This window comes from Macaca nemestrina, chromosome 14 (genome assembly GCF_043159975.1).
Source record: "Macaca nemestrina isolate mMacNem1 chromosome 14, mMacNem.hap1, whole genome shotgun sequence".
Lineage (NCBI taxonomy): Eukaryota > Metazoa > Chordata > Mammalia > Primates > Cercopithecidae > Macaca > Macaca nemestrina.
The window spans coordinates 7,803,769-7,868,437 of NC_092138.1; the positions used below are offsets into that span (position 1 = coordinate 7,803,769).

Genomic DNA, 64,669 nt, shown 5'->3' on the forward strand with positions numbered 1-64,669 from the left:
TTGTGTTGGAGGATCAGTGACGGCCTATGGACACCTTGCCCCACCAGCTAAACGGTGAGAAGCTGTGGCTTTCAGGGAGATAGACAGCTGGAAAAGAACACAAGAACAGAGCTTTGAGCTTAGGTCCTAGGAAGAGAACTGAGAGCTAGTTCAGAGAAGGGAGTAGGAGGAGGTCTCCGAGGTGGGACGTACCTGCTCCTAGGGAGGGCTGCATGAATTGTCTATAAAGTTATCCAAGCAGTGTGGACAGTTGGAACTCATCTGAGACATTGTATTGCCAACTCTTTCTACAACATCAACAAATAGTTTTGGCCAAGAGCAGTGGGTCACACCTGTAATCCCAGTGTGTTGGGAGGCTGAGGTGGAAGGATCACTTGAGCCCCAGAGTTCGAGGCTGCAGTGAGCCATGACTGTGCCACTGCATTCCAGCCTTGGAGGCAGAGCAACACCTGGTCTCTCTAAAAAAGTAAGTAAATAAATAATATAAAAATAAAAATAAGCAAATAGTTTGCAGCTCCCAGCACTAAGGACCTGGAAGTCATGCCATGTCTAGAAGACTCAGGGGGCCTGGCATGGCATGGTGGCCAGAAGGGTCTTTGAGAGAACTCAGAAAAGGAATGACTTACGGAAATGAATTCAAAGATCGAGATGGAGTCATATTTTTCAGAAAATGATGGAACCAAAATTAACTCAAGGGATAGAGAATTTTAATAGAAATTATAAAAGTAGTCCAGGAGCTCTGCAAATGCACCAGGTGCAGCTGAACAGGTGAGTGCTACGACTTTTTTAAGAAAGAATGGCATCCGATATCATGAAGCTGTTCTATAGTATGGAGAAAAAAAATAAATCGACTCAGCTGACTAAGTTTGCCCCAAAATGATAATAAATCCATATTATGTAAAAAAAAAAAAAAAAGTGATGTATCTTTTAATGACACAAAAAATACAAAGACAGGAAAATAAGGATCTTATTTCTGAAAGGTCCATTCAAAACTGTCAATTCTCAAACTGTTACATTTAATGTAATCCTAATCAAAATTCCAAGAATATTTTTACAGAACTTGACAAGTTCATTTTAAAGTTTCATGTTACGGAGAAAGTATAGAAGATTAGCTAAATAAATGATGGGAAGAGAAGAATGAGGGGTACCAACCCCAGAAAATATCACGACATATCATGAAACACATAAATAAATAGTACTAAAAATATATGGATGATAAGAGTAAATAAATAATTTGGAGAACTGAATAGAGAATTCAGATAGACACACACATACATGGTCATATTGCAAACATGAAGGTCGTGGTGTTCAGAGTGAGTGGCGATTATGGAAGAATGGTAAGGTGCACCTGTCACCTGATGTCAGCCATCCTTGGGGGGAGGGTATGAGATTGGGGGACAGTACTGAAACGTCCCTATGCATTTCTAAGTGTTTGAATCTTTCATACCAAGAAATATTATTTAATGAATTATATAATTTCAAATATTCTTTTAAAACTTTCCGAGATTTTGTGTATTTTCTGTTTCATTCACTTCTTTTGCCATTAAGTTCATTTTGTAAAATAGAGCAAAGAACTTTAAGAACAAAGACTTTCCCTATGTTGACACTGCCTAGGTTTAAATCCTGGCTGTAGGATTTTCTAGTTGTGAAATCCTGGGTAAGTTATTTAATCTCTTTCTGACTCAGGTTCCTCACCTGCAAAATGGGGCTCTAATGCTGTATGTGGCTGTTAGAGAGGTAAAGGAGATAAGATAAGCTATGTGCTTAAAATAGCTTGTTCATGAAGCCCCTTGGGATGTTAGCATGATGCAAAAAGAAGACAGGCACAGCTGGAAGGTATGGAGTTTGTAAGGGTAGTGCCAAGAGAAAGATTTCAGATTTTAGAATGATTCTTAAAGGCAATGGGAAGCATTGAGATATATCTATGCAATAAAATTATGCTATCAGCTTTGCTCTTTATAAAGATTCCCTTGGCAGATGAAGTTATTGCATTATAACATTTTATATCTTAATTCTGAACTATATAATTAAATTTACTGCATACTACACACCAAAAACCTTAGTTAATAGTCACTAGCAACACTGACATATGAAATAATATATGTTTTTGAAAATTCATTAAACACAACTGTGATCATGACATCTCCCAGGAATGCATTTTGGGGTTCACTCAGCTAATTTGAAGGTCTTGCGGCCCACCTGATTGCTTGTGATCAGGAACAGGATATTTATGCTACTGGTGAACTGTGGGAAGATCAGCTCCTCAGGCAGCTCAAGAAAAGTCTCCAGAACTCAAGTTTCTGACTTTGTGATGCTTTAGTCTTGAAAGAGAGTACACATTTTGTACTTTGTTATTCTAATGTTTAATTTTGTTCTTCTTATTTTTCTAATTAATTATTTCAAGCAGCATCTATTTAAAATATATCAAATACACATACGTGAATATTTACTTAGATATGTTAGGACAGACCTAGGTCTCTGAATAGATACTATAATAAGTTGTTATGAAATAGTTTTGTATTATCGGAAAGTTTATAGAGAATTTTAACGTGCATTCAAGGTTTTGATGGTATATAATTGAATGCCGTACCTTTAAAAGGACAGCATTACTAATACGTTTCTTTTTCACTTATCCTAAATACACATATGTAACTCTTACATCATGGAGAGTATTGAATGAGACTGTGTTTGTTTCCAGTGATTCTTGTTCCCTCTGCCTTTGACATTTTAATCTTTCCAAAACATTTGTGGGATTGGCAGAGAAAAATAATTCCCTCTTACAGTCCTAGGAAGAGGGGAAAAAAATCTCCTGAATAAAAATCTTGATGTAATGGGTGTTTGTCTACAGAATGTAAACAGAGAAATATTAATGTAACTATTGAACTAAGGGAACAGATAGCGTGAGGTAGGCTGAGTACTTTGTTCATAGTTTTGATGTTGAGATAAAGATAGATACATATAACAGAGCATTCAATTAAACGTTCAAAAATACATTTTCCAGTTGTTTTTAAGAAGAGCAAGGGGATTATAAGGCATATCATTTCTATATTTATGTTAGATGACACAAATATTTTGTCTTACATTAGAATTAAAATGTTCATTAAGATTCAGGGCTCTGTTTTTCTGAGATAAATTATGGTCTTAAGTGTGAAATCTCTCCAGTCAGAGTCCTGGAAGAAGAAATTGCTTCTGCCTAGGCAAAGATGCAAATGCAACCTTCGTTTAAGTTTTGTGAAATTGAATGAAATAGAATGACGTGCAAAATAGCTCACTAAATTCAATCATTGAGGCTTTTCATTTCTGTAAAGTACTGGTCTTTAACTGACTGCCAACATTACTAGTCATTGGAAGATCAAGTCATTTTTAAAATATTTAATATAATTTTGAGTATTTTTAGCCTTATTAATGCACCTTAACTACAGACATTTAAAATTTTTTAATGGTATATTCGCTAGTTTACATTTAATGTATAAAATTTCAAAGGAAAAATCAGAGCCTAACCAAATCCCAGTAGCACCCACGGTTCCACTTGCCCGCCTCTGTTCACTAACCCTCCGGAGAAGAACCACTGGGAACATCATGGAGCAGTTTACCTGTTTTTAGTCTTCACATCTTCTTTCGTCAATGAGAGGTATATAGGATGAGACGGAAGAAGAGGACCGGGCTATTGATTTACACCTCAGGTCCAGTGTCAGACAGGAATGATAGCATCCGTGTCATCTCCTCCTCAAGTGCCTGGAGGATCCTCATGACGGCCGAGTGTCCAGGCATTTGGTGAGAAGGTGTCCAGTAGACCTTTCCTATCAGTGGTCATGTTAGCCGAGGACGTTCATGTGCTCCCTGCTTGGTCCCGACAGTATCCAAGAGTGGAGGCGCAGGAGGAGAAGGTGGACATTTGTCCAGTTGCCCCTCAGTCCACTCTCCACCACACTTCTCCATCCCGCTCCCTGTCACAGGAGCTGATTTTATGAGGGGACCTCATCAGCAGGCTCCCGCTCTGGCTCCCATGTATGTTTGCCTAGTGGGAAGGGCCGATGGGAGACTAGGAGGCAGAAGGAGAGAGAAGTCAGGTATTGATTCCCTGAGAACTGTCTCTGCAGAGATGCTGTAAAAGAAAAAACTCTTTGAGCTCTTGTTAAGATGGTAAGAACGATTTTGTTCAGTACTATATCAATAGGTATCCAGGCTACGCCAGTAGCAGAGAGAAATTGGGCTCAATGCCAAAGGCAGCAAAGACTGCTAGAGATTTATAGCTAAGGAATGGAATAAAGTTTGCAGATTCTTGTTAAATTGACCTACCAGGATTTTCAAATATCACCTGCAGGATGGTGGGGGATGAGGAATTCAATGGATTTGGACGGGAAGGAGGTGATCAGATACCAAGGGTGGTGAGAGGATTCTCTAAATTGACTTAGCAGGATTCTTGTTAACACTGGACTCTGCAAGGATAGGCATGCAAGCCCAAGGTCAACGCCTAGTTGGGAAGAGGGCCTGGGGAGCCCAACCAAACCTTGGTTAAGGAGGGTCTCTGTTCATGACACCAAGGGCCTTATCTTCAAGCTACTGCCTAAGCCCCCAGGCCTGGGATTCAAGATGGCTTCCTGCTATTGTTCAATCCCGCTACATGGCTTTTCTTGTTGGTTCACAACTTTGTAAATAGTGTCTAAAAAGTCACCAGTTACTCCATTGAGTGTGCTGTTGGGTTCCTGTTGAGGCAATAATATGGTTGTTTGATACCATTGCTCCTCCGTCTCTCTCTCTCTCCCTCTCTTTGTGTTTCTCTTTCTTTTCCCCTCCCAGACTCCCTTCTCTCATCTCCCCTTCTCTTTCTCTCCCCTACTTTGCCCCCAGTCTCTCTTTTTCCTCTCTCAACTTACCTCCCTTCCTCAAGCTCCAACCAGTAACCTTTCCTTGCTAGAATATGCACCCCATTAGTGGCTTGCATTTCCTCTGACCTGAAGCTACATCCCCTTCTTCCCTGCACTGCTTTCTTCTTTTCATTCAGGTCTTAACTCTAATATTACCTTCTTCTTCTTGATATTATCACCTAATATCAAGATATTGGGGATTTTGCCCCCAAACAACTACACTTTGTCCCCATATTATACTTTCTTTTCTTTTCTTTTTTTTTTTTTTTTGAGATGGAGTCTCACCTTGTCGCCCAGGCCAGAGTGCAGTGGCGATCTTGGCTCACTGCCAGCTCCACCTCCCGAGTTCCCGCCATTTTCCTGCCTCAGCCACCCAAGTAGCTGGGACTGCAGGCACCCACCACCACGCCTGGCTAATTTTTTTTTGTATTTTTAGTAGAGACAGGGTTTCACCTTGTTAGCCAGGATGGTCTCGATCTCCTGACCTCATGATCCGCCCACCTCAGCCTCCCAAAGTGCTGGGATTACAGGTGTGAGCCACTGCGCCCAGCCTCATACTTTATTTTCTTTTTTGCACTGATAACAATCTGAAATTGTATTCTTTAGATATTTGCTGCACTGGTGAGGGTTCAGTTGTAGATAACACAGTACAGTTTGTCATTTTCAAGCAGCAAAAGAGTTTTGTCTTTGTTTTTTTACATTGTGTGATTTGGCTTACATAATATCAGAGTTCTAGGAAACCAAGTTTGGTTGTTACACAACCAGAGGAAATCTACATAGAAGGCTGCTCAGCGTGAACCTGTCGGAGTGAAAATCCTCCTGTTGGTGCCAGACAGAAAAACCAGAGGCTGGAGTCGTGGTTTTCCACTAGAGCCACAGCAATGAAAAACAAAAACCTCCAGGCTTGTTTTTCTTGAAAAACACAAGGCCCTGGCTTCCAATGTGCATTGCACATCTCACATCTTGCACAGTGCAGAGCCTAGCTGCAAGGGAATCTGGGGAGTGAGCTATGTAAGAGACTGCCTCAGCAAAAGTTATAACAGTGAGAGAAACCTCACATAGCTGAATCCATCTACTTTCTAACCTCATGAGCTGTCTTTGCTTTTTCCTGGGCATAGGCCAAGCTAACTATGGGAGGAATTAAGTTTCTACTTTTACCTTAAAGCAAGGATGGTAATAGCCCCTTCCCCAAACTGCCCCCCTCCAGCCTGTGTAAAACTTTTGAAAGGCCACAAGGTGAACATTATGTGAGGGGCCTGAATTCTGCTAAGACCTATGTGTCAATGATAATTAGTCATTGTTTACTGCTCAGGAGTCATGTAGGGGAGGTCACAAGATTTGTAATTTCCCTAATTGTCCCTCTAGAAAACATTACTGTTGCAAAACCTAACACCACTGTTTGAGGTGTCTTTCAGGCCTTGCATTCTAGTGAAACAATTGACGCCACCGGGACTGGTGACCCTCACCCAGGAACTGACTCAGTGCAAGAAGGAAGCTTGAACACCCTGTGATTTCATCCACAACCCAACCAATCAGCACTCCCCATTCCCTAGCCCCCGTCCACCAAACTATATTTGAAAAATCCTAGCCTTTGAATACCTGGAGAGGTGGATTTGAGCAATAACTCCTGTCTAGTCATTTGGCTGACCCTGTGATTATTAAACTCTTTCTTTGGTGCAATACCTGCTGTCCCCAGTGCATTAGTTTTTCTGGGCAGTGGGCAAGAAAAACCCATTGGGTAATTACATCTGGATCCCTAGCCCCTGGCCCTAGGGAGGCCCATGCAAGGGGTCCGGATGGCATTGAGAACTGGCTGTAAGTTTCTGCCCCACTTCTGCCTGTGAAATCTAAGATCCCCAGAAGACCAGCCATGTAGGTGGTTTATACCACTGAGTGTGCAGAGCCTAGAATGATACCTGTTATACTGTAAGTGTGCAGTGAGTATTGTGTAATAAATTTAAAAAATATATTTAATATTTTATATACACAAATGACTCTACCATATATCTGTACTTTATTTTTCTTTAATATTATATCTTAAAAGTTTTCTTATATCAGCATAGATTTATGATATAATTTTTAATGCAGCATGGAGTATTATAATACTGTAATTAATATAATACTGTAATATAACAGCATGGAATATTATAATAATGCAGCATTATACAATTGTACCCTATTTTTTCAAACCAGTTTCATTTTGCTAATTTGTCTCCAATTTCTTTTTAATGCTGAAGTAATAATTTTTGTGTGTGTGCGACAGGATCTTATTCTGTCACTTAGGCTGGGGTGCAGTGGCATGATTACAGCTCACTGCAGCCTTGACCTCCTAGGCTCCAGTGATCCTCCCACCACAGCCTCCTGTGTAGCTGGGATCACAGGCATGTACCATCACACTAGGCTTTTTGTTGTTGTTATTGTTGTTTTGTTTTTTGGTTTTTTTTTGAGATGGGGTTTTGCTCTTGTCTCCCAGGCTGGAGTGCAGTGGCACCGTCTCGGCTCACTGCAAGCTCTGCCTCCCAGGTTCAATCAATTCTCCTGCCTCAGCCTCCTCAGTAGCTGGGATTACAGGCGTGCGCCACCATGCTCGCTAATTATGCTAGGCTAAGCTTTTAAATTTTTTTGTAGATACAAGGTCTCCCTTTGTTACCCAGGTTGGTCTTGAACTCCTGAGCTCACGTGATCTTCCTATTTTAGCTTCCCAAAATGCTGGGATTACAGGAATGAGCCAATATGCTCAGCCTGAATTAAAGATTTATTTTTTTAAAAAAAATGAACATATACTTTTGAAACATATCCTTAAAGTTCTACTAAATTTATGTCTGTGAAATTGATGTCTGAAAGTATGTGTATAAATAAAAATATAATAGTATCATCTACTCTCTTTTAAAGAAACTGAGCTCTCACTGAAAGTAACTGAGAGGGCCTAGTTTCCCCACATTCTTTTTTCTTATTATTGGAACATGTGCAGAGTATAAAGTCTACCATTGTAAACATTTTATGGTTGAACAGTCTGTGGCATTAAGTGTATTCACGATGTTGTGCAACCAACTATGACCTAGTTGTAGAATATTTTCATCACCCACAATGGAAACCTGACAACCATTAAGCAGTTACCCCTCATTCCTTCTTCCCTCCAGCCTTTGGCAACCACAAATCAGCTCAACAAATTTTCATGAAAAGAATACATCTATGCAAACAGTTCCAGATAGATTTGTAGAATTTTATCATCACATCAGGCATCCTCTTCTCTTCTCTTCTCTCACAGTCGTTTGTCAGATGTATGCATTGTAAATATCTTCTACTCCATGGCCTTTCTTTTCACTGTTGTTGTAGCATTTTTTTTTTTGACATGATCTTCGAGCTTAGTCCAATTTACCAATTCTTTCCTTTATGGTTAATATTTTTTGTATCTTTATTAAGAAAAAAGTGATTTTTTTTGGCCTGTCATATGGATTATCATATGAATTGAGATCAGCAATCCATCTGGAATTGGTTTTTCTTTATGGTGTGAGGATGGGGTCAAGATGTAAAGTTTTCATATGGCTATCTAAATGGCCCAGCACCATTTATTAAAAAGGTCATTCTTCTCCACACCATATGTGCCATAAATGCAAGTCTGTTCCTGGATTCCATTCTGTCCTTTTCATCAGCTTGTGAATCCTTGCACTAATACCACACTCTTATTACTTACTTAAACTTCATAATATTTAATTTGCTTTATAAAGGATCTTGAGTAACTATAGCACAACAATAGCATGTATTGTTTTTCTTTAAGTAGAAATGCAGCAGAATCTCTAGGCAAATTTATAATTAATCAGTGACTTCAGCAAGGTTAAATATAAAATTGTTTTGTTTTACATCAGCAATCAACAAATGAAAAACAAAATTAAAAATATATTTCAGTATGCCAGTTTCAGTATGGTGATTAAAAAATTCATCAAATACATAGGAATAAATCTAACAAAGGGCCTGTAATTTCAATACAATGAAAACTTTAAAATATTGTTGAAAGAAATTAAAGAAAACATACATATGGAAGAAAGTACCATGTTGATGGATATAAAGGCTTAAACTGTAAACATGTCTATTCTCCCAAATTAATAAATTAAGTTCAATTCTAATAAAATTCCGAAGTGGGTGAGTGTATGTGAGTGTACATACCTGCATACATGGAAATTTACAAGCTAATTCTAAAATTTACATGGCAATGCAAAGACCAAGAATAATTAAAACGATGTAATCATTATACTTTTTAGATTATTTCTTTTAAAGTTTATACTTATTTTATATTTTTTCTATTTTCTTTGCTTTTGTGCATTTTCTTATTTTAGTATTGTAAAAATATTTTATACAATGACACTAGTACAAGTATCTATATCTTGAAAATTTGAAAGACTTCGGTAAAAATTATCTGGGTCTGGTACCTCCTTTTATTTTTTATCATGAAGTATCTCTGATGATTATCTTCAAGCCTTAAATTATTGTTTTGTCTTTTGAGATTTTATGTCTTCTGGGGACGATTGTGTTAACATTTTTTCCCTAGAAAATTATCAATTTATCCAGATTTTTAAAAAGTGTTTACATCAAGATTTATTAATTAAATTATGCTGATTCTTTAATTTTACCTGTCCCTAAGGTTGTTCTTTAATTTTATAAATTCTAATTTGGGGGATTTTCGTCTCCTCTTTAATTAGGTAAACTGTGATTATTTTTTTAAAATGATTACTCTCAAGACATAAGTTTTGGTGTAAGTGACCAATTTCACCGTAAGGGGAAATCCTCCATGCATTTCCCTGATTCACAGGCCACGTTGGCAAGGCTTTTACTGCAACTGTTGCAAGTCTGGTTGGAACATTTTGTGATCCTAGAGAACATAAGAGCATGAGAGGCTTGTAAGTTGCCCCTACAAGACGATTTCTCACTTGTTTTCCTACCTAACAAGGAGGCTGACATAAAACAGTTCCTTATTGTCAGCTGATGTGGTTCTGATAAGACATCAGGCTTTCTGCCTTGCCCACCTTAGGGTACAGACGCAGGCTATCAAACTGCGTAGCAAAGCGTGGGGTTGGTAGTGTCATGTAACAGGGTGCGACAGAGTAACTGGTGACTGGTAAACTGTCCTATCATTCATGTAGCCTTGTTTCCATGTTATCCTGTGTAAGGCACAGGGAGCTGGCACTGTGGCTTTTACTGTCTCATAAGTAATGAACTACCTGCATCTGAAAAGGGCTCGCATTTCTTTATGGTGAGAATCTATTGAGCTTGGCCTTGCCTTGTGCTTGACGTATTTTGCTCTTTTAAAATGTATTTTTGCTTTTGTTCTTATTACTGACTTCTAAAATTTTGAATTCTACTGAAGGTTTAATTGTATTCATCTCTCTCATTTCTTGAGGAAGCAGTTAGTCATGGAAGTGGTTTTAAAAATTTTCTTCTTGTCACAGTTTTAGCACATCTTATACAACAATTTAACATGTCCTTTTCATAAATGTTTTCTAGATTTTGATTTCTTCCTTGACCTGTTATTTACATATTTTTAAAAATTCTAAATATTTTTTAATCGTTCTTTTGTGATTACGTTTTTTGGGGGGGTTTTTGTTTGTTTTTGTTTTTGTTTTTGTTTTTGAGACAGAGTTTTGCTCTTGTTGCCCAGGCTGGAGTGCAATGGCATGATCTCGGCTCACCACAACCTCCACCTCCCGGGTTCAAGCCATTCTCCTGCCTCAACCTCCCAAGTAACTGGGATTACAGGTGCCTGCCACCACGCCCGGCTGATTTTTCTATTTTTAGTAGAGATGGGGTTTTGTCATGTTGGAAAGGCTGGTCTCAAACTCCTTACCTCAAGTGATCTGCCAGCCTCGACCTCCCAAAGTGCTGGGATTACAGGCATGAGCCACCCCACTCAGCCCCTTGTGATTACTTTTTAATTGTCTCATACTATGATTAGAGAATGTCATTTGTATAGTTTAAAATTTTTGTTGTTGTTGTTATACTTTATTGAGAGTTTTTTGACTATTTCGTAGATGATTGAAACACACACAGTATTGTGTTCCAATGTCCGGCTTCTTGTCTGTGTCTATCTGATGTGGGCTGACAAAGGTGAGTTCCGGTCTCTATCTACTATTGTGTTTCTGTCCATTACCCCATGAATCTCTTGTGTCTGATTTTTATTTTCAAGTGCAACCTTTATCATGATCCTTTTCTCTTCTTTGTCTTGTTTAACAACCTTTGCCTTTAGTTCAAGCTTATCAGGTGTTTTTTTATTGTGAACCCTATTTCTTTTTGGTTGGAATTTATCTTGTATTTCTTTGTAGATCCGTTTAGTTATAAATATTATTAAAACTGTCTATTAGAAAGAACTCACTGTTGAGTATTCATTTTTTTTTTCATCTGCAGTTTTAACTGGGCTCACTTTTACTTACATAGACACACACATATGTGATTTTACATGCTGGCATAAATTTTATAAACCACTGTTGCTTATTAGTCTCTTCCCAACTTCTTATTTTTAGTATGGTTCTCTCTTTTCCCTACTTTTTTTCTTCTGTCTAAATCAGGTCCTTTTCTTCTTTCTTTCCTTTTTTTCTTTTTCTTTTTTTTTTGAGACAGAGTCTCACTCTGTTGCCCAGGCTAGAGTGCAGTGGTGTGATCTCAGCTCACTGCAACCTCTGCCTCGCGGGTTCAAGCAATTCTCCTGCCTCAGCCTCCAGAGTAGCTGGGATTACAGATGTGTGCCACCACGCCCTGCTAATTTTTGTAGTTTTAGTAGAGATGGGTTTCACCATGTTGGCCAGGATGGTCTCAATCTCCTGACCTCGTGATTCGCCTGCCTCGGCTTCCCAAAGTGCTGGAATTACAGGTGTGAGCCACTGTATCTGACCTTAATTAATTAATTAATTATTATTATTTTAATGGATGAGAGGTTTTTATGTTGCCCAGGTTGGCCTCGAACACCTAGCCTCGCCTCCTCATGCACCAGGACAACCGGCCTGAGCCACCACAGCTCCCCAAATTAGGTCCCTTTTCTTATGCAGAGAACCCATGATGCAACCCGATATTTATGTTCCAGACTTTTCCCATGCTATACACACACAAATATCATATGTGCATTTATCAGTATCCATGTCTGTGTCTACATCTGTGTCCTCGACTCTCTCCATAACCATCTCAACATGTGTATCTGCCTTAGAACCCATACAACTTGTGCAGACCAGTACCTCAGGTATCTGTGCGTTCACACTTCTGAACTCCATGTCCCTTCAGCTGTTCCTCTTCAATTTCTTAAGTTCAGGGAATGTCAATGCTTTTAAGACAATTCAAAGAAAATCATATCCACTTTTAAAAATTGGCTTTAGTTGAAGGGTGTTCTAAATAATTTAGTCTACCATTACTGGAAACCAGGTGCTCGATTTTGGAATTTAAATCATTTTATGTTAATTTTGTAAAACTAGCATAAAATGAAAATTTTATGAAAACAAATTTTGTTTGTTTTCAAAAAGTCTTTTTGTCTTCCACTTGCTCATTTCTTATTTTGTGCCCTTCCATAATATGATATAGTTTCAAAAAGATATATAGGCCTTGCAGCATTCTTCTTAAATGTAATCTTACACATTTTAAAAAGATTTTCTTTTTCTTGGGAATGTACTGTATATTCACATCTTCTTTTCTAGTTGCTTATTAGAAAAAAGCACTGTGATCTTGTGCTATAATAAGAAATATATATTTGGTCTTTGTTCTGTGTTCCTGACACAGAGCTCCTGAAAGCCTTGGGATTTCCTGAGTAATGGGGTAAGAGCAGTGTCTTTTGTTTTTCATAAGCCCCTTTCAACCATGCCTGGGTTTATGCTAACAAGGTGGCTCTTGCAGGCCCCTGGATAGCTTTAGAATGGGGCTGGTTCCCAGAAGAACCAGCCAGGGATTAGAGGGTTGGACCTTTCAGCCCCAACGTGGACCTCTGGGAATGGGAGAGGGGCTGGAGATTGAGACAATCTCCAATGGCCATTTATCAATCACGCCTAAGTAACAGAGCCTCCATAAAATCCCTAAACAATGGGGTTCAGGGAGCTTCCAGGCTGGTGCACACATCCATATGCTGGCAGGGTGGCACACCCCATCTCCACAAGGACAGAAGCTCCTGCGCTTGGGATCCCTCTGAACCTCACCCTGTGTTCCACCTTATCTAGCTTCATCTGTATCCTTCATAATATCCTTTATAATAAACCATAAATGTAAGTATAGTGTTTCCCTGAGTTCTGTAGGTTAATTTAACAAGTTATAGAACATGACGAGTGGGTTGTGAGAACCCCCAATGTGTAGTCAAGTTGGACAGAAGTTGGGGGTAACCTGAGGACCTACTAATTTTGACTGGTGTCTGAAGTGGGGGCAGTGTAAGACTCAGCCCTTAACCCATGGGGTCTGCTGACTCTGGGTAGTGTCAGAATGGAATTGACAGTCCTGAGATTACAGGTGTGAATAACAGTTGGTATCTACAGAGGACTGGAGAATTGTGCAGCAAGTGGAAAACCCACACATTTGATATCAGAAGTGTTCTGTGGATAGAGATGGATCGTAGTGGTCGAGTAGTAAGCAAGTAAGCACTTACTAATTTTCATTTACGTCCAGCTAATTCACCAAATTCTTACCCGGAGTGTCTTGGCTTATATAGGATACTCTCATATCATCAGCAAAGAGAAATAGTTTTACCTCCTATATTCCAATAGGTATATAATTTTTGTTGGATTCATTAAAACTGACCAGACAATGTTGTAAACTAATAGATAGAGTGACCTTATACGTCAGTTATTTTTCCATTATTTAGGTATACTATTTACCTTTGATTTTTAATATTTGGCATTATCATATTTAATAAGTTTTTTTTTTTCTATTCTCAGTGCCAATATATTCTTTAGAAGTTTTACATCTATGCTCATTTTTTCCCATGTAATTACCTTTATATTTTGGGCTTAGAATTATTCTAACCTTGTCAAATAAATCTGAGGCCTTCTTTCCTTTCCCCTGTCTTATCTGTGGAAATATCCACAAAAATGAGAGGGAATCTATAGACCTTATTTGTTTGTAAAGAGTTGTCCTCATTTTTTTTGCTTCCATGAAAATTGGTCTTCCTCTTGGGTCAATTTGAGTGTTTTATATTTTGCTAGAAAATCATCTCTTTCTTCCAAGTTTTTAGATTGATTACAGAATGTTGCCTGCAGAATAATTCATTTATAACTCTACTGACCACATTGCATGTCTCCCCGCTTATTTAAGGTAAAGACTATTACCTTATTACCTATCATTCCTAATTTTGCACAGTTTTTGCTAATGTTCTTTTTTTCTTAGTTGGGTTCATGTAGGGTTAGTCTCTCCTATTTGACTTTATAATTTTTTTTCATTTTATAGATGAGATTATCCTATTTTACAATATTGATGTAACATATGTTTGGTCTTAATTTATCACCTGATTCTAAGCTTCCTTTTATTTCTGTCTTTTGCTGTTGACCTATCTTTACTATTTTAGGGTTGTTTTGTGTATGAATGTGTGTACATGTGTGTCTGCCTCTTGGTAATTTGGAAGTCATATATTTTGTTTTCTGTTTTTTGTAGTCATTCTTTTTATAATCCTTTATATTATACTTAACCCTCTGTTTCTGAATTTAGCACTCTTACAGAGCATCTGTTAACTCTGTTATGACTAAGAGAAAATTACTGCTCTTGTACTTCCTCTCTCTTCCCCCTCCACCTCCAGACTTTTCTTGGTTTCCTTCTTATTTTAGTTCTTCTGGTGGTTCCCTTTACAGCTCCAAGTAGTGCTCACAAGGCTCGGTTCTTGGCTTTCCCGCTTGCCCCGTGACAGATGAGAAAATCACAGCCCTCACATGGCTTCTTCCTCCCTTGACTCTGGTTTGTTTAATAGTGGGTTTTACTTTCTTGAGGTTCATAAAGTGTTACCTCCTGGAACCAAACTGCCTTTGGAAATTTTGTCGTGATTTTCTGTTTCAATGTTTTTCTGTTTGCTACCACTCGTTTTACTGGCACTTCTTCTGTTACTGAATATCCAGAATCAAGCTTTTGTTTTTACAAACAATGCACAATGGTAGTTGCTATGGTCTGAATGTTTATGTGTCTTCCAAAATTCATATGTTGAAACCTCACCTCCAAGGTAATGGTACTGGGAGATGGGACCTTTGGGAGGTGATTAGGTCATGAGGGCCAAGTCCTCATGAATGGAATTAGTGCCTTTAAAAAAGAGGCCTGAGGGAGCCTGTTTACCCCTCCACCATGTGAGGACACATACAAGGCACCCTCATGACAGCAAATAGGCCAGTGCCTTGACCTTGGACTTCCCAGCCTCCAGAATTGTGAGAAATTAATTTCTGTTGTTTAAAAGCCACCCAGCCTGCGGTATTTTGTGACCACAGCCTGAACAGACTAAGACAGTCATAATTCCTAAGACAGGAATTACCTCCTGTGTGAGCTGAGCCACGTTGTTTGACCTATCCTTAAATCACAAACTGCCTGCATGTGGCACCCCGGATCTCAGCTTCCCCGCTGCAGCATGTGAAAGAAGCTGCTGCATTCTTTTCTTGGAGAGACTGTTGTTTTGTCCCTGCTCTTGCCAGTTATTTGGTTTTGTCCTACCAAGAGGTCTGAATTGTTGTATTTTAAAAATTACATTTGAAAACTTAACTAGTCCTTGTGCTTTTGTAGATAATTCTGTGCTGATTTGGGAGGGTTATGGTTTGCTGTTCAGATTTGCAGACTCTGTTTTTCCTCAGATCCAGGAGAAACTTTTTCCATTGTATCTTTGAACATACTCGTGTTCCCTACACAGGGTCCCAATGCGTGGACAACAATGACCTTTGTATTGGATGTGCCAGCTCTCCATTCATGTTAGCTTCTCTCCAATTGCATTTGTCAACTTGGCTTTTTCCTTCTGCTTTCATGGGGAAAGCCTCATATCTTTCCTGTTCATAAATGACTTGGCTTTGCAGCAAGCCTATTATACTCCTTACTATTTCATTAATCAAGCATGAATTGGGGATGTTTTGATTCAAAATTTTTATCTCAGCTGCCTCTTTCCTTCTGGAATAGATCTTTACGTATGCAATTTTATATTATTTTCTTCGCATCACTTTTTTTCCTTCTTTTAATCATTTAACCATTCATCTATTTACGTTGCACTATAACTGTGTAAATACCATTATTTTTTCCATATTGCTCATGCTTAACGTGGGTAGTTCTGTCTCGGTAATTTTTTCCGTCCCGATTCAGTGTAGGTGGGTTTTCCCAGGTGCCTTCTCTACCCTCTCTGAGACCTAGCTGTCTTCCTCTTTGAATTCTAGGGTTTCTCTGAGATTTCCCTGGGCTTTCTGGGTTTTCTGAGGTCTCTGCATCAGGCAAGTGCCGGTGTGGATGGACGGGCTGGGGTGGCTTTGGGTTCTGCATCAGGAGGGCGCAGGGGTGGGTGTCTGGGCCGTGCTAGCTTTCCTGAGGCTTCCTTTACTGTCTGGCATCCAGCTTCCTGCAGCCTGTGGGGGTCAGAAACACCATCAGCACCTCTTTTCTGGTACAGGATACCTTCAGCTTTTGATGGTTCTTTCTATCCAACCCCAGTTGTCTTTAGGGAGAGCAAGGTTGCTGGGTGTGTTTCTCTGCCTAGCTTCTCTCACCTCTCTCCAGCACGACCTCAGATCTACTTGGAGCAGAAGACTGGAAAGGCTGATGGAAACAGACTGGGGCTCCAGCAATAGGCCCACAAAGCCTGCAGGGGTTTTACTTGCTTCTTTCCTGGTTCTATTCTCCTATTTCCTGCTGACAGAGAATTTTCCTGTACATTTTCTCTCTAACTAATTGCTATTTAATTTTGGGAGATAATTATCTCTGTTTTTGTGGTCTTTCTGCTTGTACTCCTCTGCTCTGATGGGAAATCACAAGGGTTGGGGAAGTTTGCCCTGTGTGGACATTTTCTAGTGAGTTCTCAGTCCTGCCTGAGCCACACCTACATGACATTTCTCCAAGTTGGGGGTTACTTACGATTTTCCACTCCCCAGAATTTTGCTTCTAACCTCTCCTTTGTAGTGGTCCCTTCAAATGCAGAGTTGAGACTGTGGTAAGACATTAAACTAACCTGAGTGAATGCCTCAAAATTTCTGCCTTTTTATATGGTGGGACACATGCCCTTTCTTTTGTTGAGTTGCTATTGTTGGGACTGGCTTCTAAGTTTTCTTATTTGCCATTCTTTGTTTTAGGTTTTGTGAGAGGTAGATTTAGATTTCTCACGTCATTCCATCATCTTAAACTCGAAGTCCCTAAATTTGGCTTTTGGAGAGTCACAAGAGGACATTCTCCCCCATGACGTTAGGCATCTCGAGATTGCAACTCTCCCTGTGTCTCCATTATGGGACTTTATACTGAGGGGATTTAGCAGAAAACGCAACCCAACAGGCACCTCTCAAAGCACATGCAATTTTAGAGACACCATTGAACAGGTTTATTACTCACACGTTATGCTCTCTTATTACAACCTGTGCTGTTGTTAAATTGTCAAAAAAATCAAAATTCTTAAATTATGTAGTTTTAAAGGAATTGAATACGGTTAAATAACTTTTTAAAAGAATAGACAATATAGTGCAGATTCCAGATACAATGCTGCAGAAGACCAAGGGGTCACCAACCCAAATGCCTGGAAGGGTCAGTAGACCAACTGACACTTGTAAGTGACCAGGTACAAGGCAAAAAGTAGGGGTAGGGAAGTGCAATAAATTTCAGTGCACATGCTGCCCCTAAAAGCATTCATTGTAAACAAACTCATTTCTAATCACCAGTGTGGGTTAAGGTTAATGAGCCAACTTCATGCCCTGGGTAAGGCTCCCACAATCATGTGGTTGATAGTTTTGACAATATATCTCTCAACATTTCTTGTATAACTAGCTAGATGATAAGATCATGTATTATACACATGCATTTTAACCACAAATTTATTGGAAAAATCACTTTTTATCCATAAATTATTTTCTTAGGCTTTATATTTATTAATTGATTTAATATCAACAACTAATTTTTCAGCTGCTCCTGGGAAGAGGTGTTGCTTCCCCTTTGTTTTGCAAACGCTATTGCGGATAAGTGGAGGTTTTGAAAATGACACACTGAGAAGCTTCTGACTCTAGCCTCTCCCTGGTGGTGAAGGCTTCACTTGTCATGTCACCAAGGAGGCTGGTAATATGGACCAAGTAGTTCCTTGTCCACAGAGATTCCCACATAGACATTCACCAAAGGAATTAACAGATGTGCAAATAAAATTTAAAATATAAAAGGAAAAAAATGGGCCTAGAGGGAGAAGAGAAGAGAGAATTTTCTTTAAGGAAAAATTTCTTTAAACCTGGAAACCCCTTTGGTTCACCAGGTTGGTTTTATCTTCTGCAAACAAAACACAACGATATAGCTATTATCTTTTACTAGGTGTGAATACTGGGCCTGTTTGACACATTGTGTTAGTTTGTTCTCACATTGCTATAAAGAACTACCTGATTAGCCAAGCATAGTGGCACATACCTGTAGTCCCAGCTACCTGGGAGGCTGACGTGGGAGGATTGTTTGAACCTGGGAGGCAGAAGTTGCAGGGAGCTGAGATCACACCACTGCACTCCAGCCTAGGCAACAGAGCCAGATCCTGTCAACAACAACAACAACAAAAAACACTACCTGAGACTGAGTAATCTGTAAGGAAAAGAGGTGTAATTGACTAACAATTGTACAGGCTGTACAGAACATGGCTGGAGAAGCCTCAGGAAACTTATAATCATGGAGAAAGGTGAAGGGAAAGCTGGCACGTCTTACATGGCCGGAGAAGGAAGAAGAGAACAAAGGGAAAGGTGCTACACACTTTTATAAATAACCAGAACTCATGAAAACTCACTATTATGAGAACAGCAAGGGGGGAATCCACCCCCATGATCCGATCACCTGCAACAAGGCCCCTCTTCTAACATTGGGGATTACAATTCGAGATTTGTGCAGGGACACAGACCCAAACCATATCACACCTTAATCATTTTTTTAAATGCTTATCTTCAACCAGAAGATGAGGAGTTGTGACCCTCATTGCACACAGGGCAACTGAGGCTGAAGCATAGTAAGTTCATTCCTTCACTCTGTGCCAGTCACCAGCCACTATGTACTGGGGTGCCTCTAATACCTAGCTGGGTCTATCACTGATTTGATCCTTTAATTAAAATTTTGGGTTGATGAAGAATATAGCTAATAAGTAGCAGAGGCACTATTCAAACGTAGGACAGTCTGACTCCCAAAACAGTTATCAGCCGGGTGTGGTGGTTCACGTCTGTAATCCAGCATTTTGGAAAGCTAAGACAGGAGGATTGCTTGAGTCCAGGAGTTCAAGATCAGCCTGGGCAGCACAGTGAGGCCTTCATCTCTACAAAAACTAAAAAACATTAGCCAGGCATAGTAGTACATGTCTGTAGTCCCAGCTACTTGAGAGACTGAGGTGCGAGGATCCCTTGAGCCCAGGAGATTGAGGCGGCAGTGAGTCAAGGTCACGCCACCATACTCCAGCTTGGGGCACAGAGTGAGATCCTGTCTCAAAATGAAAACAAAAACAAAACTGTGATTTTACGATAGTGCCTGGATGTTTCTCCCAAATTCTTTACAGATTGTCTCCATGAATTTTTCTTCAGGCTCCAATGTTGGATAACAACAGGTCATCATAATCATACAGATGCCAATAGACCTGGACCTCTCCTTCCCAGCAAATTACCAAGTTATCTTTTGAAAATGTTCGTAGATGAGTTGCTTTCTTTCTGTAATAAAATATACTTACATAGAAGGTTTATTTACAAAGGACTTAGCCTAATGACCAAACATGTTTGATTTTCAAACAAACTCTCAGAGTGTATTTGCTGTGTTGTTTGCAAAATCCACTTCTGCAATGAAAGACAAGTGGCCAGTGAGATGGTCGACCTGTACCCTGAGCAAAGCCTGGACAAATGAGTGAGTCATCTGTGAGGCACATCTGACAATGCTAGAGGAGAGCATGCATGGCTGTGAGCACAGAGGTGGCAGGACCCCAGGCAGTACATATTCATGGTACACTAAATATAGGCAGTGCATGCCGCACTGAATATTCATGAGTTCTTAAACCAGCCACTCCTTGGTGACACCTACTGCATCCTCAGGTGTTCTTGGAAAGGAGTGCAAATAAAATCCAGAGTTGCTTGTTGGATTAAATGGTAGCTACAGCTCTGCTCTGGCCAGGAGTTCTTGCCCTGCCTCTCTCTGGTGGAGCGGGTGTGTGTATTGGCTCCAGTCATCCCCATCTGTTTGCCCCTTGCTTCAAATCTCAACTTTGGACCTTGTAAAAACATCATTTGATGAGAAGGCTGATGCTTTGGAGAGAAAGGGAGAGAGTAAAAGAGGGAAAGAGAAAAAGAGGAGAGGGAGCATATGGTTATTGCATAACCCAGGATTGAGAAAGCACGGCCGTTCCCCACTCCTTGCATTCCATCCGTGGTGTTAAACTCCCTGTCACTCGCCCCTGGCATCTCACTGTATGTTTTCAGTGGACTGGACAGCCACGGGGTTTGAGTACTGCAATTTGATCTCTGAGTCGTTGGCTCTGTGACCCTTGGGAGATCCTGCCCGGTGGTGCACTTAGAGAATTTCATGACTTCCATGTAATTTCTTAGACAGCAAACCCAGCATTTTCTCCATGCCTTTCAAATATGCCAAATGTAACTCTTCTATTTCTGCTGAGCATCAGTGAATCAATGATTGTTGAATATTACGTCTCTCTTTCCCTGCAACCAGACATTACATCTTTAGCTTAAAACTATTTATTGAGCTCGTCGTATGTATGAGATTGTGCTGGATTCTGGAAATAAGCAGCGCGCATTTCCCAGAGCTTATGACCAAATGGTGGAGAAAAATAGGACCTTCCTATCATGCTTGAAGTAAACTCCAAACTCCTCCTATGATGATCTGGCCCTGCTCCTCTGACTCCAGCTCCTCCTGCCCTGAATCTCACTCACCTGTTCCTATCCCCAAGCCTGCTTCTCTTCCTCCTCTGTGCTGTTCCTGCAAGCTGCTTTCTGCCACAGGACTTTGGGTTGAGACTTCCTCTCCCTGTGATGCTCTGACTGGGATCTTCTCATGGTCTACAACTTTATTCTTCAGGTGTTGTCACTGAGCAATGGACTTGCTGCCCAATATGCATAGAAGCCAGTACTATGGCACTGACTTTTGAGAAAAGAAAGGACTTTATTGCTAGTCACCTGGTAAGGAGATAGGAGGCAGTGCTCAAATCTCTCCTTGAGCTGGGGTCTGGTGACAGGTTTTATAGTCAGAGGGTTGCTATGCAGGAGACAGGGAAATGCAATAAGGCATGATCCGATTGGCTCATGCAAGGAGGTGATGCCAAGTCCGTGGCTGGGTCATGAGTCTGTAATGCAACAAAACAGGGTACCACTCATTTCCTGATTTTTTTTCACATTTCTTGATCTGAGCAGTATGGTTTGGCCTGTGGTTGACCTTTTCGTTCCTGCTGGCTCTGGGGCCACGAATTGGGCACACTTGGTTTATACGAGCATGCTCAGCTTATATGACCTGCAACCTGAGGCACCATTGCATTTATTATTTTGTTGTTTTGTTACTAACAAAGTAGAACCCATAGAACTGATTCTGTCATTGCATGTGGGATGAAATGCTTCACCTCAAGAAGTCATTCCTGACTACTGCAGCTAAGAGAGCCCCTTGTTTCTTCTTTTTCCCCATTTACCTGTTTTTCTGTTTTCATGGAACTTTTTACAATCTGAAATGATGGTACTTCTTCATCTGTTTATCTCTTTCTTCTCACATAAGATTACCTTCTTGGGGCAGGCACTGTCTTGCTCGCCATATAGTTCCTGTACTGGAATGACCACCATAAAAAGAGCACTTGATGTCCACTTGACCAGTGGGATGAATAAATAACAGTGCTACTTAGAAGTGTGTTTATCTGCAAGTTCCAGAAAACACATTCACAGAGACTAACACAAACATGGGTTTATTTTTCTTCATATAATAAAAATTTAGAGAGAGGCTTTTGTGACATGGGTCAGTTCAGTTGCTGAATAATATAATTTCTGATTTTTTGCCAGTCTTCCAGTTTTCCTCTTATAATCTTGATATACAGAGTTGTACCTGTTATCTATTTCTGCATGACAACCACTGCAAAAGCTGGTGGCTGAATTCAGATTTCCTCTGCACATGCAAAGATCTTCAGGGTTGTCCCATGACTCCTCATAAATTGTGCAAGATTTTCACAGCTACGGTCTAAGACTGAGCACAACAATGTATTAGTCACTGGGATAAGTGACTTCCAATGTATGCATTATCTTGACTACAACTGTGTTAACAATTGTCAAGGGTTTTTAAAATTCAACCTCTAAAGTTTGAGAGCTATTCCACATTTGTCAAGTTGATTGTTGGCTTTGCCAACAATCTTGATCTAGGCTCAAGATTAGAGCTGTAAATACCAATATTGCAAACAAACTTTTAAAAAGAAAAAAAAATGGTTTAACACAATGATTTACCTTCCTACTTCTTTGGGTTGACTTCAGCTGGACTGCTCTGCCTTGGAATCTCTCATGCAGTTGCAGTATTTAGAAGAAACATATTTGAATATAGGAAGACACAACGAAAGAAGTTGAAAGGGTTTGCTCTAGCTCTTTGATATGTTGAAATAGCATAACTTATGGTATGCAATTATAAAATATCTCTCCTTTTAAAATTTATTTTCTGGAACAAGTTTTTCTCCAGCCTTTGATGAAAACTTGAGCAGCCCACAAATTTGTTCTTTCTTGGGTAACATGAAATCCTCTGATCAATAATTAACGTTGTCAGTAACATGTAACTAAAGCAGTGAACGCCTCCTGCTGATAGGGCAATCCAGTCTTTCTGGGAATGAGGTCAGGTTCATTCTCTCTGTGACAATTTAGAGCTTCTACTTCTCTGTGGAGATGGGAAAGAGTAAGAGAAATTTTCACCTAATTGGTCTTGTTACTATCTGGGCTCAGGCCCTGTGTCTGGCAGATGTTTGAAATTGACTTCATCTCTAATGAGTGCTTTTAATGGTTTTTCGAAGTGACTTGTTTGATATGTAACAAAACATCCCAGAATATAATTGCTTAAAATAACCACAATTTTATTATATATCATAGTTTGTGGCCAGGAATTTGGGCAGTACACACCATGATGACCCCTCAGCTCATGTGGCATGGATTGGGGTCAATCTGTATTTGCCAGATCACAGGTACTCAATCTCAGGTCTCTGTTTGAGAGATGCACACTCCTACCACTCTTCCCTTGCTCCTGCCTCAGGCTCTAGACATCCTGCAGTATCTCTCTGCTGAAATCTGACTCCCCTTTCCTCTGACCCTCGTGAGCAGGACCTATGATGACCCGAGCTGGTGCTCTCTTCCATCTGGACAGAACATGAGTCCAGAGGAAACATTCATACAATTTTTACCTGGCAGTTTTCCCGATGCAACTATTACAGGAAAGGGGTCTTGATCCAGACCCGAAGAGAGGGTACTTAGATCTTGTGCGAGAAAGAATTCAGGGCGAGTCCATAGTAAAGTGAAAGCAAGTTTACTAGGAAAGTAAAAGAATAAAAGAATGGCTACTCCATAGACAGAGCAGCACCGAGGACTGCTGGTTGCCCATTTTTGATGGTTATTTGTTGATTATATGCTAAACAAGGGGTGGATTATTCATGCCTCCTCTTTTTAGACCATATAGGGTAGCCTCCTGGCATTGCCACGGCGTTTGTAAACTATCATGGCGCTGGTGGGAGTGTAGCAGTGAGGATGACCAAAGGTCACTCTAGTGGCCATCTTGGTTTTGGTGGGTTTTAATTGGCTTCTTTACTCCAACCTGTTTTATCAGCAAAGCCTTTATGACCTGTGTCTTGTGCTGACCTCCTATTTCATCCTGTGACTTAGAATGCCTTAACCATGTGGGAATGCAACCCAGTAGGTCTCAGCCTCATTTTACCAAGCCCCTACTCAAGATGGAGTCGCTCAGGTTCAAATGCCTCTGACACAAGCACTTCCCCTTGGCTCATCCATTGGCTATTCTGCAGACCTTCTCTACCTCTTTAGATTTTCCAGGCTGGAGTCAGACACCAACTGCAAAACATTGTTAAGCCAGAAGGAAAAGGCAAGCCCCCACTCCATATCCGAACTGGAAGGAAGGGAAACCCCAGCCCTGCTCTAAAATTCTTCTTCTCTGAATTCTTTCCTTTTGCAGCATGACCAGTCTCTTGCATAGGAGGAAGTGGTAAGCTAAGGAGAGAAATGCATGGTTCCTAGCACACCAATTTTGCAAAGATGAAAAAAACCAATTTTTCATCTTGGCCTTGCTTTAAAATGACGCATCTACTGTCTTCGTGCCTCAGCACAGCAGAGGTAAGAAAATTCCCATTCAAGTTTTATTAGTTTTTTTTTTTTTTTAAATTGTGTGCCTGGTTGCTTCAATAAAATTCAAACTAATAAGAAAAAAGCATAGCTTTGTTTTATAGCCATAGCTTGGTTAACACAAGGACATTTGAGCCACATAAATGCATAACACTTTTTATAACCTCCTTAGCTCACATTTAACACACACATTGGGGTTACACTGTCCATAAATAAACAGCACATTGTAAGTTTGAGATGTAGCCTTTGGAGCAAAACATACCAGGACTGGATTATCATGTCTGACACTACTGGCTTTGTGATCCTGGATCCTACAATTCCTTTTAACTTTCTCAGCCTCACTTATCTCATATGTACAACTGAAAAAGTAACATATGCTTCATAAGGATTAAATGAGGCAGATATAAAAAACACCCTTGTGCTTGGTGCTTTCTTCTAAATGGGGCAATAAAGATAATTAGTGATTACATTTAATTAACTTTTCACACATTATCAGTTAGAAACTGCTTTTAAAATCTTTCTCTGGAAATTATCTTGTTTCAAATGCAGTGATATATCATTTTATCATATTTCTCATGAAACTTCATTGTTGGCAATTTTATCACTGTGGAATTAATTAGGTGTTGCGGGTTGCGTTGCCCAATCTGTCTATCAAACTGATTTAATTTATATTTTATCAGTATCATTTTCCTAGTAAAAGCAAGAGGAACTTGTTTCTGAGGGCAATTATGCAGTTTTTAAACATTAAAAGGTCACATTAGCAAATTAGTTCAACCTCAACCTGTTTAATTTTTCAAAGCTCACAGCCAAAAAATAATAATAATAATAATAAAATCACAATTCTGCAATATCACTGTGACTCATTATCAGTTCACAAAATACAAGGAAGCAATAAAGAGTCATGCAATGAAAATAGTAGTGATTTTTGTATCCAGTGGCTTTAAGTCCATCCAAGAGAACATGCTGGGTTTGTGAAATATGGTCACTGTAGTGTGGACAAGACTTCCGATATTAGAAAGTGCAATAGTCTATGTAGGCCTCAATTTCCTTCCCTTCAAGGAGCAGTTGGGATGGCAAAAGATGTTTAAGGCCAAATGATGAGTCCATTTATTAATTTTTTTTTTTTTTTTTTTTTTGAGGCGGAGTCTCGCTCTGTCGCCCAGGCTGGAGTGCTGTGGCCGGATCTCAGCTCACTGCAAGCTCCGCCTCCCGGGTTCCCACCATTCTCCTGCCTCAGCCTCCCGAGTAGCTGGGACTACAGGCGCCGCCACCTCGCCCGGCTAGTTTTTTGTATTTTTTAGTAGAGACGGGGTTTCACCGTGTTAGCCAGGATGGTCTCGATCTCCTGACCTCGTGATCCGCCCGTCTCGGCCTCCCAAAGTGCTGGGATTACAGGCTTGAGCCACCGCGCCCGGCCCATTTATTAATTTTTGATTCACCTATTTATTTAGTCAAAAGAGATTGGCACCAGCGCATTCTAGTGGAAAAGGCTTGGCTCTGAAGTACTCAGACCTGAATTTTAATTCCATCTCTACTATATATTAGTTGTGTAACCATAACAGGACATTTCCCCCCCCATTCTGAAGCTCAGTTTTCTTTCTGTGAACTGGAGCACTGTTACTCTGAGGTTGCAAAGATATCAGTGGTTGTGAGATATCAGTGGTTCCCATAGGAGGTAATACCTACTCTTCAGGGAATTTTGGAAATTTTCTGAGCATTTAGAGAATGAGGACTGGGACTTTAGTTAGTCCACATCTAGAATTCTCCAAAATCTAGACATACCTTTCTGTACCCTAGAAAACCATGCTGTGTTCCAGTTTACTTTGAATGTTTCAGTGAAAATGATGAAGCTGAAAAAATGATGGAGCCCTATTTTACCTGTAAGTGTGATGCTTTCACACAATTGTGATGTGTGTTGAACTTGGCACAAATGGATCTACCATATAAATTAAGGGAAAATTACATATTGCTTTATTTGGCACTTTACTGAGAATTGTCCATTATTTTGGAGAAGCATGCTGTCATCCAGAATTTTATTTCTGGTATATTTGACTTTCTGATAAAGCATACTTTGTCAATTTGCATGTGTAACTCTCCTGATTACAGTGATCTACCTATATGGGAAAATACGCAAGTTTAGATTTTATTTAAAATGTTAAATATAGGAATAAATTACTAAGTAACATTTAGATTCTTAGTAGTGATTTTGTTTCAAAATTTATTTTGAAAAAAAAAACAGAATAAAACCAAATATTAGGCAAAACATTTTCAAAAAATATGTCGATAAAGAGAGATGTCAGATATCCATTGGCCTTACAAGATATGAAGACATGATTTTGTCAGAGACATTTGAACGAGAGCAACTCTATCTTGAATAGGAGCTGGGTAAAATAAGGCTGAGACCTACTGGGCTGCATTCCCAGACAGTTAAGGCTTTCTAAGTTACAGGATAGGATAGGAGCACAAGATATAGGTCGTAAAGACCTTGCTGATGAAACAGGTTGCAGTAAAGAAGCCAGCTAAACCCCACCAAAACCAAGATGGTGATGAAAGTGAGCTCTGGTTGTCCTCATTGCTACATTCCCACTAGCACCATGACAGTTTACAAATGCCATGGCAACGCCAGGAAGTTACCCTACATGGTCTGTAAAGGGGGTCATGAATAATCCATCCCCTGTTTAGGATATAATCAAGAAATAACCATAAAAATGGGCAAGGCAGTCCTCGGGGCGGCTCTTTCTAGGGAGTCTTCATTCTTTTATTTTTTTACTTTCCTAATAAAGTTGCTTTCACTTTGCTGTATGAACTTGCCCTGAATTCTTTCTTGTGTGAGACCCAGAAACCCTCTCTTAGGGTCTGGACCAGGACCCCTTTCCTGTAACAATTTGACAAAAGTAATAATGTAACTAAAATACCGAAGGCATTTTTGGATCAGAAAGAAAATGTTTAATTGCTTCTCAGGTAAAACGAACTTAACAAATTAATGTAAAATACGGCAAACTAATACTAGAGGAAAGTTATCATATTAACTGTGTGAATAATCATTAATACTAAAATGGAAATAAATTCCAAGGAGATAATTGTTTTCTTTTTCAACAAGTAACTTTCATGCTTCAAAAATTTTGAGGTGGGGAAAGGTTTAGATACAACTTTATAATGCACTGCAGTTTAGTAAATTTGCACTGAAGAAAAAGAAACACCTCAGGTGGTAATGAAGGTTTACTGCTTGCATATGTTAAATTTGTAAGGGATGAAAAGCCACACAGGAAATGTTACTTTCAAAATTACTGACAATGAATATAAACACATTTCCATTGCCTGAAACTCTTAAAATTCATTAAAACAGTGCATTTCTCAGAATCATCGCCTCTGCTGCAGATGGAACAGCAGCCATGGTGAATGAGGTGAGTGGATGGCAGGAGGACTGTAAAAAACTGCACCAGGTGTTCTAGCCATTGCTTATCTTATGCTCATCAACACGTAGGTATCAAGAAACCTAGTGAAAGACCCCAGGAATCTCCAGGGTTGCTAGTGCTCCCAGTAGCATGGAAAGTGCACCTCTGAATGACAAGATTATTTTATGAACTTGCAGTGACAATGAAAACGTATTTGGATGTCTTATTCTGTATAGCAAAGGAAGTAGCTCTGCTAAGGAGAATGTTTAAAAAATCACGTTATGCACATGTACCCTACAACTTAAAGGATAATAATAATAAATAAATTTTAAAAAAAAATGGATCTTGGCCGGGCGCGGTGGCTCATGCCTGTATTCCCAGCACTTTGGGAGGCCGAGATGAGTGGATCACAAGGTCAAGAGATCGAAACCATCCTGGCCAACATCTCAACTAAAAACACAAAAACTAGCCAGGCGTTGTGGCGGGCACCTGTAGTTCTAGCCACTCAGGAGGCTGAGGCAGGAGAATCGCTTGAACCGGGGAGGCAGAGGTGGCAGTGAGTCGAAAAAGCACCATTGCACTCCAGCCTGGCTGCATGTAGAGGGAGACTCCATTTAAAAAAAAAAAAAGATCTTATTCACTTTTTGTTGCTGTTGAATAACTTTTAAATTTGTTTAAAAATTATATGTTGAAGCTGAATTATTGAGAAAATATGCGACATATTTCTCAGGCATATTTAAAATCTTGAATAGATCTTCCCAAGTTCTAAGGAAATTAGGTAATTCAAAGGGGACTATAAATATGTGTATTGCACATAACCTTGTTCACTGAGAATTGCATGAGGATACACTTAATGGTTTTATTTGGAAATATTTTGGTTATAATATTACTTAAAATGTATAATGATTGATTTAAATATTTCTATTAGGTTAATATACTAGACCTGATTATTAATTCATTTAAAATGGACAAAGAACATGTTAATGATTTACAGGAAGTTAAATAAGTGACTTTGAGACCAAAATATCTTTCAACTAGTATAGTTAGAAAAGATTTTGCATTTAAGATCTTCACACCTACTCATTTGGAAAGAAGCTATATTACTTACTTAGCCCTATTTCCAACTCTGTATTTTGCTAAAGATGGTTTCAGTGCAGTAGGGTGGTTACTAAAAAAAAAGTGATGGAACCAATTGCAAGAGCTGAGAGAAGATGAGACTTCCTTTAACAAATGGAGAGTCAAATGTCACCAAGCTACTGGAAACACATGAAACCTAGGAATACCAGTGAATTCCATCAATGCCGCTTGCTTTAAAGTTTTCACATTATTTCTATCATGTATATGTAATACAGATACACACAGTTGTATAGCACAACAATAACAAATACATGTTTTGAAAAGTAAGAACTGGATTAGGTTAAAAGTTGTGCTACTTGTTAGTCCTTCTCTGACTTGTCCTCCATGTCTTTCCCACCGTCTTTCCATATACTCTTGTTTAACTATTTTTCTGTCCTGTATTTCCTGTTACTCATTGAAGGATATGGGCCCCAAAATGTAAACACCAAGCAGGATAAATAAAAACAACATATCTAGGCCTATTTTAGTCAAACTGCAGAAAACCAAAGACAAAATCTTGAAGGAAAAATACATTTTAAATATAGTGAAACAAGAATAAGAATTACAGCAGAGTTCTCATCAAGGTCCATGCAAGCAAGAATAGAGTAGAATGAACTACACAAAGGTTTGAAATCTTTTTTTCAGCAGCCTAAAATTCTATATCCTAGAATTCTATATTCTAGATTCTATATTCCAAAAGTAATTTTTTTTTCAGAAGTGAAAGAGAGAGTGCCATCAGCAATCTGGTGGAAGAGGAGGTCCCCACGCCTAGTCCCCTCACAGAAACACCAACTTAGCAACTACCCATAGATGGGAATGCCTTTGTGAGAATCCAGGAGGCCACTAGAGAGGCAGTAGCATGCCAGTGGAGCCCCAAAACTGCACCAAGTAGGGTAAGATAAGCAGATTTACTTTGTCTGTGTTGCCTCTCCCCCAAGATGACACATCCACACACTGAGAAGGAGTCCCTTGACCCTTGATTTATCAAGTGGGAGAAAGAGAGACTAAGGCCTATGTTCAATTCTCCTAGTATTTGGGGGCACTAACTAAGAGGCCCACCTCTGACTTGCCTCATGTGAAACACTGGGAGAACTGACATGTCTAGAGCGTGGGGTTAGCTAGAAATGGGGAAAGAGGCAAGGACTCATAGTGACTGTTGTGCAGATCTTAGCAGTCACCCTGCACCGCCATCAGAAGCCTTACCTATACAGGACCTTCTCTAAAGGCCTTGCTATACTGAGAAGACAACCTAACCAACCCAAACTGACCATGGAGTATGGAAAGTGGGGAAAAGTAGCATTACAGTGGAGAAATCTGACAAACACTTTGTTGGCCAGGTCAATATCAACAGTACAAGTCACGTTGATAGCATGTATTCTTGATACGAGGTGTTAAGAATAGCAATTTACCTCCGTGGTTTTCCTTTAAAAACTTCATAACCCTAGTCTAATTATTTTTAAAAAGAGATTAATTACAATTGGGAGACATTTTTCAAAATATCTGACCAGTATTCCTCAAAAGTGTCAAGGTTATCAAAAACAAAGAAAGTCTAAGAAATTATCATGGCCAAGCAGGGCCTAAGGAGACAGGACAACTGCGTGTAACATGGAATTTTTTTTTTTTTTTGAGACGGAGTGTTGTACTGTCACCTGGGCTGGAGTGCAGTAGCGCGATCCCAGCTCACTGCAAACTCTGCCTCCTAGGTTCGAGCGATTCTCCTGCTTCAGCCTCCCAAGTAGCTGGGATTACAGGCACCCACAACCATATCCAGCTAATTTTTTGTATTTTTAGTAGAGACGGGGTTTTACCATGTTGGCCAGGCTTGTCTCGAACTCCTGACCTTGTGATTCGCCCTCCTTGGTCTCCCAAAGTTCTGGGATTACAGGCATGAGCCACTGTACCTGGCCATAACATGGAATTTCTGAATGGAATTCTGGAACAGAAAAGGTGAATTAGATGAAAAAGTAAAGAAAGCTGAATATAGTATAAACTTTAGTTAATAATCATGAATCAGCATCATTTCATTCATTGTGAGAAAGAGACCTTTCTAATGGAAGATAACAGCAAACTGGGCATGGGGTATTTACTATCAGTGATGGTCAAATTATTCAGTTAAACCCTAACCTGGTTCTTCTGTGAAGGTATTTTGTAAATGTGGTCAACATCTACAATCTGTTGACTTTAAGCAAAGAAAATTATTTCCTATTATGTGGGTAGTCCTTATTCAATCAATTGGAAGGCCTTAACAGCAACGCTTATATTTTCCTGAAAATATTTGCATTGACACTGCAGCATAAACTCATGCCTGGGAGCATCCAGCCTACTTATCTGCAGTACAGATTTTGGACTTGCCAGTCCCCATAATCAGGTGAGCAATGACTTCAAATAAATCTCTTTATAGGTAGACAGACAGATGATGATAGCTGATAGACAGATATAAATAGGTAGATAGATAAATAATACTGATTCTGTTTTTCTGAAGAAGCCTGACTGGTACACTATCTTCATAACTTTTCTGTAAATCCCAAACTATTGTAAAACAAAAAGTATATTTTAAAAATTTATCATCAAAAATAATATTTACAAAATCTTGATTACCATTCATTTAAGATACTAACTTGTTCCTCTAAGCATTTAAAAATAATTAGAAATAATTAAACATTTATTTTATCTTTCTGAGTAGCTAACTGTAACATAACAAAAGGTTCTCTTTATTCAAAATTCCAAGTAATAAATACAGAAGAAATAATGGAATTAGAAAGCCACACTTTGCAAAGACTGGTTGATGTAAAAATGTATATTGGAAATATCAGGCTGATACCATCTAAATGTTCTATTTAATGTTAGCATCATTAGAAGTGATACAATACAAATTTAAAATTCTCATAATTTGTGACGTGTTGTTGAAAAATACTGACTTAAATGAACTTTAACTCTGAGTTAAAGAATTCATAGGACACACATCAAGAAAGAGGAACATGTAAAACAGTGCCACAAAAAAGCACTGAACCAAATGCACATGCGAGGAATGAACAACATGAATGATTCAAATTCTCCTCCGATCTCCCAAAAAAAAGGAAGCAGAAAACAACTAAACAGAAAGAACAAATACGATTTATGGGTATTGCTTGAATTCTAATTTAAACAATTTAAACACTGTGAAATACATGAAGACAATAATCGGGGAAATTTGAGTATCACCTATGTGTTAAGTGATATGAAGGAGTATTTTTATTTTTATTTTTATTTTATTTTATTTTGAGACGGAGTTTCGCTTTTGATCTTCCAGCTGGGGCGCCTTGGAGTGATCTCGGCTCACTGCAACCCCCGCCTCCCGGGTTCAAGCGATTCTCCTGCCTCAGCCTGCTGAGTAGCTGGGATTACAGGCGCCCGCCATCATGCCTGGCTAATTTTTTGTATTTGCAATGAAAACGGTGTTTCACCATGTTGACCAGACTGGTTTCCAACTTCCCACATCAGGTGATCTCCCCACCTCAGCCTCCCAAAGTACTGGGATTACAAGCGTGAGCCATCGCGCCTGGCTGGAATATTTTAATTTTGGTATGATAATGGATGGCACGGTAAATATGTAAAAGCAGCATCTGTTGGCAGTACATGATGAAATATTCACAGTTGAAATGGCATGATGTCTAGGATTTTCTCTGAAATATTTTACAACGTCATCAAATAGAATTGGGGAGATGAGTGAAACAAAACCATTGAGAGCTGATAATTGTTGGAGATGGTTAATGGATGCAAGGGGGTTATTATACCATAACATCAGCTTTCGGTATGTTTGATTTTCTATAAATAAGACATGCAAAAATAGTTTCTAAAAATACTTTTGAATTCTGACATTTTCTAGAAAAACAAAAATGTAGAAATATCCTCAGTATTCATAAAATTAAATTAATATTGTGACAGATTGCTTTTCTAAAATGGCAACTTTATGGCCAGGAGCAGTGGCTCATGCCTGTAATCTCAGTACTGTGGGAAGATCGCTTGAGCCCAGGAGTTTGAGACCAGCCTGGGCAACAAAGTGAGATCCTGTGTCTATTAAAAATAATAATAAAATAAAAGATAATAAAATGACAACTTTTTCTAAAAACATTTGTGTGATGGAAATAACATGAAATAAGATTACACAGCTCTAAAATAAATAAAGTAAATAATATTAAAAAAAAGAAAAATAAAGATAAAAAGAACAAAGGAAAGAAGGAGAGGAATGAAAAAGAGAAAGGAAAGAAAATCATTGGTTGATACATTTTTATTTTTAAAAAATATTTATTCCAGTACTGTTTAATGGCTACTTAAAATTTTTAAATAATCATTATTTTTGCCTAGAAACATCATTGTACAAGACTCTTACAAAGCTATGATTTAATTTATTATCTTGTTAAGCGCTTTTACTGTAGAACAGGCACATTGTTTGATGCTAAGAACAATATTGTGTACCACACTATAATCAAGGTTGCAGAAATACCTTCAAATCATCAAAAAAGTAGTTACCACAGCTTTGACCAAGATCTGAATGGAAAGATGGAAGCTGGAATTGAACACAAGATGCGTAAGGATCAAAATTCTTTGGAGGAAAAGAAAGACAGCCCAGTCATCATGTAGAGGACCTATATTCATCTGTGCTCTGAGAGTCAATGCATTCACAGGCGTTCTGTGGGCATGGAGAGCCTCTGAAAATTAAAATGACAAAGAAACAGAGGGGAAAATTAAGGTTTCAATAGGACAGAAAGGTCCTTGTTAATTTGTTACCAATATAGATTAACTAAATATTAATACATTACATTTTCAAATGCAATTTTTATTTTTATTTTTGCCCTGAATTTTAGTATTGGTGTTTAAATATATTTCAGTATAAAATATTATCCTTAATTTTTCTGCTTTTTTGATTTTGTTGCAATTCTCTTCATTGCCTTTTTTCTTCAACATAACTTTAAACACTATACCTCTTCTTTGGGATTTACTAACTTACTACTTGACAGGGACTCTCTGCTTAATCAAATTTCAGTCTGGCTCCTCTGAGTCCTCTTTTCAACCAGGCCTCATCCTTAGCCCTTTCCATGGCCTGCTCAGTCCAGCTTTAGCAAAGAATCCTCCTAAGCCAGTTTATCCAGAAGCACCATGCCACTGTTGACGTCCACTCAAGCTCCCCTACTTTTATCACCTTTTCTACTCAACTGCATTCCTCTCAGTAACTTTCCATCCTTTCCTTCTGCTTACTGCCTACTGTCTATGGATCCCCACTGGCCCTCATTGTATTTGGAGTTGAGTGTAACCTCTCTCCTATTGCAACTCTCTCCCGCCCAGCCGTAATAGTCTTGAATAAAATATTTCTTACCATTTTGTAAAATGTCAGAATGATTTGTCTTTAACATACTGTGAATAATAATTGACTCTACTACAAATTACATAAAAATTAGCAATCTATTCTCACATGGAAATCCTTTGTTGAATCCTTTCAATTTGGTTACCTATATTTTTAATTGCATTAGTCATTGTTCTCCAAATACAAAGAACCAATTATATATATATAAAATGTGTGTATGTGTGTGTGTGTGCCTACTCTCTTTTATGCTGCTATAATAGAATGCCACAGAGTGGGTAATTTATAAATAACAGAAATTTATTCTCTTACAATTCTGGAGGCTTGAAAGTCCAAGATCAAGGCAGGTTAGGTCTAGTCTCTTTGCTTCCATAATGGTGCCTTGAATGCTATGTCCTCTGGAGAGGACAAACAATATGTCCTCACATGGCAGAAGAGCAAAGGAGAAAGCACTAATTCCCACAAGCCCTTTTTATAGCAGCATTAATCCCTTATTGAGGGTGGACCTCCCATGGCCTAATCAACTCCCGTTAGGATCTACCTCCCAACACTGTCGCATTGGGGATTGAGTTTCCAACACATGAGTTTGGAAAGGGAAAAAAGTGTTCAACCATTCAAAGCAGCAATATATGTATGTGCATATTGCTTTGTGTGGGTGAGAGGGATTTATTATGAGGAGTTGCTTCACATAGTTAGGAAGCTGAGAAGTCCCTTAAACTCCTGTCTGCAAGCTACAGAACCAAGAAAGTCAATGATGTAATTCAGTCTGAGTTTGAAGGCCTGAGAACCAGAGAAACTGATGATGTACATCCCAATCTGAGGACAAGAGAAAATGAGATGAGATGCATCATCTCAAGTAGTCACATAGGAAAAAGGAGCAAATTTCTCCTTTCTTTACCTATCTTAGTCTCTGTTGCTATAAGGGAATATACCCTGAGGTGGGGTAATTTATAAAGAAAAGCAGTTTATTTGGCTCATAGTTCTGCACTCTGTATAAGAAGCATGGCACCTGCATCTCCTTTTGGTGAGGACCTCAAGTTGCCTCTACTCATGGCAGAAGGGAATGGGGAGACTGTATGTGCAGAGATCACACGGCAAGAGAGGAAGCATGAGAGTGCAGGGAGGTGCCAGGTTCTTTGTATCAACCAGCTCTTGTGGTAGCTAACAGAGCCAGAACTCACTCAACTGCAAGGAAGGGCATTAACCCATTCATGAGGGGTCCACCCCTATCATTTCCCACCGGGCCCTGCCTCCATTACTGGAGATTAAAATTCAACATGAGATTTGGAGGGTCAAATATCCAAACTAGGGCATCAACTTTTATTCTTTTTAGGCCCTCAATGAGTTGGATGATGCTCAACCACTTTGGAGAGGGCATGCTGCTTTACTCAGTTCACTGATTCAAATGCTAATTTCACCTGGAATCACCCTCACAGACACCCCGAGAAACATGTTTAATCTGGGAACCCCATGGCCCACTCAAGCTGACATAGACAATTAACTATCAAATTAATCTTAGTTTTTTTTTTCTGGAGACTCTTGCAGTGCCTTTACAGAATAAATATAAATATATTTTCTTTGATTTATATACCTAAGAAGTTATCCAGCATCCTTAAAGTAAGAAAAATAACACATATATAATTTCTTCCATTTTATTGTGCTTTTGATTCATATATTATAACTTTTACAATTGTCAATAAAAGCTATGAAAGACTAAAATGTAGTTGAAAAGTGTAGTTGATTTCCTATCCAGCTCATCTATCTGGGTTATCACTGCCTTTCATGGTCTTTGAGCTATTTTGCAACTTGGTAGGTAGTAGAAAACTGATGATAATGCAAACATCTCATCCATAGAAATGCAAATTAATTCTAGGTTGCTTATTGTCCTGTGGATAGAGCTGCTTTACATCTATTTGTAAATAGACTTCAGAGTTCTTTATGTTCTATATGTTGTTAGTTTTATTTTTGTTTGTTTTGTGTTTTTTGTTTGTTTGTTTGTTTGTTTGTTTGAGACAAATTCCTGCTCTGTCACCCAGGCTGGAGTGCAGTGGGGTGATCATAGCTTACCGCAGGCTTGAACTCCTGGGCTCAAGCAATCCTCCAACTTTGGCCTCCCATGTAGCTGGGACCGCAGGCACGTGCCACCACGCCCAGGTAATTTTTTTTTTTTTTTGGTAGAGACAGGGTCTCACTATGTTGTCCAGGCTGGTGTAAACTCCTGGGCTCAAGCAATCCTCACACCTTGGCCTCCTAAAGTGCTAAGATTACAAGAGCCAATGTGCCTGGCCCATTGGTCGTTTTTTGAATTCTCTTTTGAACTGGTTATAACATTTTATAAGTAGTCTTATTAATTTTTTAAGTTAAATAAAATATTTGACATATGTTCACTTTATATTTGTATCATAGTCATCCTTTTCCTTTTCCAAAAAAAGATCCTGTGACACAATGTTGAGAATTAGAACATTTACCTTTTGAATCATGTTTCCCCCAGTTTAGTCATTCTTCTACATGTACAAGTGTTTAACACTTACACCAGAACATTTTTTCACGCTTCCAAGTTGAATTGTTGCTTGGCTAAATTCTGTTGTCTGGTTCTTTTTCTAAAAGTGTTTTTGGGTATCATGCTTGCTGAGGTTCTTCGTATTTGTGGTCCGTCCTCTCTCTTGACCCTTGAGTGACAATGTGAGGACGGACATCTTGCACTCCACTTTCCCTCAGGACTGTCTTCCTGGTATCAGATGCTGCTCTGGAGAAATCTGAGGCCAATTTATTTTTCCTCTTTTTAAGTAACTTGCTTTGTCTGCTGGTGATCTGAACAATTCCCTTTTTCATTAAAATTCACTAACAAATGGAATATGTTTCAATGCTGGGCATTTTATATCAATTTTTCTGGAACTAAGTATGCCTTTGTGACCCACACAAGCAGTTCTTTCTTTACTTCTGGAAAATTCCATTTCATTAAAACTTTGAATAAAAATTTTGCTTTCCTTTTAAGAGTTATTTATTACAAAGGCATGTATTATCTTAGTGTTAGATTACCTATTTTTTCTCCATAATGTATTATCTTTCCTTTAATTGTTTTAATAAAGTTGTTTTTTACTCAGCATTCATGGTGCTTATTTAAAACCATTTTTCTATATGTGTAATTTAGTTTTAAGCTGTTCTGACTTTTTCCTTTGCTATTTCTATTTCTTCCCTTTCTTCAGTAATATATAAATTTTATTTGGAATTTTGTAATCACCACAATCTCTGTCTTTAGCTACATTTAATACCCTATGTTTGAGTTTATTTAAACGTAAATCATTATTTACACATTCTTCTGCATAGAGTAAAATATTAGTGACTTTTTATTTCCCATTCATCTTTTTTTATTTGTTTGTTTTGTTTTTTTTTAAATTTTTTTTACAGAGTCTCACTCTGTTGCCCAGGCTGCATTGCAGTGGTGCAATCTCAGCTCACTGCAGCCTCCATCTCCTGGGTTCAAGTGATTCTCCTGCCTCAGCTTCCTGAGTAGGTGGGATTACAGGCACCTGCCACCACGCCTGGCTGATTTTTGTATTTTTAGTAGAGACGGGGTTTCACCATGTTGGTCAGGCTGGTCTCAAACTCCTGACCTCAAGTGATCCGCCTACTTCAGCCTCCCAAAGTGCTGGGATTACAGGCGTGAGCCACCACACCCGGCCTCCTTCATCTTTCGCTTCCTTTCTTTCCTTTTTTCACTCTCCCACCTTCCAGTCCCTCTCTTTCTCTCTCTTCTTCTTCAGGTATTGATTGCTGCATAAATACCGTGATTTGAAAGTGGATAACTCTGTCTAAAACTTCTATTTTATTTATTTACTTTTTATTTTTATTTATTTATTTAATTTTTTGAGACAGGGTCTCACTCTGTCACCCAGGCTGAATGCAGTGGCACGATCATGACTCACTGCAGCCTCCACCTCCCAGGCTCAAGTTACGCTCCCATCTCATGCAGCACCATGCCTGGTTAATATTTTAATTTTGTAAAGATGAGGTTTCACTTTGTTGCCCAGGCTGGTCTCCAACTCTTGGGCTCAAGTAAGCCTCCTGTCTTGGCCTCCCAAAGTGCTGAGATTACAGGCATGAGCCACTGCACCCAGCCTAAAAACTTCTCTTTGTACTAATATGATGTGGATTGATTCTCCTAGATTTAAAAACCACATTTGCAGAATTATAAGTAATGAGAGAAATCTCACATGACTGACTCCATCTTGCATCTAATCATGGGCGATTTTTTTTTTTTTCTTATTCTAGCCCAGAGGCCAAGATGACCATGAGAGAAATTTAGTTTACAGTTCAACTTAGAGGCAAGGGAAACTGACCCCCTCCTTGCCAGGAGATCGAAGCTACATTCTTAAGAGAGGTTAGAATTATGGTAAGGCCTGAACTTTGCTAAAGAATAGGCAGAATTAATCAATGATCTGCCATTGTGGAGCACGTTTTCCTAAAAGTTGCTGACTGCCCCAGAGTCATGTAACGGGGGGCGGGGGGGGTTTGCAAGATTTATAACTTCCCCAACCACTCCTAGAGATAACATAACTATCAATACACCTAAAGAACTGGTCTTTGGCCGGGCACGGTGGCTCAAGCCTGTAATCCCAGCACTTTGGGAGGCCGAGACGGGCGGATCACCAAGTCAGGAGATCGAGACCATCCTGGCTAACACGGTGAAACCCCGTCTCTACTAAAAAATACAAAAAACTAGCCGGGCGAGGTGGCGGGCACCTGTAGTCCCAGCTACTCGGGAAGCTGAGGCAGGAGAATGGCGTGAACCCGGGAGGCGGAGCTTGCAGTGAGCTGAGATCCGGCCACTGCACTGAAGCCTGGGTGACAGAGTGAGACTCCATCTCAAAAAAAAAAAAAAAAAAGAACTGGTCTTTGAGATGTTTTTCAGGTTTGGCATTCAGGCAGACTAAGAGATGCCACCTGGTCCTGAGACCCCCCTCACAGGATTGACTCAGCTGAAAGAAGACAGCTTTAGATGCTCCTGTGATTTTTATCAGTTGTTCCAGTTCCCCAGCCCCCTGCCCACCAAAGTACCCTCTAAAAACCCTAGACTCTGAATTACTGGAGAGATGAGTTGGAGAAGTTTCTCCCTGCTCTCCTACTCTTGGCTGGCCCTGTGGTTATTAAATTCTTTCTTTGCTGTGATATTGCTTCCCATTGGTTCTTTTGGGGCAAGAGGCAAGAAGAGCCCCTCTGGCTGTAAGAGCTTCCTTCTCAGGCTGCACGGACCTGCTCCACGTCCCTGTACAGTGATGTGGTCATTGTGTGCTCAGGTCTGATGTTCCGGGTGGGGAGGTATAGGCTCAGAGAGGACAATGAGCAGCCACATAGTTAGTCCCAGACTCTGCCCTGTCCTCTGCACTTCTCTTGAGTATCTTTAAGTCAAGGGAGCATATCCTGTTGCAAGATGTCCTAGAATCGAGCAGTCAACATTAAGCTGATTTGACTTTTTTTTTTTTTTTTCCAGATGGAGTTTTGCTTTTGTTGCTCAGGCTGGAGCGCAATGGCACGATCTCGGCTCACGGCAACTTCCGCCTCTCGGGTTCAAGCAATTCACCTGCCTCAGCCTCCCGAGTAGCTGGGATTAAAGGCAGGTGCCACCACGCCCGGCTAATTTTGTATTAACAGGGTTTCTCCATGTTGCTCAGACTGGTCTTGTACTCACAACCTCAGGTGATCCACCTGCCTGAGCCTCCCAAAGAGCTGGGATTACAGGCATGAGCCACCGCACCCGGCCCAACCTGATTTGACATTTTACCTTCTTTGGGTTATGTCCTCCTTCCTGGGTAGGAACTTGGACCTGCAGCCTCCCTCCTGCTAAAAGGACTGATCCTCGCCCTCACCTGACTGTTCCACCCCCACACCTGTTGCCCCTCCTGGAAGCAGAAATGGCTTTGATGGAAGGTGATTGGGCCGCTGTGAGAGGACTCCACAAGGCCTTCCTGAGATGTTCTCTGGGTGTGTATTTCTTACCTACAATCTGTTCCTCTAATTTTTAATTTATTACTCAAGATAAGTAGGCCTTTTTGTTCCTTTTTTCCCCGTTTTCTCCCTTGAGGAAGTCACCAGTATAGACTCCCTGAGGGTTTGTTTTGGTTTTGTGGTTGTTGTTCCTACAGAATGAGGAGTGTGGAAAGGGTCACACGCACCCCTCTCCTGTTACTTCTCCCAGTCCAGGCATCACATGAGCTGGTCAGGACCCCTGTTAGCTCTTTCCAAGCACTGCCAGGAGCACAAAGAGAAGAGCTATGTGGAGCTGCACCATGCTGTGTTTTGAATATTTTTAGATAATTCATTGTTGTGCTTAATGGTGAGCCACCTAGCCATCAAACAATTCATTTTAAATGTGTGCTGGTGTCCTTTCTCTTGCCTTCTTTCGCTGCCTCTTTTTTCCTCTCATTTCCATTATAACTCATTCTCTGTTCATGTTGTGAGGTTCTAGGATAGGAAGGCTTTCATGTGCAACCTCACTTTACCAATTTAAGTGTGAAATCACACAATGCTTCCCGGAATTCCTCAGGCTGCAAGGCCGGATGGCAATTGAAATACCGAAGTTAAAATCCACACAACAGTTCTGCTCCTCTATGTGGCCCAAAGGTACATTCAAAAAGCTGATAGTGAGCATGTTTATTTCTAGCCATCCCTGGAGAAGCAGCAAGAGCTTTGAAGTGTCACTTTTAGATTTTTAGAATGCACTTTTAACAAAAGCAAGTATTTTTGCATCCTTTCAGGGTCACCTGATTGTGGAAAAATTGAGTTTGAGCAAAACTGGCATGGCCGTACTGGATGGACCTCAGCATGACCAGGGCATATCTGAGCTCAAATCCACTGTGCCAAGGACGCATTCTGCCAAGGACCACCACCTCTTCCCACAACTGTGAGTGGGTTTGTGTCATCACAGGAGGTGCAAAAACGTGTGGCCAGGTAAGTGAATTGGGATGTCGTTGGCTTCCCAAGCAAGAGGGCAGCTTTCCTGCCTGTAGAAGAACAGAAAACACAGCAAGATAATTAAAAGCATGAGACTTTGGTTCCAACAGACCGTGGCTTCTCCTTCCTTAAGTTGCCGTTATTTTGTAGTAAGTTATAACATTTTTATTTTCTACCACCTTATCACTTCGTTACGTGAACCAAAAATAAAATCCGAAAGCCAACCATCTAAATGGACCTCTCCTTTCAGCCAGAATATTCCAAAGTTAACCTGAAAAACTGGTTAAGGTCATAACGGGAAGTGGGGGTTAGACATGCCTCATTATACTCTCCTCCCTTTTGGAATTCAGGAAAAGCCAACCACCATTTAACATCAACACACACGTTAAGTCTGATAAGCAACATATACAACCTAATCTAGTCTCTCTGAAGCCTGCTACTTGGAGGCTTCATCTGCATGATAAAACTTGGGTCTCTACAACCCCTTATTGTATGTAATTCTGGCATTTATTCCTTTCTATTGAGAATAACTCTTTCAACCAATTGCCAATCAGGACACTTTTAACTATACCTGTGACCTAGAAGCCCTCCCCAGACAATACTTCAAGTTTTCCTGCCTTTCCAGACCAAGCCAATGTATATCTTACATGTGTTGATTGACGTCTCATGTCTCCCTAAAATGTATAAAACTAGGTTGTGCCCTGACCGCCTAGGGCACTTGCTCTCAGGATCTCCCGAGGGCAGAATCACAGGCATTGGGCACTCATATTTAGCTCAGAATAAACCTCTTCAAATATTTTACAGAGATTGACTTTTTGTTGATAATTACATACATGATGCTACTATGTATCATATATTTCTTATGTGCCAGGTCCTATATTAGATGTTTTATCAGCACAATTTAATGTCATTTCCACAACAGCCCTACAAATAAACACCATGTATTTGGTTGGGAGACACTGAGTCACTGAGTGATTACATCACTTGTCTAGGTTCACTTAGCTAGTGTGGGGGTCTGGATCCAAGCCTAGGCAGGCTGACTTCAGAGACAACCTCACTCTGGGCTACATTCATAGAAAAGTCACAGCTCTTAGCACATGGAACACACTGGAATCTGAAAGACCCAGCATGGCAAGCCTTCAGCTTCATGGGAATGAGCCCATCACAGTTTCTCTGAGACTACAAGGAGGCACCATCGTATCCACATTGCAGGGTTGAGCTGTGAATTCCTGAGAATCTCTGTGGGGTGTCCGTGCCCAGCACCTCCTAAATGGTTGCTTATTCATGAACTCTGTGTAGATTTACATCATCTACAGTTTTAAAAAATACATGAATCCCTGAAGAAATAATTCTCACACATATTTTCCAGATGTGAGACAACTGAAGAGGAACGATTGCAATAAATACGGTCAGCAGAAAATATTTTAATGTATATTTCAGAATAATGCTGGAAGATAAATGGTAGTCAAAATGTAAAGGATACATTAACGTTTTCAAATGGTATGATCTAAACTTGAATTATCCATCCACAGCTTTGGTAATTATTTTAGCAAATTGCAGCCCTTTCCTCTGACCAAATTTCCAGCTAGAGAGAGCAGGAGACCTGGTACCTGATAAATGAGTCATTTACAGGGACCTGTGAAAGTGAACTTCAGCTGTTCCCGTCTCTGTGCTGATGAGAGAAGGTGGCACTTGGGTTTCAGTCCTGTAGACCTCACCTACTGACATTCTTCTTAGTCAATGAAAAAAGAAAATTCAGCTATCTTGACCACAAAGAACAAAAATGGAGTGGTCTAGTATGGGATGAATTTTGTCATCCCAAAACATATTAAAGTTCTCACCTCCAGCACCTGTGAATGTGACCTTATTGAGAAATGGTCTTTTCGGATGATCAAGTCAAGCTGAGGTCCTATGGGTGGGTCCTAATCCAGTATGACCAGTATTCTTATAAAAAGGGAACTTGGACGCAGAGATAGACATGCAAACAGGAGATGTGCAGACGAGGACAGAAGTTTGCAAGCCAAGGAACACCAAAGGTGGCCAGCAAAACACCAGAAGCTGGGAGAGAGGCCTGGAACAGGTTCTCCCTCATAGCCTCACAAGGAACCAACACTTCGGACACCTTGCCTTCAGACCTCTGGCCTGCAAAATTGTAAGAGAATCCATTTTTGTTGTGGAAGTCATCAAATTTGTGGTGCTTTGCTACATGAGCTGCGGGAGATTAACGTGCAGCCTTTGGCAATGAGCTAAATTCTCCCTCTTGCACACTGCAGAGGTCAATGCACTAAAATGCTTGCAGTGCCAGGTCTTTCAGATTCCAGTGTGTTCCATGTGCACTAAAATGCTGTGCCAGATTCTGAACTTCAGAAGACTTAGTTTGGAAGAATTTCAAATGGAAATATGAAAACATAGCTGAAGGGCATAGCCTAGAAGAGCTTGAGTGAGGATAGACTGAGGACGGCAGTATTATTGTATTCTTGAACAGTTGAGAAGCTAATGCTAGCTAGTTAGGAAGGGATTAGAACTACAGAAGCCAAGGAAATGTCTCCAAGTCTCCATTTCCAGAGATTCCTCATGGATTCAACTCAATCAAATTTATTCCTCATGTACAAGACCATCAAAGGTTGACAGAGAAAGAAGCTGCACAGCTAAAGCATGCATTTGAGAAAGACAAAGAAATGCATTAAGAAAAACTTGGGGCTGGGTGTGGTGGCTCACGCCTGTAATCCCAGCACTTTGGGAGGCTGAGGCTGGTGAGTCACTTGAGATTAGAGTTTGAGACCAGCCTGACCAACACGGAGAAACCCTGTGTCTACTAAAAATACAAAAACTAGTAGCCGGGCATGGTGGCGTATGGCTGTAATCCCAGCTGCTCTGGAGGCTGAGGCAGGAGAATCACTTGAACGCGGGAGGCGGAGGTTGCAGTCAGCCAAGATTGGGCCATTGCACTCTAGCCTGGGCAACAAGAGTGAAACTCTGTCTCAAAAACAAAACAAAACAAAACAAAAAAAGAAAAAGAAAGAAAAAGAAAACTTGTAGAAAATTGTGGCAGAGGGGCAGAAAGATGACCTTTTCTGATAATGTTGAATTATTCATAGGTTTTGGCATATTCTCCCTGAAAATTCAATGCAACTTCAAAAACAGCAGAAATTTTTTTTTTTTTTTTTTTTTTTTTTTTTTTTTTGAGACGGAGTCTCGCTGTGTCGCCCAGGCTGGAGTACAGTGGCCGGATCTCAGCTCACCGCAAGCCCCACCTCCCGGGTTTACGCCATTCTCCTGCTTCAGCCTCCCGAGTAGCTGGGACTACAGGCGCCCGCCACCTCGCCCGGCTAGTTTTTTTGTATTTTTTAGTAGAGACGGGGTTTCACCGTGTTAGCCAGGATGGTCTCGATCTCCTGACCTCGTGATCCGCCCGTCTCGGCCTCCCAAAGTGCTGGGATTACAGGCTTGAGCCACCGCGCCCGGCCTAGCAGAAATTGTTATCCACATTCGATCAGAAAACTTGTTACAAGGAAAATAAGAGAGTGAGTATGAACCTACAAGGAGATATCTTGCAAGTGGAAGGACTTGTAGAGAAAAGTTTGAATGATACTGACAAATCAAAGGACATCAATAAAGCACGAAAGACAATTCCAGCAGGGAAAGAAAGAAGATACTAGCCTTGTTAACATTAACCAGGCCCATGTATAGGATGATTATTTAACTCTCAGGATAGAAAGGAATATATAATAGCATAATAATATAATAGCAAGAAAGATATGAATTATCTTATCTGAAAGAAAACTGATGCTCAGAGATCTTAATCACTTAAGATGTGATTTGCTTCAGGTCACAAAACTAGTGGAATTCAAAATCCAAAAATGAACACCAGTAAGTCTGACTTTAAAAGCCAGGATTCTGGACGATGAGAAAATCACTGGAAAGAACATGACTTCCACTTTTGAATCAATAATTTACATTGCCTTGAAAGCTTCATCATTTCTGTCTGGAATATCCTTGTATCTACACATTCTGAAATCCATTTTTTTATAAGAAAGATGAACTGTGTAAAAATAAAGTTTGAAATAAAGACTGACTCTAAGTCATTGAGTTCTAAGGTATTTCTTGGAAAAATAAATCCACTCCCTTCTGGGTCCCACACCATCTGCTTCTCTAGCTATGTCCAGGACATCAGATAACCAATGGTTTAAAGTTGTTGCCAAATCCAGTGAATTTTAAAGGACATTTAATCAGAAATAGGCTTCCAAGCAGCTGTCATATATTGTCAATGTGATTAGAAGCTGGCAGGCAAGAGAATGTCTTGAAAATTGACAGAAAAACAGCCTGAAGTAGAATAACATCACAAAATGATTGTGACTTGAAGGCTGGCCAGGCGCAAGTGCCTATGTTATGATAAAAACTCTAGAACTGGTAGTCATCTCTCTTTATAAAATTGCCAATAAGTTTATAATAAAATATTGTTTTCAAGGGTGTTACAATATTTTAATGAATTGGCCAAAAGAACAAATTATTGAGGAAATAGAATAGTCTGATAGAGAATTTTGCTGAGTTTTGTTCTCATGTGTGCAATTGACTTTCAGTCTTATAGTTGGAATGGGATTTTCTTTTTTCTTTTTTTTCAACTTTTATTTTAGATTCAGGGGTACATGTGCAGGTTTCTTTTTTGTTTTTTTGTTTTATCAACTTTTATTTCAAATTCTGGGGAACATGTGCAGGACATAAAGCTTTGTTCGTAGGTAAATATGTGCCATGGTGATTTGCTGCACAGATCAACCTATTGCCCATGTGTTAAGCCCAGCATGCATTCACTGTTCTTCCTAATGCTCTCCCTCTCCCCAATCCTGTGACAGGCCTCACTGGGTGTTATTCCCCTCCCTGTGTCCATGTGTTCTCATAGTTCAGCTCTCACTTATGAGTGAGAACATGTGCTGTTTGGTGTTCTGTTCCTGCATTAGTTTGCTGAGGATAATGGCTTCCAGTACCACCCAAGTCCCTGCAAAGGATATAATCTTCCTCCTTTTTATGGCTGCATAGCATTCCATGGTGTATATGTACCACATTTTCTTTATCCAGTCTACTGTTGATGGGCATTTGGGTTGATTCCATGGCTTTGATATTGTGAAGAGTGCTGCAATGAACATACACATGCATGTATCTTTACAATAGAATGATTTATATTCCTTTGGGTATAAATTAAATAATGGGATTGTTGTATCAAATGGTATTTCTGCTTCTAGATCTTTGAGTAATTGCTACACTGTCTTCCACAATGGTTGAATTAACTTTCATTCCCACCAACAGTGTAGATGTGTTCCTTTTTCTCTGTAACCTTGCCAGCGTCTGTTGTTTCTTGAACTTTTAATAATCAGCATTCTTACCGGCATGAGATGGCATCTGATTGTGGTTTTGATTTGCATTTCTCTAATGATCAGTGATGTTGAGCTTTTTTTCATATGTTTGTTGGCTGCATGAATGTCTTATTTTGAGAAGTGTCTGTTTATGTCCTTTGCCCACTTTTTAATGAGGTTGTTTGGTTTTTTTTCTTGTAAATTTGTTTAAGTTCCTTGTAGGCTCTGGATATTAGGCCTTTGTCAGATGGATAGATTGCAAAAATGTTCTCCCATTCTGTAGGTTGTCTATTCACTCTGATGATCATTTCTTTTGCTGTGCAGAAGGTCTTTGGTTTAGTTAGATACCATTTGTCAATTTTTGCTTTTGCCGCAACTGCTTTTGGTATTTTGTCAGAAAATCTTTGCCTGTGCCTATGTCCTGAATGGTATTGTCTAGATTTTCTTCTAGAGTTCTTATAATTTTGAGTTTTACATTTAAGTCTTTAATCCATCTTGAGTTAAGTGTTGTATAAGGTATAAGGAAGGGGTCCAGTTTCAGTTTTCTGCATATGGCTAGCCAGTTCTCCCAGCACCATTTATTAAATAGGGAATCCTTTCCCCATTGCTTGTTTTTGTCAGGTTGTTGAAGATCAGATGGTTGTAGGTGTGCAGTCTTATTTCTGAGTTCTCTATTCTGTTCCTTTTGTCTACGTGTCTGTTTTTGTACCAGTACCAGGCTGTTTTGGTTACTGTAGCCTTGTAGTATAGATTGGAGTCAAGTAGTTATCTCTTAATGAGCATCCAAGAACCAGGTGCCTGCACACATTCTCGTCAACTGTCTTTTCAACAAGGGAAGGGACAGGCATCATTTATGACTTCCTCAATGTAGAAGAGATAACAGTCTCTGAAATGAACAGTTCACAGAAAGACAAATATTACCACCAAAGATGGAAGAGAGTTATTTTGGAGGCAATGACTTTGTGTTCATGTGACTTCTCAAAGTCACCAGCAGTGGCAGTTCTGAAATGTGGTTTAGGTTCCAGTTCAGAGATAGACTTTGCTTCCAGAAAAGCCAGTCTGATGTTGAAGTCTCAGTTGTAGGTGTGCAGTCTTCATTGTGCCAGGTGCACCACCTTGCAGAGTAAAGGACCCATTATTTTATTATGGAAATCACAGACACAAAAGCGGAGTGTAATGAGCTGCCATGTACACATCACCCAGCTTCAACAGTTATCAACTCATGGCTAACTCAAAGCATGATGGTTTTATTTAAAGAAAAATCTAGGTGCTTGTCTGTCTCAACTTTTCCTGTGTATTAGTTGGCTCATACACAGTGACCAATATTTTTAGATTTAGGTTTAAGGGGGAGAAACTACTGATTCAGAAAGGCAGAGGTTCCTAAGTTGAGAGTTAAACTGATCATCTTTCCTAATAATAGGCTAATATGGACAAAATATAAAGCATGTAACAACTATTTGGATTGGAAACAAAAATTGAACATTGTTTTTAGCAAGAAATAGTCTTCCTTGGGCCAGGAATGGTGGCTTATGCCTTTAATCCCAGCACTTTGAGAGGCCGAGGTGGATGGATCACATGAGGTCAGGAGTTCGAGACCAGCCTGGCCAACATGGCGAAACCCTGTCTCTACTAAAAATACAAAAATTAGCTGGGCATGGTGATGGGTGCCTGTAATCCGAGCTACTCAGGTGGCTGAAGCAGTAGGATCGCTTGAACCTGGGAGGCAGAGGTTGCAGTGACCTGGGATAGCACCATTGCACTCCAGCCTGGGTGACAAAGTGAGACTCCGTCTCAAAAAAAAAAAAAAAGTCTTCCCTGTTATTTCTTCATTTAACACCCTCTCATTATCTCCCTTCACACCATGGTCATGACTTGCTGAATGAGTCTGTCCATTCATCAGCGTTCTTAAACTAGAATGTTTAGGCATATCCAACAAACAAAACTGAGGGTCCTCGGTGGGGCACTACCTCCTGGGGACCATAGTGTTTCTTGAAAATGAGTGCTTATCTCATGGGTGTTCACGTTCCAAGCCAAATCCACTGTGCAGGCTGCATTTGTCCTGCAAGTTGTTAGTATGAGACCCTGCCTCACCTCAGTCTTCTCATTTAGTACTCATCACAATTGTGCATGTATGCATTTTTGTTCCTATTTAACAGATACTCCAGTGGAAGCTCAGCCTCAAATCTGATGACATGAATCACTTTTATGTCCTTACGTCCTTGTCACTTCAGCTATTTCCAAGACCACAACCTAGAAATTGTGAGAAGCCTACCCAGGACCACACTGACAACACAGTCTTCCGTGGTTCAACCTCCCGCCCCTTCCCGGTGCCAGTGTTCCCAAATGCAGGGGGATTTCAGACCTTCAGCTTTTCATTTATCTCCGAGGCACAGATGCCGAGGTATCCCCATGTCTGTCTTCAGAGTCTCATTTGCAAATTGGCAGCTTCATACCACTCTCGCTATCTGCATTGCTCTATTTACACCTGAGCTGATGTGTACCCGAGGAAAGTGTGCTGTGACCCAGTGCTTGGGTGACTCGTCTAAAGCCATTCAGAGTGTCTAACTCCTGGTGCATGGGGAGCCTTGCTGGGTCATCTTCTCATCTCTGCCCGGCCACTAATGCTTGCCTTTTTTTTTTTTTTTTGAGACGGAGTCTCGCTCTGCCACCCAGGCTGGAGTGCAGTGGCCAGATCTCGGCTCACTGCAAGCTCCACATCCCGGGTTCACGCCATTCTCCTGCCTCAGCCTCCCGCGTATCTGGGACTACAGGCGCCCGCCACCTCGCCCGGCTAGTTTTTTGTATTTTTTAGTAGAGACGGGGTTTCACCGTGTCAGCCAGGATGGTCTCGATCTCCTGACCTCATGATCCGCCCGTCTCGGCCTCCCAAAGTGCTGGGATTACAGGCTTGAGCCACCGCGCCCGGCCTGCCTTTTAAGACTGTAGATGAAAAAGGTCAAACTCTGAAAAATATTTGAAAAGAATTCTACCAAGCCAGATATAAGGGACCAATAGCCTGTGACATAGCTCTAGGAAATCATGAGAACATGCACCCAAGGTACTTGGGCTCCAGCCTGGTTTTATACATTTTAGCGAGATGTAAGACATCAATCAATACAGGTGAGATGTACATTGATTCTGCTCAGAAAGGCAAGATAACTTGAAGTGGGGAGAGGGGTTTCCAGATCATAGGTCGATTAAAAAATTTTCTGTTGGCAATTGGCTGAAAAAGTTCATCTAAAGACCTGGACTCAATAGAAAGGAATGTCTGGGTTAAGATAAAGGGTTGTAGAGACCAAGGTTTTACCATGTCGATAAAGCAAAATGAAACCAAAGTAAGACTTGAACTTGAGAGGCTTTGAATATGGAAGAGGCCCAAGCCCAGGAATACAGGAGGCCCCCAGAAGTAGGAAAAGGCGTGAAAATCATTTCTGCACTAGAATCTCCAAAAGCCCTGCTGACACCTTGACCAATAAGAAATATAATCAATTTATTTCATTTTAAGTCACTGAGTTTGTGATAATTTGTTACAGCACCAATAGGAAGCTAAAACATCCCATCACCCCTCTTTGACTAGACCCCTTTTAACTCAATTACTCCAGCAGTAAAGATTTTTTAAAAGCAACAATAAATTCAATGAAATGTTACATACATTTATGTAATCACAATAGCTTTTTCATATATTTGAAAAATAATGTATTTATATAAATGCATATGTATAAGTGTGTCATTAGAGTTAGGATAAACCATATGAAACTGCTATTTACATAGGACAGGAATGGAATATTAGCAATATGATATACTTCAATCTTATATATATGTGGTAGGCAGCATTATTTCGTGTATCAATAATGGCTGGTGCATACGTGGTTGTGAGGACAGCTGTTAGGTACTCTATAGCCCCACCATAGTTTTGGTCCATACTTTGGTCCAGACTTTGGGAATCGTCTCTCTGAGGATGAAGATAGCTAGAAGATAAATGTATCTATAAACCTATGTTTATAGTTCCTACTGCTTCTTCCTAGAGCATATAAGTAATCAACATGACTGTGAGGGAAACAAAAAGCATGTTTTATGACAAGTGACACCACTCCTTAGCATGTCAATAGATTTGCCTTAAGCAGAAATGTTTCCTCTTAAATTAGTGCAACTGAATCTTAATGTTCCTATGCTGATATGTGTGCATCTGTGTGCACAGGTGTGTGAAGTCAGTGAATTGGAATCCACCTGCAGAAAGCCCAGAGTAAGCCTAAGGAAATGAACCTTTGGGAGAGTCAAAGGTTTCTCTAATAAGACATCTATGTGTTTAAGTAAACCAGGGCAATGAGACAGTCCCAACCACTTTTATTTTCCCCTAACTCAACAGGAGAAAAAGAAAGCTAGTTAAGAGAGAAAAGAAGATGATGTGAGAGAGAAGGAAGAGAAAAAGGAGGAGGTGGAGGAAGAGGAGAAAAGGGAGAAAGGAACAAGAGGAAGGAAAGGAGGGAGGGAAGGAGGGAGAGAGAGAAAATATAGAGACGAAATAAAAGAGAAGCCGTTAGTGTCACACAGTTCACATTCCCTTCAGATATATTGTTCCTTTTGAAAATAGGCTTGTGATTCCCAGATAATAATATTTGATATTATTAAATCACTGATAATGATATATTAAATTATTTGTTTTGCTACTGCTATTGAAAACATGTTAGTTAACTAGTGTAACACCCTAAAACTACAGTAAAAGCCATTGGATCCAACTAAGTTTACTTTTTAGCATTATCTGAGAAATGACTGATTTAGCTTTAGCAGTCAAGTATGTGTCTAATTTGTCACTGTTAGATTCAGAAAAGCTGGGTTGTTCTTTGATTTATAATATAATAAAGGACTCTGTTTATCATTGACTTTAAAAAACCTAAACTGATGTGCACCCTAGAAAAGTGTGATATAACCCGCTACTTGACTCAGTTTCTTTAACAAATCAATTTCTTCAAAAAAGAATAGGAAATACGCTGAATTAAAAAGGATCAATGGGATAAAGCAAAGAAAGTTTGCGGAATATTATTTGGTCCACATGTGAAAAAACCAAACACAAAACACTTTTTTGATATGATTAGAGGTATTTTAATAGGGTGTTATTGTTATGTTACTGAGAAATTATTACTAATCTTGTTAAGTGTTGCAAAGGCATTGAGACTACGCTAAAAAAAGATGATTTTTATTTTGAATTATAATATGGTGAAGTATGGAAGTGAAATGCAGGAAGTCTTGGATTTGCTTTTAAAGTACTTCAACAACAACAGTTAAAACAGAGATAAATGGAACAAGTGCAGCAGAATCTAGATTACTGTTAGGTCTGGACTTGTATGTTTGAAAATTTCTACCATGTCACAAATATAGGTTTTGAAATGATCCTGAAAAAATACCATTACTCTAATTCCCATTTAAAAAAGAAACTTGTTTGTCCCAAACATCCCCAGATGAGCTGTTGGATCTTTCCCCTGTCCCCTCAATCCCCTAATCTATATACATAAATCACAGCACGTGCTCATTATCATGAATTTACTTCCTTCTCTCCCTAACCAGAGGGAGGTTGCCTGGTGAAAGAGAGCATATAAGCAACTTCAATTTTAATTCAAATCTAATGTGCTGGAAATGGTTCATGGAGCATAATAAGCTCCATAAGGTAGAACTTATAAATACGTCTAAGGTTATGGGCAATGCTGGTTTCTCTGAGAGTCAAAGGTTACCTTATGGTCTCGTCACCTCTGCCTTTTCTGGAAATTTGCTCCATTGGTCTCTTCGGTACCTTTGATGTTCCTCTTTACTTTGTATATTCGAGCACGTTAAAGTCTCCATCCAAAACCAACACCGGATTAACCAACAGTTCTTTCCTTGACTTGCTTCCAGTCAAGCTTGTAGTCCTTCTATATTGTCTGTTGCCATCAATAATGTTTGCTCTGCGGCTGCTATAGTCTGAATGTATCCCTCCCAAATTCATATGTTGAAGCTTAATGGCCAACGTGATAGTATTAAGAGGTGGGACCTTTAGGAGATGATTAAGCTGTGAGGGAAGAGCCTTCAGAAATAGAATAGGGAGTTTATTAAAAAGTTTGAAGAGGCCGGGCGCAGTGGCTCACGCCTGTAATCCCAGCACTTTGGGAGGCCGAGACGGGTGGATCACGAGGTCAGGAGATCAAGACCATCCTGGCTAACACGGTGAAACCCTGTATCTACTAAAATACAAAAAAAAAAAAAAAAAAAAAAAAAATTAGCCAGGCATGGTGGCGGGTGCCTGTAGTCCCAGCTACTCAGGAGGCTGAGGCAGAAGAATGGCGTGAACCCGGGAGGCAAAGCTTGCAGTGAGCCGAGATAGCGCCGCTGCGCTCCAGGCTGGGGGACAAAGCAAGACTCTGTCTCAAAAAAAAAAAAAAATTTGAAGAAACGTGTTTCTTCCCTCCCACCTCCCTCCATGTGAGGACACAGCAATGAGTTGCCATATTGGAAGCAAAGAACAGTCCTTACCACACACCCAATCTGCCAGCACCTTGACCTTGGACTTCTAGCCTCTGAAACTGTGAGAAATAAATTTTTATTGTTTATAAATTACGTAGACTCTTGTATTTTGTTATAGCAGCACAAATGAACTGAGACAGTAGCTCACATTCACTTTCCCACTGACTAGAAACAGACATGAGGTCACTGTTCTCTACACATTTTCCTCCGTTAAGAGTCCACAGAATCATTCTGCTCTCAGGCTCAGTAAAGAACATGACTGTTAACTCGCTCAGGCACCTTCTCTCTTCCTTTCACTGCCGCTGCTCATAGGTCTACTCTATAAAAGCTGAAGCTAATAACCTAATTTATTGAGCACCTACTATAGTCCCAGACACTCTGTCAATCATTTTATATGCCTTATTTCACTTAATTCTGAACAAACTACATGGATGATTTTAATATCTCCATTTGCATTAATTGAGGATTAAAGAAGTTCAAGTGACTGACCTGAGGTCACATAGCCGCATAGTAAATAGTTGCAGAATAAAGATATAAATCTATGATAAAGCATATATGTACACATACACACATACATTAACATATGCATACATATAATATTGAATTATAATTTGGAAAAATAAAGTAAAGTAAAAAGAAAGACAGCGAAAAGGGATGCTATATTGAAAAGTCCTCTAGGCAGATGACACCTAGGCTGAAAGCTCAATACAGTGAGACAACAGGCCATTAGGCTGGCAGAGTAAGAGTGGCCCAGGTAGAAGAAACAGCAAATGAAAATGTCTCAAGATTACATTAATCATAATTTATTGAGGTAAAATTCACATAACATAAAAGTATTTTTTTTTTTTTTGGATGGAGTCTTGCTCTGTTGCCTAGGCTGGAGTCCAGTGGTAGGATCTCGGTTCACTGCAACCTCTGCCTCCCAGGTTCAAGTGATTCTCCTGCCTCAGCCTCCTGAGTAGCTGGGACTACAGCTGTGCCACCACACCCAGCTAATTTTTTTATATTTAATGGAGATGGGGTTTCACCATATTGGCGAGGCTGGTCTTGAACTCCTGACCTTGTGATCTGCCCGCCTTGGCCTCCCAAGTGCTGGGAATACAGGCGTGAGCCACCACACCCAGCCAAAAGTAATCATTTTAAAGGAAAAATTCACTGTCATTTATTAAATTCACAGTATTATGTCACCACCACCTCTGTCTAATTCCAAATAATTTTCGTCATTCCAAGTAAAACCTCTTGCCCATTACACAGATTTTCTCCACTACCCCCAGCCACTGGCAACCACCAATCTGCTTTCTGTCTCTATGGATATATCTATTCTGGATATTTCCTTAAATTGAATCATGTAATATACACTTTTTGTGTTTGGCTCCTCTAATTTAGCACAATGTTTTTTGGAGGTTCATCCACACTGTAGCACGTATCAGTTTGTCAGTCCTTTTTTATGGCTAAATAATATTCCATTGTATGTATATACTATAATTTGTTTACGTATTCATTTATTGATGGACATTTGCATTGTTTCACCTTTTGGCTATTGTAAATCATGTGCTGTGAACATGTGGGTACATGTACTTACTCAAGTTCTCGTTTTCAGTTCTTTTTGGTATATATCAAGGAGTGGAATTGCTCCTCGATTTATACCAAAATCAGATGGTAATTTATGTTTAACTTTTGGGAAATAACAAAGTTGTTTTTCCCAGTGGCTGCATAATTTTATATCTTCATCAACAATGTGTAAGGGTTCTAATTTCTCCACATTCTCATCCCTAGATTAGATTTTTATAGATGTTTTCAATTCAAAGTTACGAGTTCACTAAATTGGAACTGAACAAATGAGTAGCAGAGAATTGGAAATGAATGTGGAGAGTAGTCTGGGCCAGAGCTCATTAGGGCCTGTTGGCCATAGTGAGGAATACGCAAGAACTCATTGTTTAGAACAATATCAAGAAATTTTCCACTGCGTTTTCCTGTAGAAGTCTTATAGTTTTAAATCTTACATTGAAGCCTTTCATCCAGTTTGAATAGAATTTTGTGTGTGGTATGAGATAATGGTTTAATTTCATTCTTCTGCATGTGGATACTCAATTTTCCCAGTGCCATGTATTGAAGAGACTGTGCTTTCCCCATTGTGTGTTCTTGGCCCCCTCCTTCAAGTTTAACTGATTGTATATACATTGGTTTATTTCTAGGCTTTTAATTCTGTTCCATTGGTCTATATGTATGTCTTTATGCCAGTACTATAATGTTTAAATTACTGAATATTATAATATATTCTGAAATCAGGAAGTGTGAGACCTCCAGCTTTGTTCTTCTTTCTCAAGGTTGGTTTGGCTGTTTAGGGTATTTTGTGGTTCCATACGAATTTGAGGGATGATAGGAAGCTAAGTGAGGACTGTGAATAAGAGAATATATATGATTCTGGCTGTTTTATGGAAATGGAATGTAGAGAGGCAAATTTAGAAGCAAAGAGACCTGGTATAAATCTATTACAGAAAGCCATGTAAGGCAGAAGGGTTGCTCAGTGCAGGCTGGTAGCAGTGGGAGGGGTACGAAGGGGTTGGATTTAGGACGCACTGGAAGTATCTTGTAGCAGCAGACACTGATGACTTCCACACATGTACCTCCCATTCTGATCTCTCCTGTCAACTCACACTCCTACTCGCTATTCACCATCTCCACCAGGAAATTCAAAGGGTGACTCAAACTAAAAGTTGTTTTTCTGCACCACTCCTTCCACCCCCACCACCCATCACCTTCCTCCTCTACAGCTGTTGCTCCTCATCTCACCTCCTGGCATCCGAACCTTGCAGCTGTCATTGACTCCTCTTTTCTCCTCCACCCCACTTCGAGTTCATTCACAAAACATGCTGGCTCGATCTTCAAAATATACTCCCAAGTGTATGCAACTAAGATTTGGGTTGCTTCTTCTGACCCGAGGGAGTGATATTTAGAAACGTAAGCCTGGTTAGGTCACTCTTCTTCCGACTGTGGAAGTGTTTCTTTTTCTCAGAATGATGTTCAAACCTGAGCCATGATCCATAAGGACCTTCCTGCTGACCTGGGCCTGGATTCCTCTCTGATGCCATCTTCCCCCTCCTTGCTTCCTGCTCGCTGGCTTCCCGCTACCCCGGGCCTGGATTCCTCTCTGGTGCCATCTCCCCCTTCCCTGCCTCCGGCTCGCTGGCTTTGGACAGGAACCTGCGGCCCTCCTCTTACTGTTTCCTCCCACGGAAGTATCCTGCCCCGAGACAGCTCCGTGTCGTGTTCCTGCTCACATGGGACATTTTGACAAGTGCTTTTCTGTCCTCCATCCCCTTACCCTCCTTTATTTTTGTTTAGGCACCTACAAACTATATGTTCTTATTTTCGATTTCCCTCTAATAGAGGGTAAATTCTATAAGAACAAAGTCTGTTTTAATCACAGCCATGAGAGACTTATAGGAGCATTAGGTATAAAATAGCTACCCAATCAATATCTGCTGAATGAACGAATGAATGAGTATACATTTGTTTTTGGAAACTTCTCAAACCATGCTATTCCTCTGCCCTCACACCAACACAACAAAAAATCAACACAGAATACTTCTGTGACTATCGTGGGCAGGGCGTTCCCCGCCAACAAGTAGCAGACACCAGCTGGGTGTCATCCAGTTCAGTTCTGACAGTGGCAGATTCCACAGATTGAGGACTCAGTCGCCAAGACTGCCTCCCTTCAGACAGCAGTTGCGATTCCAGGCCTCCAGATCTGACCAACAGACTTCAAATTGGGGTTCCCACCACCCCCTCTTTGGGTTTGATTAATTTGCTGAAGCAGCTCACAGAGCTCAGGGAACCACTTCCATTTACCCATTTACTATGCAGGTTGTTACAAAGGATACAGATGAGGCGATGCAGAGGATGAGGTATAGGGGAAAGGGGCACAGAGCTTCTATGCCCTCCCCAGCTCCATCCTCCAGGAACCTCCAAGGGTTCAGCTCTGCATAAGCTCCCTCAACTCTGCCCTTTTGGGGTTTGATGGAGCCTTCCTTACACAGGCATGACTGAAGAATGGACAACTATGTCAAAATGTGATTGGACAAAAGGGTATGATCTAAATCCAGGGAGCCCTGTGAGTTCAGACTTGACTTGGCCCCTCCGTGCAGCCTGCCTTCCTCCAGGCTGTGGGGCAGGACCCTCTCTGGAATTAGGATCTCATGACCCACAGAGTCCCGACTCAGGCAGGTGAAAGGAGGGCAGGAGAAGTTCAGAGAGAAATCCTGTTTATTGTTACAGGAGCTGTGGTCTGTCCTCCAGCTCCTTAATGTCCTTTATTTTTCTTTGCATACCTATACATTTTTATTTTTATTTTCTATTTCCCTCTAATAAGACGGTAAATTTCATGAGAACAGAGTCTGTTTTATTCATACCCATGTGAGGCTAATAAGGGTTAGGTCTGAAATAGGCACTCAAATATCTGCTAAATGAATGAATAAATGTACAGTGTTTAAAGCCATGGGACCAGATGAAAGTTACACTAGGTAGTAAGTATAAATAGCAAAAAGAATAAGGCCAAGGACTTATTCTTAAATAAGTTTTTATTTAAAACATTCCTAAAACATCCCAACATTTAGAGACTGGGAATAGGAGGTGGATCTGGAGAAGATGGAGCAGCGCTCTGGGCGTAGGACGGAATCCAGACAATGGCCTAGGAGCCCAGTGGACAACTGTTCCCGAGAAAGTGATCAACCGGGTCAGGTGCACGTGAGGTGACTGTTGAGAAAAAGGCTAAGAATTAGCCATTGAATTAAAGTATTAGAGCATTTTCTGAACAACCTACACCGGTGTTCTCCTTCTGCTATACACAGCGGGTCTGGAGGATCTCTGATTTGCCATGTCCTAAAACTCAAGGTTATATCTGTGGGAGCAGCCTCTCTTCAGCCTGAGTACACATGCCTGGGTGTTCTGCAGGTCTTCACAGTCAGTGTGGCCAGAGCTATAGTATGTTCTCTGCTTCCTCATTTTTTCTGCTGTCTGATTCTTGACATCATTTAGCAGAACTTCTCTCTCTCTCCCATGTTAGAAATCCCGGTGTCATCCCCACCTTTTCCCTTGAGCCCCCACTGGATTCCAGTAGTTATTTACCAGATCGTCTTCACTGCATCTTCTAAAACTTGGCAGTAATGCAATGCTTGAGCTGTCCAACTGTTATTATTTCTTGCTTATGTTATTCTAGTAGGCTCTTAACTGATCTCTTTATCACCATCTTCTTCTCACTCTGGCTTATCCAATACATCACAATCATCATTATATTGATTAAATTTTAAAAGAGCTAAAACCTGATGGGTTTATAATTCAAGTTTCTTAGATAAATCTTTTTTTTTTTTTTTTTTTTTTGAGACGGAGTCTTACTCTGTCACCCAGGCTGGAGTGCAGTAGGGTAATCTCGGCTCACTGTAACCTCCACTTCCCGGGTTCAAGTGATTCTTCTGCCTCAGCCTCCCAAGCAGCTAGGACTACAGGCACGTGACACCACACCTGGCTAATTTTTGTATTTTTTAGTATAGACGGGGTTTTACCAGATCGGTCAGGCTGGTCCCGAACTCCTGACCTCGTGATCGCCTGCTTCGGCCTCCCAAAGTGCTGGGATTACAGGCATGAGCCACCGTGACAGGCCAATAAATCTTAATAATTAAAAGTTATATATGGTAACAAGTAACAATTTAAAAGAATACATTTTGTAATTGATAAAATTTTAAATCTTTAGCTACATACACCAAGTGCTTCACAATCCTGGGCATCTTATTATCTGACACCATCTTCAGTCTCACCATTGCTTCTTCCCCGTATGTCTATGACCCTGAACCAATTATGGAGAAATAAGAGGTGATTTTCAAGGAGTTCCTTTGCCTGAATGTCACTCACTCTCTCTTTAATTGCTTGGTAAACTCCTATTCCTTGAAGAGTCAGTTGAAATAATATCTCACTTTCCTCCACCAATGTCACCAATTAACTGTCCTGCCCTTGTTGCTATGATGACACTTTACTTGGGCCACATCCACTTAGGACATTGCTCCTCAGCGTCTTTTTATCTCACCTTGTCCTCAACGAACAGCTGAAATTTTCTGTTACCTGTCTTTGTTTCACCATGCTGGCCACAAACACTTTAGATGCATTTATTCCATGGGTGGAATGTTGGCGAGTAATTTATCATATTAACTAATGAATAATAACTATTGACATTACAGTCCCGATCTAGGGGACACCAATAACATCTCTGAAAGTATAGGGACTGTGTTGATACAAGCATGCAATCCACTGCTACCCAACAACTGCTCACAAAAAACAAAGCCAGAAACAGCGAAACAACCTATGTATTGTCTTGCAACTCTTTTCTGTCTTTCTTCTCAACAATTTCCAGGTCTGTCTGGGGTTCCCACTTCTGTATTTTTCTGGAAGAAATGGTGGATTTCTGGATCATTAATTTCCTTTTGAATAATTGAATACTCTTTTGAGAAATCTCTCAAGAAGAGGACAAAACTGTGTGAACCTGTTATCAGACAATTGTTAGACTTTGACCCAGTAGATAGTAACTTGCCATGGAAAAATCAGGATGAGCTTAATACAGATCCCACTCATTGCTTTTACGGCAAATATGTATTTTAATACCATGCTAGCATCAAAGTAAATAGTAATGCAAGGACAGTCCTTTATTGACAAGCTCAAACACTCAGTTCATATTATTTATATCTTAATGGTCTAATATTACATACACTGCTGTGAAAAACTGAAAATAAATGCACACACATTTGTGTTGATGGCATGGATGTTTGTCATTGACTTATATCTGAGCTAGGATACACACCATTCCAGGAGGATCCCTGCTAAGTAGGAACAGTGGTCAGAGTCTGGGAGAACACTTCTGTATCAGAAAATAGAGGTTATATGAAATATACAGAAAGAGGTATAGTCACACTGCCGATTTTAATAAATCCAAAGAAAATATACATGGGTTGCAAATATAGTGCTCTAACACTTCCTGCAATTCAGTAATTATCTCAATCCATCTCATGAAATAATCTTGGGAAAATGGTGAGTAGCCAACTAATGTGTGATAATGTTTGTTGTTTGTTTGTTTGTTTTGAGACTAGGTCTCACTCTTGTCACCCAGGCTGGAGTGCAATGGCACAACCTCAGCTCACTGCAACCTCCACCTCCTGGGTACCAGCGATTCTTCTGCCTCAGCATCTGGGGTAGCTGGGATTACAGGTGCCTGCCACCACGTCTGGCCAATTTTTGTATTTTTAGTAGAGATGGGAGTTTCACCCTGTTGGCCAGGCTGGTCTCGAATTCCTGACCTCAGGTGATCCACCTGCCTCAGTCTCCCAAAGTGCTGGGATTATAGGTGCGAGCCACCATGCCCAGCATGTATGATAACTTTATTTTTGAGATATTATTAATTAACTGTTCTGTTAATTCTTTCATCTAAAATTATAAATTATGTATCTGCTATCCACCAGACATTGGGGATCAATATAGCAAAAACAGAACGGAAAAGCCTACTCATGGGTTCATTGATCTTATGCTCTGGCAAGATGATAAAGTCAATTGAACGTGCAAATAAGTAATATATCAGAGGGTGGTTAAGTGCTATGAAGTACAATAAAAAATTAAGCTGCGAAAGTCAGGGTAGCGAATTATCAGTGCTATTTGCCCACGATTTGGTTGAAGAAAAAAATTAAATAAGTCCTTTATGAAACCTGTGACCAGTGTCATGATGGGGAGGTGATGGGGGCCAAGGGGAAGCACTACAAAGGGAAATGCACCTGAGTGGTCAGGGTGGACCACAGGGAATACACAATATTAAGTGGAGACCCGAAAAATAAATTCAATGTATTTAGCAGAGGAAATACCACTTTTGAAATACCATCTAAGTCAGGAGGGAGCTTGTGGTGAGAAACTGAACATTTAGGCAGAGGCTGATTGTATTTGATGGTCTGGCGAGGCATCCTGTTGGCTTTGTTCCATTTGTAATTGCCTCCAGGACGTGGGCATCAGAGGGAACCCTGGAATGGAGCCATTTATTGGGAGATGGCAATGAAGGTATTGGACTAGATGAAACACCTCCCAGGGAGAGGACGATGTGTGAGAAAAGAGAAGGAACTGGGCAGGCTTTAGCTAACTTTATCATGTGTGGCACACAGAGGAAGAAGTCTATGCAAAGAAGGCTATAAAGGGCCGCAGAGTGAGGAGAGAACCCTGAGATTACCTCACGAGAAGTAGTTCATGAAAGTACTTCTAGAAAGAGCTGTCAGCATGGCCCAATGCTTCCTGGAGGTTAAATAAGAAATAGGCTGACAAATATCTATTTACCCAAAAGAGGTCTTTGGTGACTGCTATAGTCTCAATGTTTGTGTCCCCCCAAAGTTTATATGTTGAAATGCTAACCCCTTAGGTGATGTTATTAGAAAGTGGGGTCTGGCTGGACGCAGTGGCTCACGCCTGTAAATCCCAGCAATATGGGAGGCCGAGGTGGGCAGACCACGAGGTCAAGAGATCGAGACCAGCCTGGCCAACATAGTGAAACCCCACCTCTACTAAAAATACAAAAATTAGCTGGGCATGGTGGTGCATGCTTGTAGTCCCAGCTCCTCAGGAGACTGAGGCAGGAGAATCGCTTGAACCTGGGAGGCGGAACTTGCAGTGACCCAATGTCACGCCACTGCATTGCAGCCTGGGTGACAGAGCGAGACTCCATTTCAAAAAAAACAAAGAAAGTGGGGTCTATGGGAGGTGAATGAGTCATGAGGGTGGAGCCCTCATGAATGGGTTTGGTGCCCTGTCTATTAACGAGACTCCAGAAAGGTCATTGGCCCCTTCTACCATGTGAGGGCACAGCAAGAAAGAATAATCTGTGAACCAGAAAGCAGCCCCTCGCTAGACAACGAATCTGCTGGTACCTTGATCTTACACTTCCCAGCCTCCAGAACGGTGAGCAACACGCTTCTGCTGTTTCTAAGCCACCAGTCTATGGTATTTTGCTGTAGCAGCCTGAATGGGCTAGGACAGTGACCTTATGGGAGAGCTGCTTTGATGCAGAAGTTGACTGGAGTCAGATTGCTATGTAGAAAGTAGTAGCTGGTTACAAGGTTAGAAGATGAAGCAGAGATCAGGCTCTCAAGAAGTTACCGTGAAACTGATGGAAAGGGAAGGCATTTAGCTATGTGGGCATGAAGGACAGGAGGTCAGGGAGCATAGCCTGCCCTCACAGTATTTTTAAACACTGTACATCATCCTTCCTACATCTGCCAAACCTGTAGGACCTAAGTTCTCCCTAATTACCAGCCTTATATTGAATAGGAATCATGAAAGATCTAAGCTACAGCTGTCCCTAAATGAAATTGCCTTCTCTGGTACTATGCAAGGTGCTAGAAGGGAGATTCCCTTTTAATTCTGGCAATCCCATGATGCTGATGCCCGGTTTTCTTATTTATGAAATAAGAAGACTTGATGAGTTTGATTAGCTGATTAATTGATTGATTAGGTTCCCTTTAGCCTCAAAACTCTATGCAGATATCACTGTTTCATAACAGTTTGACAGCACCAATACAAAAAATTCAATTTCCTCAGAACATAAATTAGAACTCATTATTCATATTTCATAAATGCTTTAAGAAATGCTCTTTCAGGGAATTTGAGAAAAGGCATTAATAGTGTGTGCGTGTGTGCATGTGTGCATGTGTGTGTTTTAGGGAGATTAGAAGTAGGAGGAATAAAGAAAGATCAACTAAAATATTAAGAGACGCTACCCATTGAAATATAATTTAGGACAAAACAAGGTATTAAACTAAGTGAACTAGAAAATATTCCAGTTTACATAATTTGATTCACATATACCTATTTGAAGCTATATCCTTGCATCATGTGAAATATAACGGTCAATTCACACAAGTTTCTCAAAATAATTACATGGAGCTTTGCCGTGAAAAAGTCATGTATAACAATTGAGCTTTCTCTTCTGATAAGATAGAAAAGCACAGTCTCTGGAGTACATTAACAGATAATAATTTGAACTGTAATTTCTCATTCAAAATTTGTGGCTGTTTTGGCACTCTGAATGTTCAGCATAGATATTTATATAGTTATTACGATTTTATCATGTTACGTGTTTGCAACATAGACAAAAAACTATTAGTGTCATGCAGAACTTCAGGTTACAGAACTTGGTGTTCCAGACATGTTTTGATGGTTTAAAGTACTTTTATCTGAATGCTGTAGGGCAATCATTTAGAAGCATTATTGTTCTATTGACAGTGGTCCTAGAGAAACGGCCAATCTATACAAGGATTTCACAGGGTTCTGAGAAGTACCACCTTTCAACCTGAGAGTACCCATAGTAGAAATGAATTGCCTTATACAGGGTATGTATAAATAACAGACACGTTTGACTAGCAATCCTAGATTTTTGAGGTCTGGGAATATAATTTATAAGGAGAAATAAAAACAGTCCAATCAGGTATTATAACTTGAGATTTTTCAACTTTTCTATTCAGGCACTATCTTTGGATGATAAACCCTAACTCTGAATTCCAGGCTAACTTTTGGGCAGTAAAACTATCCGGTTGGATTCATTTCCACTGAGTTTCTCTAAGTCTTAAAGAACTTTTAACCAAGGGTTTATGACTTGTTTTTATAAAATATAAAATGGATATAAATAGTTCTAGATGTGTGTTTGTTTATTTTAAACTACAGCTTCTTTGTTTCTTTTTAAAATTATTTACTATTTTTATTTTTAGTAGTCCCAGGGGTTGCATTATTGCCCAGGCTGGTTTCTAACTCCTGGCCTCCAGCAGTCCTCCCATCTTACTCTCTTTCTTACTTGGTTATTTTGATTGATGTCTTAATGTGCTGTTTTCATCACCAAGATGTTGCGGAACTTTTTCCTTAGTTCAGCTAGAACTGGGCTCTTGTCACACAACCAGGAAGGATTAGGCTTGCAGACACATAGGAGGGTGAGGAAAGTGGAATTTACTGGGTGAAAAGGAAAAAGGAAGTGTAATTCTCAGCAAAACGAGAGAGAGTCCTGCTAGCAGGTTTCCCACCTCACAGGTTGAATCCCAGGTCACCACACAGGAACAGGAGAGCCCAGGCTCCTCCCCGCTGCAAAGGGCATGAATTTCCTGCCGCTCCACCCCCTCCTCCCAGGTCGTGGGTGGGCATTATTCAGAAAGAATCAGTTGGGTGGTCAGGCCTCGTGGCTTGTGCCTGTAATCCCAACACTTTGGGAGGCCGAGGCAGGTGGATCACTTTAGGTCAGGAGTTCGAGACCAGCCTGACCAATATGGTGAAACCCTGTCTCTATTGAAAATACCATCATTAGCTGAGCGTGGTGGTGTGCACCTGTAATCCCAGCAGCTCGGGCGGCTGAGACAGGAGAATCGCTTGAACCGGGGAGGCAGAGGTTGTAGTGAGCTGAGATCATGCCAGTGTACTCCAACCTGGGAGAGTGAGACTCCATCTCACAAAAAATAAAAATAAAAAATAAATAAGTCGGGAAGAGTGGGCTTCATCCAGGACCAGGAGTCCGGTTTTTCAACCTTCAGGCTGTTTTAGACTTGAAGGCAGGGTTTCGCAGGGGGCCCTTTACTGTCTCCTGTCTCTATCAAAGAGAAATCCTGAATTACTGTTAAACACACTATTCTGTGTACCA

General features: G+C 40.2%; 1 long non-coding RNA gene across 1 annotated transcript; it reads left to right on the forward strand.

The window, feature by feature from the left end:
* The first annotated feature begins 29,576 nt into the window (after positions 1-29,576).
* LOC139358289 (uncharacterized) lies at positions 29,577-41,329 on the forward strand. The gene is made up of 4 exons (XR_011613024.1): positions 29,577-29,741; positions 38,459-38,579; positions 39,678-40,168; positions 40,942-41,329. It is a non-coding gene; the product is annotated as an uncharacterized lncRNA (long non-coding RNA).
* Positions 41,330-64,669: the final 23,340 nt, after the last annotated feature.